This window comes from Corylus avellana, chromosome 6 (genome assembly GCF_965113065.1).
Source record: "Corylus avellana chromosome 6, dhCorAvel1.hap1.2, whole genome shotgun sequence".
Lineage (NCBI taxonomy): Eukaryota > Viridiplantae > Streptophyta > Magnoliopsida > Fagales > Betulaceae > Corylus > Corylus avellana.
In genome coordinates, this window is record NC_142495.1 from 10273295 (window position 1) to 10345383 (window position 72089).

Genomic DNA, 72089 nt, shown 5'->3' on the forward strand with positions numbered 1-72089 from the left:
TTTGTCAATTTTCCAAATAAAAGGGACGTAGGTTACAAATTTTTAATAATTTGAAAGAGACGTCAATTCAAGAAAGACATTGCAAAATAAATTATACTTTTCTGTAAATAATTTAAACATATGAATCTTGTTATACCTAACATATGTTCACATTAATCCCCAAAATATTAAATGTCTTATATTTTCTTTCCTTTAGATTATCAACAGGTATGGTGATCGTGGTGTAATGAATTAGTGGGGACGCGCTTAGTTAAGGTCAACCAATTAGCCAACTTGCATTCATACAAAACAAAATAAAAGTATAGAGGGTCACGTGGCGATTAATTAAAAATAAATGTGACATGGCATTATGATTGGGGCCAACGTGTCACACGTTGTTTTCTGTAATAATTTAAATTAAGCAAATTGGGTCGGAAATAATTATTAGTTTTTTTGGGGGATTGAGGTTTTTGATGTCAATGATTGCGTGCGTCCGTTGTAAAAAAACCAAGTGGTTTTCAATGCTTCAAAGGGATTTCTTGTTGATATTGTTGGAAATTTTCTTTTGTTTTTTTCTTCATTTCTTTCGCCTTTCTTTGTCTTCCGCCTACATTCTAGAGGAGGAGGGATTGATAGCTACCGACCGCTTATAATATAATAAATCCAAACAAGAATGACACGTGGCTTTTTTTTTTTTTTTTTCTCCAAAAACTTCTTTTACGGATCAAAATCTTTAGAAATTTTTTAAGAATTTCAGTTTTTGAAATTTTAGATCTATGTCTTTCATTTTTCATCTAAGAGTTATTATAATTTATTATTTTATTGGTAGTGGAATATGTGACAGAACAATGGCCATTGAATAAAAAATAAACTGTATAAATTTAAAATTTTAAAAACTGAAATTCTCCTAAGAATTTCAGTAGATTCAGATGTCCTTTTACAAAAAGTATAAGAGGTAAAGCGTGGGTTTTATTTTTGTTTTTGTTTTTGTTTTTGTTTGGTAAAATGGGCCAAGTCTAGAAAATGCATGTGATTTGTTTTGAAGTCTAGAAAACGACGTTTGTTGTTTATTTAGGCAAACAGGTGTCGCAATAATTTGGAAGACAATTTGCGCTAGGTTTGGGTTATGCTTTAATGTAACATATTCAATTAAACATGTTAACTCTAATTTGTTAATTTTGTTTTAGGGTAAAGTCCACTTAATCCCCTCCAACTATCACTCCAATGATAATCTATCTCTCAAATTATCAATTACGATAATTTACTTCTCAAACTACAAAAACAATAATAATGTACCCCCAATACTAATAAAATAACGAAATTATTCCTATAAAATTTTCAATAAGACAAAAATACTTTTAAAATTTTGAAAAAAATAAATAAATTTTAGTATTTTTATTTTTATTTTTATTTTAGTGGTAATTTTGTTATTTTGTTAAAATTAGGGGTATATTGTTATTGTTTTGGTAGTTTGAAAAGTAAATTGTCGTAATTAATAGTTTAAGAATAAATTGTCATTGGAGTAGTAGTTTGAGGAGATTAAGTGAACTTTACCTTTTGTTTTAAGTTCACAAATTGTATAAAAGATTATTAAAATTTTAATATTTATGTGTGAATTTAAAATTGTATCGAAATATAAATATAAAATTATATAAAATAATTTTAATTTAATTTTATAACAAATTAATAATAAAAAAATGTCGTCAGTCCTACTAGATCCCAAAAGCATTTAATGAGGAGCATCAGTAGCCATCGAGAATGGAAGACACAGTTAGGTACCGATTTAACTCTCGAAAAGACAAAATATAAATAAATAAATAAATAAAACTCCCATAACCCATGATTGAGACTGTCTGACCACTCAAACAAAAAAAATAAAAATGAAAAAAGAGAGCAAGTGTGTCCCTAAATTTATCATCTTGATGCATTTCGAAAATCTTATGTTGTTATTTTCATGATTTTCTTTTATATTTTCCAATTTGTTTTTATTTCCAAAATAAATATAATTTATTTTTAATTAAGATGGTACATACTTAAAGCGAGGAATAAAAAAAGAAATACAAAGTTAGAATGATCATTTGGAAGCTGGATAATGCTAAAAGTTTTTTTATTTTATTTATTTTTTTATTTTATATATATATATATATAAAATTATTTTACATTGCCGATGTGTCAGTTCAGAACAATTTTTGAATTTTTTTTTTTTTTTGTTAACAATGACTAATATAAAATTTAGTTGAAACTATCACATTAGCGATGTGTCAGTTCTGAACAATTTTTGAATTTTTTTTTTTTTTTTGTTAACAATGACTAATATAAAAGTTAGTTGAAACTATCATATTAGCGATAAAATAATTATAAGATAAAAATTGAATTTTTCATACAAGTTAGTTGAGACTGTCTCATACACGTGATTCTTCTCTCTAGTATGAGAAATGCTGGATATTATTATTATACCCAACAATAAGTTGTTTTCTTTTCCAGCAGCATTAAGTATTTTATTTAATGAAAAAGTACAATTCTTTAATTTAACTATTGTTTTTTCACTACACACTCTAACAAATTCTCTATTTCATTCTTCACTTGCTTTAAAATATTATTTCTCATTCTTTTTTTTATTATATTATTGCCAACACTTAATTAAAGGAAAAAACAAACACATATATAGAAATCATTCATAAAAATAAAAATAAACATATATGAGGAGCATTCATCTCACATGCAAGTACTAATTCTTAAAATTAATAACATAAATAAATTTTTTCATCCAACTGCAATTAATTTGTTTCCATCTGTGTTTCCATGCATTCAATTTTTTCATCCAACCGCAATCATTCAAAATATTTTTAATCACTTTGGACTGCTGGCCAAATATATTCTGATCAAGAGAGAGAAAATAAAGAATGTGTAGAATAAGATACACATACATCTTATGTAAGACAGCTGGTGTATATATATATATATATCGTAAATTTGAAGTTGTCATAAATGAAGAAAATATATTAATGATGTGTGCTCCAGAGAGGATCCATGGAGTGGTTATTTAATAAATGAGATCAATCAAATGAAAAGTAAATGCTCATAAATAAATAAATAAAAGAAACTAAATTTGATGTTACGTTTTGGTAACTGTCATTATCACATATACTTAACATAGGACATTCTAGCTCTTTTTTTTTTTTTTTTTTTAATTAATATCTGCAAGAGACATTTATAAAATTACTAAAATTAAGTTAAGAGTTTGCCCTTCCAAATCAAGATTGTATTGGTTAAATTATAGTTAAATTCATTGTGAATATATAGTATAACAAATTGGCTTAGAAATTGACTTATTATATAAACCAGTAGCATAATCATTATTTACTAACTAAACCGGTGTTTTTTTAGTTAGATTGATATTAAATTTAGTAGTCGTGTCAAAAATTATGAACCTTAAATGCTTTCATGGCAATCAAACATCAATCTTATGACTTATTGGGCACAACACATTAGGACCACTGATGTCATTCAAACAAGATTTTTGCAAAAGATGGCTTTTTCAATCAGCACTCAACAACTACCGTGATTGAACAAATTATAATGCTCTCAAAGCAACATTTGCAGTGAGGTTTCCATTCTGCCACTCAAGCACATATAGATGTGTGGTATAGAAACTTCAACACTAAATATAAGGTCTCATTTGGTATGTAGAATAGACTCTTAAAATGAAATGATTATTTCTGTAGAACAATCATTCTTTTGTTTGGTTGCATACCATTTTTAAGAATAGCTACTCTAATAGAATACATATATATATTCATGTATTACACAAATACACTTATGAGTGGCCAGCTACCAATTCTTATTTATATGATAATAGGATTTTTGCTAATGTTCTTTCTCCGTGAATCAAACTTGTTCTTGAACTTTTACGTTTGAATACCTATTTCACCTTGCATTGTGACCTAGTGAGGTGAAGCATTTTTTTTTTATTTTTTATTTTAGATGAATAGAGGTATGCATTCGAGGAATTGCTTGGTTTGAATTTCTTTCAAACTTGCTTGTCTGACGTGACAATTGTTGATTGAATATGACGCGGAGAGGATCCGGTTCCATTGAATTATATGGTGAATCATGTTATGTGCACATGTAAGAAGAAAACTTTATGGGGTAGGAACTCACCTTTTTGCGAGACTCTAGTTAAGTCATGGGAGGAACAATTTTCTTTGGGGGCTTGGGTGGTTCTGCCATGGCAGACCAAAGAATTTTTTTTTTTTTTAAAAAAAAATATATTATGATTATTTGATTTCATTATATATATCGTGTAGTTTAATAATTTTGGTATAATTCATTTTTTTTCTTCTTAATAATAACTATTCTTTTTTCTAATAAAATAATTATTCTGCATACCAAAAGAGCCTCGAATCTTGCTTCGTAGGAAAAACTTTGAAAAGGAGAATAATTCTAATCTGGATGATTAGGAATCTTTACTTTTTACTTGTGGGCTTGCTTTCTGACCCATCATCTAGTCATCTACAGAGCTTTTCAGATTGCAATTTGCAACAACACGAAATAAGTATTACCAGTTGTGTATACTGACGCCTTCATATCACCCTGAAATAATGCTAATAATAATAATAATAATAATTAGCAGGTCCAAATCATGACCTAAAAAGTACACATTCCTCGAGCAGCCACTCAAATTATTATCAAGCACAGCAGCAGCACAAGTGGGTCGACCGTTTTCAGAAAACATTTCATTAAAATTAGTGCAGGGATTTATATCAACGTCTTTGTACGCAGCTGACAACTAAATCCTAGGAACCTCTACAAGGCGATAACTATGATGACGACAAAGCAACCAACACGCTATCCCAAACAAGGCACAACCAAAAAAAAAGAGAACAATAGATACAATCATCAAAACGAAAGTTGCACAAGTAGGTAAATTCACAATGACAGACACAAAATCAACTCAATCAATCAATTGAGAACAAAAGAATGAATTTGACCTCAAAATTCTACTAAATTACACAACTACGATTTTGGTTATACTGTATACATCCCTGGGATGACCTTCCAACATCATTTCCAGAGAAGCCAAAATTGAGTTCGTCCATTTTGTTCCTAGGTTTCAGCAGTTAGGGCATCAAACTGGTGCCTCCCCCATCATAAGCCTTCCCCATTGCAGCAAAGCAATGGACTGATCTTTCTAGGTACCCTGGCTTCAAAATCAATGGGGTAAACAACCAGAATTTTGTGCTTATTAACAACTATTGGTTGAAAGAATCCCTTTTCCTATAAAACTACCTCTCCAGTTTTATGGTCATTAAGGCCTTCTTCCTCCTCAAAATCTTTTATTAGTCTTTCAATTTGCCTTCTATAGACCGGCATGAAATGATCACTAACCATGGTTTGTGACAACCGCAGTTTACTGTACAGTGATCTAGGAGTGAGAAAAATCCCGACCTTAGTCTCTTCTGTATGGCCATTCTCTGAGCCACTGGTGGTAGGGCTACTATCACTTTCACTCTCTGCAACATCACAGGGAAGGGTAACAATATGCATAATCTTCCCTGGAGGGTAGAATCTGTGTACTTCATTTATTTCTCGTGTAGAGCTCTCTGGCTGGTCCTCACTTACCTCTGCAATGGCTGCTGCCTCCTCTTCTCTTATTTCCTTCGCCACATCAGCCTCCTCGCCATCCGTCCTATCATAAAGCCCTTGCTCAAGTTGCTGCCATAATTCAACTTCGGTCATGCGGTCTTCATGACTATTATGGCTAATGAGATCTTCTACACCATTGAGATCAGCAACCCCGTCAACATTTGGACCTATTTCATCAGAATAACATTCCATTTCTGGAGTCCATTCCATTCCTACAGATGAAGATACAGCAACTTCAATGGTTTCAATTGCAGTTGTGGTTGCAGTGTTCTGGGAGGATGACAGAAGATCGTCAGAAGCTTCTATATTGGTAGCAGAAGATTCGGGAAAACTTCCCTCCTCTTTTGAGGTTGCACGAGCAGCTGTGGCCCGATGACGGGGACCCATGCATGACCAAGAAGACAAGCGAAGACCAGGGCGTGTCCATGCTGCGTGAGCCATGCTCTGAGCTGTCTTCATCACAACCTGTACACGCCAGAAATGCAATATACTGGTTAAATGGAATCTTGTATCAAACTTAAACAAATCAAGTAAACTTTGGGTACTCTTGACACAGTAGATAAATCAACCACCAATTATAAAAGAAACAATGACCAGGTCAATAAACTCTGGGTACTCTTGACAAAGTAGATAAATCAACCGCCAATTATAAAAGAAACAACGACCAGGTCAAGAACTGTTTTAGCCAAGTTAATTGTCGCATGACCATTAGTATCTCAGCACTTACCAAGGTGATGCCTAACTTACAAAAAGGCCCAATACATCAGATCAGGCAGGAGAGCAAGGGAGAAAAGATCAACTAATGGCTACTTATTTGAACATTTATGTCCTTGTCCTCACTAAGAACAACAAAAAGAACAAGAAAACCAAGATAACTAATCACCAAAGGAAGAACAAATGCAGTTATCCAAATATACAAAGAATTGAAGAATAAATACTTAATCTCCCCCAATGTCTTCTCCCGACCCACAAAACTTATATCATTCATTTCCCTTCATAAACACCACAAAAGGCACAAATACATCATCTTCTACACAGCAACACTCCAAGTGTTGAGTGTTGCTAGCAATCCACTAATAAGCATACAAGTCGATTACTCTTTTAGGCATATCCCAATACATCCCAAATCAGCTGAAGAAAACATTCTATATGGCACAAGCAACCTCACAATGAAAAAGAAAATGGACTACAGACTCTCCATTCTTTTTACACATACATCACCTATTGACCACAATGACATGCCGCTTCCAAAGAATGTCCATGGTAAAAACCTTTCCTAGGGCCACCAACCAAGAAAAAAGGCCACTCTCAAATGAGCATTAGTCCACCAAACAGTCTTCCAAGAAAAATGAGAGCCAACATTACTACCCATGACTCTGTAGAAGGATTTAACATCAAACAACCCTCTTTTAAAGCGATCCACCACAACTTGTCTTCAACTTCCCGTCTCAATCTAACTAATTACAACGCCCTGAAGAACAAGGCAAAAACATCCACCTCCCAAACATGATCCGCTCTAGCAAAGTTCACATTCCACTCAATGGAACCAACAGAGATCACCAAGTGAGACGCAACAAAAGCATCCTTTCGCAAGCAACACTATATAAATTGGAAAGGCTTCCTTAAGGGCCATATCCCTACACCACAGATGTTGCCAAAAGAAACTAATCTTAGAGCCATCTCTTATTTCAAATCTGGTATAACTTGAAAACTTCTCCCAACCCTCCTAATATTCTTCCATATCCCCACCCCATACGCCCCAAGAGGCTCATCAGAACACCACCCACCCTATGAACTACCAAATTTAGAGTACATCACCACTATCCACCAAGCCTCTCTCTCCTTCCCATAGCGCCCAAGCCATTTTCCTAGTAGAGCACAACTGAAGGTCCGCAAGAACACCACCCACCCTATGAACTACCAAATTTAGAGTACATCAACACTATCCGCCAAGCCTCTCTCTCCTTCCCATAGCGCCCAAGCCATTTTCCTAGTAGAGCACAACTGAAGCTCCGCAAATTCCAAACCCCAACCCTCCCTCCGAGATAGGCGAACAAACCTTATATAACAGCTTACTAGGTGATATTTATATTCTCTGCCTAGCCCACCCAATAAAAATCACGTTGAAGCTTCTCAATACAATTTGCAACACTTGCAAGAAGAGGAAGGAAGGACATGAAGTATGCAAGCAAATTGGAAAGTATGCTCTTAACCCTTCCACCCTTGGACAAATACATCATTTTCCAACTAGCCAACTAACGTTCTATCTTCTCAAATACATCTTCGCAAGCATACACAGGTTGACAGAAGAGGGAGAAGTACACAGGGAAATTGATTGCTATAAAAGAATGGAGTTTACCTGTGTACCGTTGGATACTGGACGCAAAATTGCTCCGGCTCCAGCAACTTTTGCTCTAGCACTAGCAATAGATGGAAGACGAGAACCCAGTGCTGAAGCAGAACGATAGACAGTACTGAGAATTCTTGTATGCTCAATTTGATTCCTCAGATCATTTAGCCAAGCAGAGGCCGTCACCTGTAAAAGGAAATATTTTTGAAATATATATACATAAACATGAAGCATGTAGTTGACAATATGAAATATGACCAAACAACCGAAAGCATACATAATATATCAACAAGTGACACTTACAAATATATAATAGAGACACATGCATATATATATATAGAGAGAGAGAGAGAGAGAGTCAAAGAGAAAGATATCAACAAGTAACAACAGTTTCAAGCATATTAATCTTGTCAAGTAGCACGTAGCCAGACCACCCAAGCCCTGCTGTAGTTTGTGTGAATGTGGATGAGACTTGGATAGAATTTACACGGTGTCATAATCATTTCAAGTGAATAGATAAAATGAAGAGCAAGATAAGTTAGGTTCAGAAAGAGCTACATGGTAGACTTTTAGTTTTTGGATTTTGCTTCATTGTGATATTCTTTTTTGATAAGTTGCTTCATTGTGATATTCTAACCATCATGAGGCAAGAAATCAAGAACGAAGTAGAAATGTATGGAGATTCCAACATACTCAATAAACAGCCTTTATTGGCACAAGCACTGCTACAAGTAGAGTTTAAATTTGTCCTCTACAATTAAAAAGTCCAAGTAATATCACCCTAGTCCCAAACTATTCCATATGACCATCATCAGAATAATATATAAATGCCAATAAGATATGGGAAATCTACCAACAAATCTTCAAATCTCAACTTCTTAAAGGCAAGAAAATATCTGAACAAATTACAGAGCTCAAGAATAGAACCTCAGCACGCAAGTCATCCACCGAAGCAGCTGAGAATGTAGGCACCAAGTCAGCTCCATTTATAACAGAAGTAATAAAAGCATTGCCTGATTCTGCCAATTCCAATGTCATACAAGCAGCTGCATGTAATATATACTTGGTCAGTGCTCTAGGTATGCTAATAAATCAACATACACATTTAGAAAATCTCATTTAACAAACACCATAAAAATATAACACAGGACACGGCAAACATTGTTATAAGTGGGATACAAAGAGAGATCAGAACCTGAAGTTGTTGAAGTAAAATAATATCAGAAAATGGTGTATAGCACCCACAAACCTGGAGCAAAAGTAACACAGATCGTTGTCGAAAATTCTTTCTGCTCTCGCAGTATATATGTCAGAAGTGCTGCAGTGCCTCCACCTAAAGAGTGCCCTACGATCTGTCAGAATCCAAATGAATACATTTCGTAAATATATTTAAAAACTTAATCATTACAGGAAAAAATCCACAAAAAGAGAAACTTTATGAATTTACTTTTTAACGCTTCTAATTTCATGCAGGTACTTGGAACTATTCAAACTTTAGGAGCATAAATACTAAACTGATATAGGTAGCAGGAGCAGAATAAGAGGAAGAAAAAACACCACTAATTCAACAACCAATTTATGGAGCCTCGTATACAAATTGTACAGAAATGTACGATAGATGGAAAAGTTACTATGATTAAACAGGAATATTTGGAGCTAAAAATTTTCAAATGAAACCATATCTACATTAACACATAACAACATTGACTCCTTTGATAGAAATGGAAAGGAGAACGCAAAACTGTTTCATGAACCAATAGCTAAATTAAGCATTTTAGTGTATCTTGTGGCAATGCCCACTAAACAATTTAGAGTAGAAGCATTAGAATAACTACACATCACGGCTTTACCTTAATTTTATAACCAGGATATTGGCCAAGTGCTTTAATAAGACAAGGAGTAGCGAGCTTCGCAATCCATCTAGCAGCTGCAACCATCCCGCAATGCGCATAACCTAAAACCAAATTGCTGACTCCTCCCTCATGCACAACACTGTGATGGAATGGTACAACAGCTCCAGTCGCAGCAGTCAGAGTATCCTTAATACTATGTGTCCCACGAATCAATAAGAGAAAACATTCTGCACGGTGGTCAACTAGAATTGTAAAAGCTGGCTTTAAAATCTGCAGAACAAAAGAATTAAGATAATTCAGACCACCAACGTAAGCAGCATATATCATGCTTAAAAGTTGTAAAAAAGTAAATACTGCCATATCACGGTCGATCTAGCACATAAAAACAATTCGTCCATCCCAAAAACACCCACTGTATTCCATGCTAAAGTGTCGGTGACTATTTAGGTCAATTTGCTTCCCGCCAAAAAAAATAAATAAATAACAGAAGAAGAAGAAAAGGTCGCAAGTATACCAGAATTCAATTTCAAACATGACTTACTCCTGCTTTGGGTTCCTGAAGAAGAACATTCTCTTTGGAATAGCCAGTCTCCTCTAAAAACAAAGGAAATGGCTTTTTTGAAAAATGCCAACATAGGGTCAACAAGTTTAAGAGGTATCTGAGTTCAGCAGTTATATCTGGTCCTTTGAGCAATAAACTGTCTTTACCACCAAATACACTGCCAACATGCAAGTTTCCCTGCAAAGTCGTGAAACAGTCAGAAGCTTGGCCAGATACACAAGTGTCACTGGCAACATTCTATTCAAAGCCATTTTGCCATAAAGAAGGCCATTGTTCCTTATAAACATGACAAGAACTTATTTGGTTACCTTGTAACCCATAAAAAAATTAATAATAATACTACTAAAAGAAAAGTCTTTTACATCACATATTCAGTGCATAATGTCAGCAAATATCAGTGCCTGTCTATATAAACCAACAAAGAAACAGCAATTTGACCTGGACTCATGTTTATATATGTGTGAAAATCCTTTGCATTAAAATTTCAGTACATATTCAAAAACGAATTCCAGCTATCTATTAAGTATATTATGCGAACTAAACTATTCCTTAATGATGCACAGAAAACACATAATTATTTTGTGTGTACCACATTTCAAGTAAAGTAAAGCAACTAAAGCCATCAAGCATCTTACCTGCCTCTTTAGAAGAAAGCTGATCCCAAATGCCAAATCCCCAATGGGCCACTTCCCCAGAGTCTCAGAGTAAGTAAACCTAAGAGTCTCCGACAATGTCGAAATTGTGTCTAACCATGTCGCTGGGGCTTGAATTAGTCTATGCGAAACACGTTCATTAACCAAAGGAGCATGATCAGGCGCATCGCTATCATTTCCATCATCATCCCCATGAGACCTTCTCGATTGTAATTTTTGATTCAAAGTGTAGTACAAAAGAGCAGCTGCACCGGCTGCTGTGGCCATAGTTGCAGTTGCCATGACTATACGATCCCTAAAACAATTAAAAAATGTATTAAACGAGATAATGAAGTCAGTCAAATCAAATTTTCCAAAACTGTACTCAATGTCCAATTCCTAATTTAAACCAATAGGTATTTTATATGAAGCCCTTCAACTTCAATTCATTCTTCAATGACTTACAAACCCAAAATTCTAAACCGTATGTAATGTCTGGAAATGCAATAGTTCCATACATAGAGGGAAAAAAAAAAAAAAATCACTTTTATCAAAATCTAATTCTCTGCTTGGTTGCCGAAAAAACTCGGGAAGAAAAGACGAATAAAATGGAATTCTGTACCTTAATTTTAAGATAGTTTTGATTTTCGAGATAATAAAAACCTATAAATTTGTGAGAGCACGCACATTTCAGGGGCTCCTCCTTTCCAACATATTCACAGCAACCAAACAGAACTGTAGGAAAAAAATCGATTCGATCTCCAACGAGAAAAAAAAACACACAAACCTTTGACATCCCAAACACAATTCACGGCATAAAAAAACAGAAAGAAATCTTAAAAAAATGATCGAATCGAAGGCAAAGAATTGGAAACCTGAAAGGCATGGCCAAGGGTCGAACACAGAAACCCTAAAAATCTGAGAGAGAATTAAGGAGACAAACCTTAAAAGCTTTTGATTTTCGAAGTATTTTGAATTTTTTATCTTCGTCGCTAAGGCATCAAAAGAGCATATGTCCCCCTCTCTCTCTCTCTCTCTCTCTCGATGTGAGATTACCCTTTTCCTTCTTTCTTTCTTTCTTTTTTTCTTCGGGGTTAAAATGATTTCGAAAGAAGAAAAACGCATACTCCTGCCTTTTATATTGGTAGACACGTGGCGGTCGGATAAGGATACGCTGTTGCAACCGACCGAAACTGAAACCGGTTGAGGTTTGTCAACGCAAGAGATTTAAAGAAATCTGTTTTTAAAATTGAAAAAACAAATTAAAAACAAATTAAAAAAACAAGAGAACGCGCTATCACATCTAGAAACATAGGATGTCACCTGTACACCAGTAAAACCTGCCTAGGTTGGGTCACGTGGGGCCCCTGGGCATGCATGGAAAGCACGTGATTAATTACGTGGGTGGTTAATTAGCTATCGGATATGATTGTTTTTCGCATTAATCATTTGATTCGATTTCAGTGGCAAATAGCTCTCATAAACCCTCCCTTTTAGTGCGAGGAAAGGCGATTAATGATGAGGATTAAATCACTAATCCAACAAGAAAGGTAAACCAGATGCAAGTTGTTGGCATCGATAAGGACCCAATAACTTAATGTCCCATCGTATCATACCATAATTATCATTACATATTTAGATGTGGTGAGGGTTGAGGAACAATTTGGTGGGCTGTTCGATTCAAACACAAATTATGAGAGCATAATGTCGGATCAGTAAATCAGAATACAACAAAGTCTTGAGCTCAGCCAAAATCCTTTTGAGCACATGTTTCATGATCTTAAATAACATCAAATGAGAAAAAAGCATCATCCTGCAGTAAATCAATCTAGGTATTGTTTCGGATGGATTCGGCTATTGCTCCGTCTCAGTCACGCTCACTTATGGCAGTCAGGTGCTCGTCGATCTCCTCCATCGACAAAACTCTAAAGACCGGGTTCTCCTTCCCCACCACTCCAACCTATTAAGAATTAAAAAGTTCATCAAAATAATGGTCATAATCCTCATCAAGAGTTCAAGGAAGCCCTATCCAACTATAGGGCTAGTAATGGTCTGGATATTCAGTACCTCAATCTCATTGGCTTTGAAATCCTCCTGTAGAACTGATTGCAGGGCTGAAATTGCAGTCTATAAATGAAATCAACAGGCCACATTAGATGTAGAAATAAGAATCAGCCGTCAAAAACATTAACATGTCAGTGTTTGCCAAAGGATCATAAAATTATTAAGAAAGAATTCTGCCCAAATTATTAAGGGATAACATTTTTCACAAAATTGTTATAGCATAAAGATTGCTAATAACCCATTTTCCAAAAGTAAAATGCTTTTTTACTAACTAAAGACGAAAAAAAAAAAAAAAAAAAGACTATTCTATTGCACCTTTCACAATTAAGAATGTAAGAATTCAAATCTGTGTAGGAAAGTTTCTCGTGAAAGAAAATATGGAATTTCAAATCAATTTATGATAAGGCTTCTGCTAATAATCGAATTAATTGCACCAACCTGTAATTCATGTCATTACCAACCTGAATAAAACAGGTGACCATTAAAAAAAAATGGGCACTAATTGGGATCCATGGAAAGGCACCATCTTTGATACCCAATTTGACTCTCAAAATGGAAGGGAGAGAAAAACACATGGAATGGTGTTTGAGTCATCTTGAGGGTGTTTGGCAAACAACAACCACCCCCACGACACTGATCATAGTTTAAAAAATTAAGAAACAAAATAATGATTGGTATAGGAAAATGAAAAAGTGGTATTGGAAAGTGGAAAAATTTTGTTTTGTAGTGATTTTTTTTATTTGAATAATAATAAAAAATAAATAATGTGATATAAAAAGTGAATGATGTGATATAAAAGTGAGAATGTTTTTATGTTGATTTTTTTGAAAAAAATGAAGTGAATAGTGTGGTGGAATGTGTGTAGTTTAACCCTTATGATTAAAAGTCCTGATCATTAAAAAAAAGACACCACATTTACCTGCACTGTCTCCTCGTAGGTAAATGCAGGATCATTCTTCATTTTCTTCTCCAAGAAATTAATTGCCTCCTGCTCTTTCAATCCAGCACTTGTGGCCTAAACAAAGTATATCATGAGGAACTCACAGGACAGAAATTCAATCGCATGCTAATGATGAACAAAGAAAAGATGAATCGTAAGTCCAATTGAAACAACATTCATTGATGCTCCTACAAGGCCATAAATAACATGGTGCAGGGAAGAGCAAGGAAAGACACTCATCACGGTAATTATAAAACTGTACAAGTGAACATCACAAGATCAACACTCTCTTCAATCATTTTAAGGTCAGGTTAATTATAAGCTGATCTAGATATTTTAACAGCAAGAACAACAAGATTCCATTATATAGATAGATTACATATGTAATTATGCAATTTATAAGTGCTCCGCTCCCTGAACACTACTCATCTTTTTTATGATAACCCGTTATATAAACCATCAGTCAACAAGACATTTAGTTATTATCATTTATGTAAATTTACTGAATACAAATAAAAATGAAGATTGAAGGCAAAAACAGTTGACGAAAGTGATAACAAAATAACTGAATATGAGAATAACTTCTATAAGGACCTGGCATAAACCAGGTCCTTTGTGCCCTCCAATAACATCCAGCCAAGTCAGCTTGTAACACCAAAACTCATTAGGACAAAAACACATGATTGTTTCTATTCTCTAAGAGAAACCCACCATCTACAGAGCTCAAGAGAATCAACGCCAGCCCCCCATTCCCCCTCCTTCTTAGGTTTATTTTGGGGAATGATTCGACACAATTAGGGTTGTTTGACTCATTGCAGAGATGGCTTGCGACAATGGTGGATTTGAAGATTTCGTTTAGGCCCGTAGGAGAGGAATTGCAGTTTCTTATGGAGGGGTTCTGGAAGCAATTGGTGATAATTGTGGAGTTAAAATCTGGAGGTGGTTGTAAGTTGGCAAGGTCTTCCAACCCTGATGCTGAGAGTATAATAGGCGATATGGAGAAGATGTCTCAAAATTTTTTTTTATCTCCCTCACCTTTTGTTCTCTGTTTTCAAGATGCAAGGAGTGAATGAAGATGAAATTCAAAAACTATTTTCCAGCAAAAAAAATTTCTGCCCCATTCTCCTTCTTCTTTGTGCAAAAAATTCCTTTCAGTTCTTGGTGTAAAATACATAAAAAAAACTAAAAAAGAAAAAATAAAAAGAAAAACAAAAAAACAAACAGAAGAACACTACTTATCAGTCTGGCTTTTGCAATGAAGAATGAGACTGGTACAATTATTATTGCTATGGCTGACAAAGAAGAAAAAGAAGGGGAATGGAGAGAATAGAAGAAATTATCTAGTGTTTTCGTCATAATGGATTTTGGTGTTACTAGCTGACTTGGCTGCCTTATAGAAGTTATTCTTGACAGAATATCTATCGCCTTCAATATAGTCCACAGCTAGCATACAGCCATAAACTATGGACACATATGATCCTTCATATTATTTCATTTGGATACATACAATATCCTAGTCGTCAGGTTGGAGATAGTTCCAGCATTATAGAAATTGTATTAGTACGCCAGGAATGCGATGCAGAAATAATTATGTCTGTTAGGTATATCCCTGATAAAGAACGTAGTAAAAAAGTAATCAGAGGTGATTGCTGGTGTAAAACTTAGGTGGACAGAGTTGGAAAGTTCACGTGCTGTTCCATAAATCTTTGGCATAATTTTTTCTCATGTTGAGCAATGCAAGAACAAACACCCTCAGAGAGGGAATGAAAATTTTTCTAGGATAAGTTTTGCCAATACCTTGTGACCAAAGAAATGGCCTGCTGGGTCACATTTGAAGAGTCGAGGTCCAAATTCATCATCAATACCCAAAACCATAGCAACTTCCAAAAGCAAAGAAATGAAATCACAGAAGGGATAAAAAAATCAGTAACAAAGCTCATATATGTTTAACAAATCCATTGCTGAAAAAGGAATACTAAGTTTAATTAACACATAATGGCGGGAGAGGAGAATCTTTGACAACTATGGAAAAGACAAGAAACAAACCTACTCCAAGCGGTCTCATATAAGCATGTTGAGTATAGACTTGTGATTTGTCAGCAATCCTGAAATGCAAACAATTCCAAAACATTAGTTAAACTAACTTTGAACTTGCATTTTTTTTTCTGGGCTAACTTCGACCTTACATAGAATGACATACAATCTTCTGATTACAATGTTATGAACATACGCAAATGTTTATTAAGGGAAAAATGGAAAGAACACAAGAGTTTACACATACTCAATAATTTGAAGAAGCATAAGTATTGACATATTTACGAATCGGTGTTTGTCACATACAGTGGCATGCCATCTATGAAGAATTTGATGTCCTGGACTAACAAATACTATCAGTGAAACTCCTTCTGGATGCTGCTATGAGCACTCGTGTATTGTCCCCAAGACCTCGATAATAAATCCATTATGGTCCGAGTCTAACATTTGAATGAAACTCCTTCTGGATGCTGCTATGAGTACTCTTGTGTATTGTCCCCAAGACCTCGAGTAATAAATCCATTATGGTCTGAGTCTAACAATTGAATGAACAAGCATCTTCTTAATCAAGAAGGTGAAGCTTATTGACTCCAAAAGGGTGCAATAACTATGCTTTCTAGTGTATTGCATAAATCTAAGAGAAAAATATCCCTGGCCACGGGAGCTGCAAAATTTACCTAACATCAAGGTTCCTGAATTCAGGAAGAGTCTGAAAACAGAACACTGTGTTCTTGTGTAATCCACAATTCATCATCCTCATCTTCTACTTTTCGTATCTTATTTGACCTAAATGTGGGTATCAAGGTGGGCTACGTTAAATTAAACCTAGGAAACAGGACTATATATCCTAGGAAAGAGAACAAACTACACATTTAATTCAACCTAAATATGAAAGAAACAATATCATTGGACAATCTAATATTCTTTGAGTTCCATTTTTCTTTTCTATATTAGGAGCATATCTGCTAAACAAGATAACAAACTATGAATTTATTTAAACCCAATAATAAAGTGCACATACTTTACATGAGAGAGAGCAATAAAAACAAGTAATGCACAGATATCCACATAATAAAAGACAAAAAGGAGTTATATGATACGAAACCAGCAATTCCTCTTTTCCAGTCAAATGCACAAACATGAGTTCACTATATTGCTAATCTATTTGAAGGAAAAGCAACAATTTTTAATTGTTCCGCTCAAAAAATGGGGTTTTTTTGGCGAAGATGGCTGAAACTAATTTTTTTTAACTCAAAACATATAGCAAGAATAGTTTAGTAGTTGATTAACTAAAAATAAATTGCAAGTTACATAATTAAAGGGTACCCAAATTGGACAGCGAAAGAATAAGGATATACCATTTTGCCAATACATCCACAGGCATCTCATATCCATATCTGAAGCGAAACTCAGCTGCTTCATTTCTCGCTTGTTGAACCAAGGTCCTTGCATCAGCTGGAAAATAGCATGCCAAAATTATCCAAGTTCTACGCATTTAAAAGAGCACTGAATAGAAAATCACATCTTCATATTGTAACCATAGAGGAAGAAGCATATGTGAACTTGGGACCAATAACAATATGGACGATTAAATTACACTCTCTAAAAACAACACATTTGTGTAATTGATGTTCCATCAACTTAAATTCTAGTCCAGATGTGCTGGCAGACTTCCATATACGGATCTTCATCATGTGAAAAAATAAAAATAATAAAAGTTCCATGGACTTTTGTCGTGCAACATGTTACATAATTATGTACAAGGTGCGCTTGCATCAACAGTACAAGTGGAACATATCATCCCTGCTCGGTTTTAATAACAGTAATATTTACTAAAAGCTAACATTCTAGTTTCAAATCAGAAGAGTAAATGTGGGACACATACTTGATAACAGCAGACTACATGCTCAGACATGTTACCATCTTTAACATTTTCAATAACCAAATTTGCAAATTTGATGCAGACAGGCTGTTTTAAGTTTGATCTTTCTTAAAACTAAAATAAAAAGGCTTAGATAGAAACTTGCTGCCTCACCTGTCATGCCAGTTGCCAACAACCCAAGATACTTTGTGATGGGGAAAAGATGTGAGACACTTGTCTGATCCAAAAGCTTGTCCTATTTCAAATTTTATGATTTATACAACCCAAGTCAATTCAAACTGTAGGTAAAACGAATTTTCAGCATGACAAGCAACTGATACTCACCGGGACCTTCTTCTGGGTCACAACACAAACTGAATCCTTTCCTCGTACACCAATAGAGGTGATTCCAGCAGCCTTAACAGCCTTAAAAGCATACTCTGTTCATTCATTTATACCCAAACATATTAGATATCACAGACTAAAAAGACATATTAGCAAATACATTTACTCATTTCAAGCCTGCAGTTTCTGAAGTACTACAGTTTAGATCTTAAACCCCATAAGGTGCCAAGAAAATGTACAAAAAATGACACTTCTGTAATTAAGAAAACAAAGACATTCACACCTCTAAGACTGATGCTACTACTTTAAATTAGTATAACTGGGTGTTTCTTATATCAATAAGCAAAATGAGACTAAAAAGATATTTCTTTCTTTTCATATTTATCAGATGTCACAGCGACCAAACAAAGGGTCAAGTTAGACCATCAAAGGGATTTTTAATTCAATGATTTTCTTTGAGCTACAGGAACTGTGATTTAAGTTTTTGAATAACTAAAACTAGATTCAAAATCCGGACTCTCCCGTACAGCCAATAAGGGTCATAGTAAATTTATTCCTAGTTCCACGACTCTGAAACCAAGCTCAGTTGAACTATCATCGCAGGTAAATTGCTTAAGTTATGTCTTTCAAAATTTGAGTAATTAAAATAAGGTTCAAGATCGTGATTTCTCGTTGTTTTCCTCGGATTTCTCGGCAACCAACCAAAGGGCGAAATAAACCACCATAAATACTAATTGGGTTTGTAATCAATGGCCCTGAAAACCCAAAAAAAGCTCCGCTAATGTGTTCCTTTGATATTACATACCTAACTGCGACAAATATTACCACAAATCACAATTCATTTCAACGACCAATCCTACATCTACATAACCGATCAAAAATGGCATTCAGAAATTCAAAAATGGATTTCTGGGAACATCAATGAAGGTGCTGCGTGTGATTGAAATACATCTAAAGGGGTAAAAGAGATATTTCACCACATAGCACATACCCACTTGAAAGAGGCGGCCTTCGGGAGAGAAAATCGTGATGTGGCGGTCGTAGCCACCTCCGCTTCCACGACTCATTGCTTTTGACTTGTTTGGATTTGCTCTGAACTGATTCGGGTTTTGAGGGTTTCTTTCTGCGTACTGAGATGGCGAAGATGCAAGAAAGAAAAATAAACACCCAAGGCTTTTCTTTCTTCCCAAGCACACTCAAAAGTTGAAAATAAAAGGTTTCTGCACAGCCAAAAACGATGTCGTTTGCTAGTGCTTAGTTAATTGGCAATGGGCCGCTACTTTTTCCTCTCTGTTTTTTTGAGGTAATTGGGCCGGCTATCGTTGCTTTCTAGGAATAGGATTTAACGAAGGTGATCTATTTTATATATCTAGATTTAATAATTTATATAGTGTTTTGTTATATTATATTATTTAAAAATTTTAAAACAAATGTAATAATAGGTGATAATATATAGTCCATTAAATTTTTAAATTTTAAGGAAAATGAATGAAAATGAACTTAAAGGTTTTTAAGATCTGCTAAGGGTCCGTGTGAGTTTGCAATTTCAAAAAGTACTATTTAAAAATAACAATTTTAAAATGTACAATTTAAAAACTTAAATTTAACCTTTAAAATTGCAGTTTAACCTTTAAAATTGTACATTTTTTAAAAAAATCTTCTTACCTGAAATTTGAAAACGCAAATTTTTTGCATTTTCACATTGTAATTTTTTAAAAGCACAATTCCAAATAATTCATTTTCTGCGATGTACTTTAAAATTACATTTTTTGTTTATAAAACCATAATGTCAAACTCACTCTAAAAACAACAATTTAGTTTTACAGTCAAATTCCATCAAAACATTTGACAGATTTCATTAAGTGCCACGTCAGCGCCAATAAAATAACGACATGTGTCACTCTTAATAAAAAAAATTTATACAACATTGTATTATGTAAAAAAATTAAAATAATGTAATAATAAGTGATAATATATACTCTATTAAATTTGTAAATTTAATATGAATTATGAAATAATATGAGATTCCGATCCAGGCTTTTGGGTTTATTTTGTTGTTTCTTGAAGGCCCGCCACTAAAAGATATGGGCTGCACACTAAAAAAGAGACCAATCCGGCATTCCTTTGTGCCGTTGTGCGAGTAGACTTGATTTCAACCCTTTTGCTTGATGCAATGCAAGATGAGACATTTCTAGCCAAATTGATTGATCCATAATTTTTTTCTTTTTTTTTGGAAATTTTTTCTTAAATCATATGTTTAACACTAATATATTATATATTCTACTTAAGAGTGCGTTTAGGATTACGATTTCGCAAGAATAATCTGCGTTTATAAAAGATATTGCAAAACGTAAGGCGCTTGCTATTGCGATTTAAAAGGCACTTAATTTAAAATAGAAAAAAAAAATATGCGATTTCAATAAGCAGGCTAGGGGTGCTTATTTGAAAAAGTGCGAATTTAAACCAAAATCATAAATTTGCATAACAAATATTTAATAAAAAAGTACTTTTTAACATATTTTACTAAACGCTTTTACGATTTTAAAAAGTAGCGATTTCAAAAACACTACTTTTAAAATCGCACTTATTAAAACCGCAATCCCAAACAGTTCCTAAATAAAATTTGGATAATTTTAGTTGAGGATTGCCCGCCATCTTTTTGCTTGATGTCACGGCCAAAGACACATTTTCAGCCAATTTAATTGATATCAAGGGTTTTTTTTTTTGTTAAGGTTTTTGGTACCATGGACAAAATTGTAAAAATAATTATGGATTGTTACCATCAAATCAGCATAGTAGAATAGTAATAGGATAATGATGTTGTATATAGCATTACTCTATCAAGATTATGGTTACAGATATACCATATGGCAGATAGTTATCACTTGAGATACATGTGATAATATATTATTATTATAATGCATCGACATGATTTTCTACCTTACTACCTATCAAAAATCCTATTGCATGATGATGCATGTGATTTTTCATATTTGGATAAAGATTGAGTTCGTAGACTTACGCTTTATTTTTTTTCATGTGTAAAACATCTTTATTTTACAGGTAGCCAATCTTTAAAAAATGGTTCATGTGGTCTATGCAGAAGGATTTTGATGGATGACTCGGCTTTATAAATCTTTGTAGACAACTCTTATATTTAATATGTAACATTTTGGAGTTTTTGGATTTGGTTCCAAGCCTATGACCGAAACGGTTGATGTTGATTTTTATGGTTATAATATGATGCTTTAAGTTATCTTGTTTTTGTTTTTGTTTTTTTTTTTTTTTTAATGTATTATCTCATCGCATTACTGTGGGCAAAATTTCTCAAAAAATTGGCTAAAATTCGATGATCAAAATGGTGTTCAAAGTGCCAAAACCACATGGGCATCTAAACGGGATTCATAGCTGTCATGACGGACATCAGTGTCGCAAAGTGTTTCTTCAATTCGAGAGCTTTGTCTGCAAGCCCGTCTGCAAGGTGTCCGGACGAGATAAATGAACAAGAAAACCTGAGCGTCTCATCTGCAACCTCGTCTGCAAGCCATCTGGACGCGCCTCACCAAGAGACGCTATGAAGCGATGTTGCCCTATCCCCGTCCGAACAGCCTTGTGTAAAAGTAAGATTTGGCAGTGTTATTTTGTGCCGTCCAGAAGAGTCTTGTCTCCGTCCGGACACCACGTACCTATTAATGTTTTAAGTCAATGTAAACTGTGTGCTGGGTGTAGGGTTCAATGGGCTATTATAAATACATCTTTATAGAGAGAGAGATGTACGAATTTCCACCAGAGAGTTCGTGAGAGGTTGTGCTAAGAGAGAGTTTATGTTGTAAGCTAAGTCATCCCACTTAGAGTATTTGTTGGTTTGAATTGTGTGCTTCATTGAGAAGTCTATCAAAAGGGTTCGATAAAGGAGAATCATGTGTGAAGAAGATTGTGAGCAATGAGATGAGTTGGAGGCTTGTCGATCTTACAGAGCCAAGGACTTGCAAAGGGTTTTAAGTGTTCCCCATGTCTGTAATTTCGGAATCTTTTTTTATAATGATTTCCTGGGTTTGACTATCTTGGAGATGTTTTACTTTTAGAACGATTTCTAAAAGATTTCCTCTTCATTACCAAAATCATTGTGTCTGGTTGATTTACTGTTTTGATTATTTTGGTGATTGATTGTTTATAGATTGCTATCTGTTAATTTCGCATATTGTGTGATATACACCTGCATAGCGTTTTTCAATTAGTATCAGAGCGGGTTCACTCTTTGAAGGATTAAATTCTTGAGTGTGATCTTTGTTTTATGTTTAAGATGTCTCAAATCCTTAACACTATGCCTAATTTTGATGGATCAAATTATGGCTATTGAAAGTTCCGTATGAGATTTTTCTTAAAATCCATAGATGTTTGGTTTGTCATTGAATCAAGATTTAAAGCTCTAGATAAGCTGACAGTCGAATGGTCTAATGTTGAAAAACAAACTTGTATGGTGAATGACAAAGCTATGAATTCTCTATGCTTGGCAATTTCACAAACTGAGTTCTCTAGAATTTCAAATTGTGATAGTGCCAAAGATGCATGAGAGATCCTAGAAACTACTTATGAAGGAACTAATCTTGTCGAAGCTTCAAAACTTCAAATGTTAGTTTCTCAGTTTGAGGATATTAAAATGTTAGAGGATGAGACATTCAATGAGTTTTTTTGGTAAACTTAGTGAAATTAGAAATTCCATGATAAATCTAGGAAAGAAAGTTTCTGACACTAAACTGATTAGAAAGGTTATGAGATCGCTTCCTAAAAGATTCAGAATGTAGGTAACTGTTATTGAGTTATGCACTGATCTTAAAACCATGCGAACAGAAGAGTTAGTTGGTGTCCTTTAGACTTATGAGTTTTCTTTGCCGCAACCTAGGAAAAATAAGGATCTTGCCCTTAGAACTCTTAGGAAGAACTCTGATGAGTTATCTGATGAGGAATCACCAGATGATGAAGAACTTGTCTTGATAGCTAAAAGGTTTTATAGGAATGAACATAGAATTTTCAAGAGATTTGGAAAACAAAAAGAAAGTACTTAGGAGAGAAATCAAAGAGACCCACGTGGTCCAAAATGTTATGAGTGTTCTGGCTATGGTCATATGCGCAAGGATTGTGCTAATCTCAAGAGTAATAAGCCAAGAGACCAAAAAGCCTTCAATATTACCTCGAGTGACACTGATGAGGAAGTCCTAGATGAAAATGCTAATTATTTCGCGTTTGTTGTGTCTTATGATTCTGATGATTCTAAACAATCAGATGTACAGTCTGCATATAAATTTTTTCCATCAAATTGTCGAAGGAGTTTTGAAGATCACTTACCCTCACGTGGTCCAAAATGTTATGAGTGTTCTGGCTATGGTCATGTGTGTAAGGATTGTGCTAATTTCAAGAGTAATAAGCCAAGAGACCAAAAAGCCTTCAATATTACCTTGAGTGACACCGATGAGGAAGTCCTAGATGAAAATGCTAATTATTTAGCGTTTACTGTGTCTTATGATTCTAACAATTCTAAACAATCAGATATACAGTCTACATCTGATAATGAATCAAAAAGGGTAAGTGATCTTCAAAACACCTTTGACAATTTGATGGAAAAATTTTCTATGCTTAGAAATACAAATTTGAAAATTGTTAAGGATGTTAAGAATCTTGAGCTTGAAAGGGATAATTTGTTGAAATCCTTGAGTGATTCACACGCTATTTGCAATACTCTGAAATTTGAAAACCATGTGTTAATTGCTAAGAATAAATCCCTTCAAAATGATCTAGATGAATCTAGAAATCACTTGAGTAAATTCTCTAGTGAAAAGCTTAATAAAATGCTACATGTTCAAAAGCTTTCTAGTGACAGATCTGGTTTAGGATTTGATAAAACTGCTCATATGTCTTCTAATTTTGTTTCTACTTCAAAAACTGTATTTGTTAAACTTGTGAAAGTAGAAGAAGTTTCTGTTAATGGACATCAAGCAGCTGCTCAGACTCTACAAGGTCAGAAAGGTAAGAAAATTTTGGTTAAGCCTCATACATCTTACTTTAAGCCTAGAGTCGTACATCCTCCTAGGAAATTACCTTCTCAAAGGTTTGTCCCTACATGTCATCAATGTGGAAAAATTGGTCACATTCAACCCAACTGTTTTAATTTGAAACCTCATGTGTATAAAAATGAAAATTCCTTTTCTAGGAAAGATTTTGAGGGTTTGGTCATGATGATGAAAGGAGTGCTATCTAGGTTAGATGAGTTCAAAAAAAGTCATAAACCTAGACCTAAGATCACTCAAGTGTGAGTTAGGAATGATTATACTATTCACCATTTGAGGGGGAGTGGTAGTGATCTAACCTTATGTTAAGTGAGTCAATTGATGGTGTACAGGACGATCACACTATTATTAGTGTGGTCATCACCACACCAGATCATGTAGATTTTACAGGAAGGTAAAATTACTTCCAAGTAGAGGTAGCAGGTCAAGAGTAGTAACTCTTGACCAAGAGTTGTATTGGGACTCTATAAATAGAGTCTCATGAGAATGCAGAATCATTATTCTATTTTTCACGTGAAATCTTAGTTTAGTTTTCTCATGTTTTTTCTGCATTCTAAACACTCTTATTCTCCACCGAATTTCCACCCTAACGGGAGAAATCCTTTCTGAAAAATTTACAAAGATCCCATAATTAAGAATCTTACAGTGGTATCAGAGCACAATAATATGGAAGAACAAGAGAAGATTGAAGAACCAGAAGAAACAATTGAAGATCCTCAACAACTTTTGTCTGAAATTTACCAGACAAGTCATCGGTTTAGCCTCTTTTGTGGCTTTCTACAATTTGCATCAATCATTGCAAAAGCCAGAGGAAAAACCCTTTATCATCACAGTCGGTGGATTACATTATACCAGTAATATTGGTGCTTTAAGGAGAACTTATTTTTTAGAACAAAAATATTGGAGAAAATTTCTTAGTCTTCCTTTACATGATTCTGAGAAAATTTTTCCCCAAAAATTTACTCCTGAAGTTTCTGATAATGCCTCTCCATCTGCGAATTTTGCTTCGGGAAACTGTGAGAAAAAAAAAGAAAAAGAAAATTCGTGTGTGTCTTCATCTGACGATTACTTCACATATCCTGCTCCGTGGGAAGAAGAAGAAACAAAAGAAGAAGATCCACACGAAGACCCAGAAGAAAATCCAGAAGCCAAAAACTCAGATCACAAAGCAGAGGAAGAAAATTCGAAAAAGAGAGGATATATGGAGGAAGAAGACGACGGGTTGAGGAAAACTGTCAATTCCCCAACCCCAGACGACGCCGTTTCACAAAGTGAGGAAGCCCCTGCATCAAATGACATCGTCCAGCAGCCTTAGGTAACTGTTTTCAGTTTCTTTTCAAACGACGCCGTTCTGGAAAACCAGAACGACGCCGTTTCGCGCCTCCTCAAATAGGCTCCTTTTAGCACCTGTTATCAAGACGACACCATTCCAGTAAAGAGGAACGACGCCATTTCAGAACCGGATCGGGTCGACTAACCCGCTCCGCGTCTTCTGGAGCACGCCCGAAAGACTGCACTAGACCCGCTTCGCCAATCGTTTCACTCCGGCCCAAAGTGGAAATACACGGTCCGAAAGTCCGTGTTGCGAGCCCAAGCCCAGATCAAGAAAAACCGAAAACCCCTAAACACTGATGCCCGACCCGCTGAATCTCAATCCATTGCATCATAATCCGACCCGCTAAAGCCTAACCCGCCTGTCCGCCCGTATCCAAAATCCGACCTGGGATTTAACCCGCGTTTCAACCCGTGGTTCAGGCAATCCTGTTTCACCAAACCCAGTTTCAGCAGACCCAGTTCATCAGACCCGGTTCAGGGGAATTTCAGTAATTTCAACCATTCTGGCTCGTTTCGGCCCCGATTTCGTTCATTTAAAAACCATTGGAAACCTGAGTCGAAGGGCTATTGTGACGTCCCACATCGCCTAGATATGGAGATGAGGATGTGCTTAGATGTATACTACACCCTTAATGACAACAATGCGTTTTAAAGCCGTGATGGTCATGATCCCATCAGAACTTCGCAGTTAAGCGTGCTTCTGCTGGAGTAGTACCAGGATGGGTGACCTCTTGAGAAGTCTGGTTTGGGGGAGCTAAAAGCGGACAATATTGTGTGTCATTGAGGTGGGGTGTTACAAAATGGTATCAGAGCCATTGTCCAGCCTGAGATAGGGAGAGCGTGCACAAGCCCATGAAGATCGCTAGCGGGCACTCGCTGGGATAGACGCCAAAAATGGGCTAATCCCATGAGGGCCGCCAGCGGGGACGCTGGGTCCTAAGAGGGGGTGATTGTGACGTCCCACACCGCCTGGGCATGGAGATGAGAATGTGCTTAGATGTATACTACACCATTAATGACAACAACGCGTTTTAAAGCCGTGATGGTCATGATCCCATTAGAACTTAAGCGTGCTTCTGCTGGAATAGTACCAGGATGGGTGACCTTCTGAGAAGTCTGGTTTGGGGGAGCCAAAAGTGGACAATATTGTGTGTCATTGAGGTGGGGTGTTACAGCTACAATGCTACAGGTTCTATTTACAATAATTTTAATAATTTTCAGCAATATAATCCTAGAAATAATTGGGAAAGAGGTGAGACTTCTAATCAAAGTCATCGAAGTTTGCACCGAAGGTTTATCCAACCCTGCTGGTTGGCTCCAAGTCAACACAAGGAGGTTGCATTCACTGTTCTTGATTTGGCTAGACAGGAGATCTCATCTGACAGGCGCCTAAGGGGTCCACTTCCTTTACGGATTGTTAGGTCCATTGAGAAGAACCCCATGGACCCGTGGCCTACTGGCATGCACCGCTACACTCCTCCAAGGACGGGTGAACGGGTCACTCCACCAAATTCATCTCTTGGATATTATAGGGGACATCTGAACAAATACAAGGCGTGTCTGACTTATCCCGAAGATTATTGAGCTGAAGTTGTTATTATTATTTATTGTTCTTATTTTTATTTTTTTTTACAGACAATATTAGTTTGTAATAATAATTAGAATCATAGACAAATTATTATAGTTATTCAGACAATTGTAAAAATTGTACTGAAAAATAATAATAATAATTATTATTATTATTATTGTGTTGTTAAATCTACTTTCTAACAATGGCTATTAAAAGTAGCATTGATTCCTCTAGACTCGAGAGTCTTAATGAAATGAATTTTAGAATGTGGAAACGACACATAACTTATGTACTCACACATGGCAAAACACAGTATACCCTTACATATGTAATGCCTGATCCAGCCGAACTAAATGACAGCAAAGCCAAACAGAAGCATGAAAAATGGATGGAAGCCGACTTAATGGCAAGAGTCACCCTTCTTCACAATATGAAAGACAATATCATTCCTCTATTCGAAAGTTATGAGTCTGCTAAAGAAATGATGGAAGCACTGGAGGCAAAGTATGGCCCTAGATCTGATACACATGTACAGTTGCTATTAGACAAATACAACTATACACGTATGAGTGACAATGACTATGTAGGCGAATTTGTTAATCAAATGGAATTACTTGCAAAAGAGCTTGCAAATGCTGGTCATCCTGTATCAGACAAAATGCAAGTAACCATCATACTTAACGGCCTTCCTGTATCATGGGCACATGTCGTAACTTCTTTAACACTTAGTGGAAAAGAAGTCTCCATGATTTCTTTACCAGTAATACTAGTACTCGAAGAAGAAAGAATGAAAAGAAGAAGGCGAGAATGAACATCTAGTAATTTGATGATGGCTCAAAACTCAAATCGGACTGTTCAAACTCCTCTTACATTCAAAAGCAAGCCACAAAAATTCAAAAGAAAATGGAAGAGTAAGCCAAACAGTAAAGTCAAAGCTAAAGGAGCATGATTCAAATGTGGAAAAGTTGGACACTTTAAAAAGAATTGTCCAAAACTCCATGGTGTTAAACCACTGAAGGAGATTGCAATGACAATCACTGAAGCATTGATGGCAAAATCAACTTCTAGCTCATGGTGGATAGATTCAGCAGCAACTAGACACATCACAAACAAGAGGGAATTTTTTGTGGACTTCAAAGAGAAAGCTGTTGAAGAGCACAAAGTTTACATGGGCAACAACACCTCAAGTGACGTGTTAGGAGAAGGAAAGTGTAAGATATCTGTCAAAGGTTTAATTATTGTCTTACATGATGTTTTGTATGTTCCTGATATCCGGAGAAATCTAATATCAGTTCCTATATTAGATAACATAGGATACGGGATAAAATTTAAATCTGGGAAGGTCTATATTAGGAAAGGAAACATATCTGTAAAGGGTACAAAAGTTGACAATATGTATTCCATTAAAATTGATAATAAAGTTTCCATTTCACATTATTCACGTGTCTGAAAGTAATTCTTATCTATGGCATTTAAGATTAGGCCATATTAACAGAAATAAATTGATAAGAATGAGCAAAAGTGGATTACTACCTCATATTAATTCTGGAGATTTTAATATATGTGAATCATGTATTAAAGGAAAAATGACTAACAAGTCTTTTTCTAAACACTGGAAATCATCAGAAGAAGTAATTCACTCAGATATTTGCGGACCATTCAGAACTAAGACACATAGAGGAATGAAATACTTTATTACCTTCATCGATGATTATTCAAGGTATGGATATATCTACCTTATCAAAAATAAATTTGAAGCTATTGATAAATTCAAAGAATTCAAATTAGAGGTAGAAAACCAATTAGGAAGATCTATGAAAACCTTGAATAATGATAGGGGGAGAATATGAAGCTATGGATACCTTCTGCAAAGAGAATGGTATAAAACATTTGTACACAATGCCATATAAGCCTCAACAAAATGGTATTGCAGAAAGAAGAAATAGAACTTTAATGGAAATGACAAGGTCAATGATGGCATTCTCTGACTTGTCTATCCATTTTTCGGGAGAAGCCTTATCCACAGCAGCTTATATACTCAACAAGGTTAAGACAAAATCTAAACCTTTAACCCCTTATGAAATCTGGACAAGTCTGAAACCCAACTTAGAAAATATAAAAGTATGTGGATGCAAAGCCCATGTACTTATTCCAAAACCTTTAAGGGATAAATTAAAAGATAAAACATGGGAATGCAAGTTCATAGGATATGTTGAGAATGGTAGTGGATATCGATTCTACCATTCTGAAAAAGGATTAATAAAAAGTAGAGATGCTGTTTTTCTTGAAAATTCAGATCAAATAAATCCTATAGAAGATATCAGACTATTAGAAGATGAACAATCTACACAAGAAAATTCAAATCATATCACTCCTATGAAAGATATCAGTCTATCAGAATATGAAGAATCTGCACATGAAGATATTACAAATCTCTAAGATAGTGGGAGTAAAAGAAGACTGGATCTCAATATCCCTAATCATAAAAACAGTGGGAGAGTTAAAAGACAAATACGACCATCAGTCATACTTAAAGATCATTATGTACTAAGTATAGATGATATAAATCTTCAAGATGATCCTTCCAATTACAAAGAAGCTGTGAAAGGTGGTGATGCAGACAAATGGATAGATGCAATGAATGATGAACTAGACTCCATCAACAAAAATGACGTCTGGGAACTCACGGATCTGCCACAGCAAAGAAAAGCTATTGGATGTAAATGGGTACTGAAGAAGAAATTCAAAGCAGATGGAAGTCTTGATAAATACAAGGCTAGGTTGGTAGCCAAAGGATTCACTCAACAACCAGGTGTAGACTTTGTTGATACTTAGTCGCCCGTAGCAAAATTTACCTCAGTAAGAATAATCATGTCCATAGTAGCTAAGATGGATTTAGAATTGCATCAATTAGATGTAAAAACAGCATTTCTAAACGGAAAATTAAAAAAAGACATCTATATGGTTCAACCTGAAGGATTCAATGTAAATGGACATGAAGAAAAAGTTTATAAATTGAAGAGGTCATTGTACGGGCTAAAGCAATCTTTAAGACAATGGTACTTAAAATTTCATGAGGCCATCATGGAAATCGGTTTCGAGGTAAGTCCACTAGATCATTGCGTTTACATACATTATGACAATGATAAGTTGACTATATTATCACTATATGTAGATGACATATTATTAACTGGAAATTGCTCAAAAATGATTCAAAATACAAAGAATTTCTTAGCATCTAAGTTTGAAATGAAAGACATGGGTGAAACAACTTATGTCCTGGGAATAAAAATTTCAAGGGATAGGACCTCAAAATTATTATACTTTTTTTTTTTTGACATGTCCACACAAGAGGGGGGAGGGGGATTCGAACTAGTGACCATCGCTTCATTAGGCGTGGTCCTAACCGATTGAACTATCTCTTGGAGGCGAAATTATTATACTTAGATCAAGAGAAATATATAGAAAAGGTACTTAGAAGGTTTAATATGGATAAATGTAAACCTCTAAATACACCTGTTTCAAATGGTCAACATTTGAGCAAAACAATGTGTCCTCGAGACCAAACAGAAATTCTTGAAATGAAAATTGTCCCCTATGCTCAAGCTGTGGGCAGTCTTATGTATGCTATGACTAGTACAAGACCTGATATTTGTCATGCTGTAGGATTGGTAAGTAGATATCAATCAAATCTTGGAAAAGAGCATTGGCAAGCAGTTAAAAGAATATTTAGGTATCTGCAAGGAACTAAAAACATGGGTTTATGTTTTGGATAAGAAGATCTAAACATTGCAGGATACACTAACGCAGATTTTGCAGGAGATGTAGATGACAGAAAATCTACAAGCGGTTATATATTCTTATTTGGGGGAATAGCTATTTCTTGGTTGAGTAAGAAACAAAATTGTGTTGCAAAATCCACAATGGAAGCTGAATATATATCATGCAGCACAGCGGTAAGCATGCTGCTTGGATTAAGCGTTTCATTAAAAGTTTAAATCTTGGAATGCAAGATGGGCCTGTCAATGTATTTTGTGATAATAAGTCTACCATCTCTTTAATAAAAAGTGGAACTCAAAGTTCCAAAGGCAAACATATTGATATAAGTTATCACTATATTCAAGATATAGTGGAGAGAGGTGAAGTGAAAGTTGAATTTATTCCCTCTACAAAGATGGTAGCTGATCCCATGACCAAAGGGTTGACTCTACATAAATTTAGAGAGCATGTAGCAAAAATGGGATTAAGGAAAACTTAAGAAAAGGCTACATGGTAAAAATAGCATAATCAGAAGGATTCATGCACGCCTGAATAATTGATGGTATGCATGTTTTTCATTTTTTCTGTATACTGACAAACTATTTATCTCAAATAGGGTAACCTTGGAGATAAGAAATTGAATAAAAAAAATTTCAATTTAATTTACATATAGTTATTATGTAAAAAAATCATTAATTATAGTATTGAGTATGAACTGTATTCTTAACTATGGATAATTAATGTTAAATGCCTAGATTATATGGTAGATAAGGAGTAGACATGTTTTTTGTGATACTAAAGATAGACATGTACAACTAAGGTTTCATTACTAATTATAATAGTATGATCAAGTGGGAGATGATGGTGTACATGATGATCACACTATTATTAGTGTGGTCATCACCACATCAGATCATGTAGATTTTACAAGAAGGTAAAATTACTTCCAGGTGGAGGTAGCAGGTCAAGAGTAGTAACTCTTGACCAAGAGTTGTATTGTAGAGTCCCATGAGAATGCAGAATCACTATTCTATTTTTCACGTGAAATCTTAGTTTAGTTTTCTCCTGGTTTTTCTGTATTCTAAACACTCTTATTCTCCACCGGATTTCCACCCTAACGAGAGAAATCCTTTCTGAAGAATTTACAAAGATCCCATAATTAAGAATCTTATATCAATAACATGCCTAGGGTTGGTTGTTTTGCATATCTTTTACATATCCCAGAGCATGTTGCTTTTCCTTTTGCATTGCATTTTTTTTTTTTTCATTTTTTTTGTGTGCATTATTAATGTTGAAAAATTCAAAAAGACAAAAATATTTTGATTTGGTTACCTTCTTCCTTCTTTTGTCTTATACACCTTGGTAGTCCATTATTTTCTCATGCTTCTTCCGTGGATTTAATTCCTTGTGTCTTAGAATGTTTTTAATATGCATGAGTTGTCAAATTGTTTCAATGGACTATTTTTTTGTGGTTACCTAAAGCTTAAGCTTATGTGGTACGTTTTGCCTATGCCTAAACTTTTGTGCACATTTAAGCTTAAATTGAGTTTATTCTTAAAATGAGAGTTGTATGAGGTAACTATATTATGATTTTTGACTAGTTGTATCTATCAAATTGACCATACACTAGTTGAACCTAAGGCCTAAATATTCTAGCATTTCTCAAAGCACAAATTGTTTAAAGACACCTCATAAAGAAAAATTGTGAAACAAGAAATCAAAAGATCATATTCCAAAAGGAATTTATTTCATTGTGTCAAACTTGTGCTATTGTTCAAAAGATGAATGTATTGGATGAAAGTGGCTAGGCCCTATTATGATAAAGTTTGACTTTTGATTTAATATGCTTATCAAAACCTTTATTTTGGTGAAACATTCTCCTCAACCTATAAATTGTTAATTTTACTCAATGGATGGCTTACACACACGATAGTGACGATACACAAGCATGGGTTGAATGGAACATTTTCATTGCTTGGGTTAAACAAAACGTGTTCTTGTCATTTCAAGTTTCATTTATATTTTAAATGTTTTAAGATATTTTGGGATATTCATTGCTTGAAAATATGAGTTTTTTATGTATGCATCATGTGTGTTGACTTGACTTCTGAAGGGGAGAAACCTTTTCAGTAAAAGTTTCTTGTTGATATTAAGTCATATATTGAGGGGGAGTTTTTGTTCTTCATGATCATGCATTATACTTCATGCATTTTCCTGTTCCACATATATTTGATGTATTTTGTGAGTGTTTTAGGAAACATGAGACATTTTGTCAATTTGTGACAAAAATGGGAGTTAATTTTGGGGAGATGATGGGTTGTCTCGGCTATTGATTTTGTCACCAAATTGCCAGAGGGGGGGTGGGGGGTTGTTAGTTTTATTTGTTGGCTAAAATTCAGTGATCAAAATGGTGTTCAAAGTGCCAAAACCACATGGTCATCAGTGCCACGAAGTGTTTTTTCAACCCGAGAGCTTCATCTGCAAGCCCGTCTGCATGGCGTCAGGACGAGATAGATGAACAAGAAAACATGAGAGTCTCATCTGCAACTTCGTCTGCAAGCTGTCCGAACGCGATGCACCAAGAGACGCTATGAAGTGATGTTACCCTAGCCCCATCCGGACGAACATACTCCCCATTCGGATGGCCGTGTATAAAAGCAAGACTTGGCCATGTTATTTTGTGCCGTCCGAACGGGCCTTGTCTCCGTCCAGACGCCACATACCTGTTATAGTTTTAAGTCAATGTAAAATGTGTGCTAGGTGTAGGGTTTAAGGGGCTACTATAAATGCATCTTTATAGAGAGAAATATACGAATTTCCACCAGAGAATTCGTGAGAGGTTGTGCTAAGAGAATTGTCCCTCTTAAAGTATTTGTTAGTTTGAATTATGTGCTTCATTGAGAAGTCTATCGGAAGGGTCTGATAAAGAAGAATCACGTGTGAAGAAGATTGTGAGCAAGAAGACAAGTTTGAGGGTTGTCGATCTTACAGAGCCAAGGACTTGCAAATGGTTGTAAGTGTTCCTCGTTTCTCTAATTTCAGAATATTTTCTTACAATGATTTTTTGGATCTGGCTGCCCCGGAGAGGTTTTACTTTTAGAACGATTTCTAAAAGGTTTTCTCTTCGTCACCAAAATTATTGTCTCATTGATTTACTATTTTGATTATTTTGATGATTGATTGTTTATAGATTGCTATCTGTTAATTCCGAATATTGTGTGATAGACACCTGCATAGCATTCTTCAAAAACAATATCTTGGATACAAACAGGTGTTACACCATCCCATACATTTTCCTCCTCTAATAGAAGTGCATGTTTTGCCAAGTTGTGCACTACTGTATTAGCTCATCCTTTTACGTGATTGATCTCCCAAGAAGGAAAACTGTGAAGCGCATAGCCTTTGCATCATTGATCAGTATCCTATATCTATTCCAGCACCACTCTTCTTTTCGGAGGGCTTGTACGACTTCCAGGGAATCTCCTTCGAGTATAATATTTGTGAGCCTAAGCTTTCGACTGAAATCCATTGTTTGCCATACACCTACTACTTCAGCCATCGACGGGTCAGTGATGTATGGTCTCGTTGTGCATATAGCACCTATTGCCTTGCCAAAATGATCCCGCGCTACTGTACCCACGCCCATTCTCCCTCCATTTTTATCAATAGAAGCATCCCAATTCATCTTAATCACTCTTACTCGGGGTTTTCTCCAACCTATCACCTCCTGAACAACAACATTCGGCTCTTTCCTACTTTGAGCTTGTTCAGCTAACATAAAATTCTCGATCTAGAAAGTTGTAATTTGGTTTACCTCAGCTGGTGACAGAAATTTTCCATAGTGCAATATGCAAAATAATGTTATCTTTCAAATCCTTCAAATTTAGCAATTTCTTTTTAAGGCATCTTTAAACATGGCCCACTAAAGCCATCCTAAAAGGATCTTAAAAGCGCATATATGGTTGATTTCCAAGGCAATATGAAGGGCAATCATTCCTTCAATTATTACATCTTCAATATTTGCGGGGCAAATTTCTAAATTTTTTTTATCAAAAGCTCCAACTTTCCTATGCGCATTGCTAAATGCAACAGAGTTGCATCCCTCTTTCTTGCGCACGAATAAGATCTTTATCAACCTCAATTAATTGGTGCACTAATGAGATATGTTAATGTTAAAAAGCACAATGAAAGGAAGTCTAACCATCTCGATCATGCTTCATCACAAATGAAGGCTTTAATCTCATAATCTCCAAGGTAAAACGAATTTTGCACACAGACGCAACTGTGTGCAAACACGTCTCGATAAATGGTGTGTTCTCGATCTTATCCAAAGTATTTGGAAACCAAGCCAAACGTTGGTAATTAAAATCAATGTGCTCATGCTTAACACCAAATGTTAGATATACTTATTAATAATGCGATATGCAAAATAATGTTGTCTTTATCATCCTTCAAATTTAGCAATTTCTTTTTAAGGCATCTTTAAAGATGACCCGCTGAAGCCATCTTAAAAGGATCTTAAAAGAGCATATATGGTTGCTTTTCAGGGCAATATGAAGGGTAATCATTCCTTCAACTATTACATCTTCAATATATGTGGGTCAACTTTCTAATTTTTTTTTTTTTAAAAGCTCCAAATTTCCTGTGCACATGACTAAATGCAACAGAGTTACGCCCCCTTCCTTGCACAAGAATAAGATCTTTATCAACATCAATTAATTGGTGCACTAATGGGATATGGCTATGAAAAAAAGCTCAGTGAATGGGAGTTTAAACATCTCGATCATGCTTCCAACCAATGAAGGCTTTAACCTCATAATCTCCAAGGCAAAATGGATTTTACCCGCAGATGGAGCTGTGTGCAAAGACGTCTCGATAAATGGAGCATTCTTGATCTTATCAAAAGTATTTCAAAACCAAGCCAAACATTGGTAAATAAAATCAATGCAATCATGCTTAGCAGCAAATATTGGATATATTTATGAATATTGCAATATGCAAAATAATGTTGTCTTTCAAATTTGTCCAATTTAACAATTTTTTTAAGGCATCTTTAAATATGGTCCGCTGAATCCATCTTAAAAGGATCTTAAAAGCACAAATATGGGAGCGACTCAGACGCACAGGGGTGTCATCTGACCTCCATTTTTAGAGTTTTTGTAGCCTCTGCTTCAAAGATGCGTTGTCCCCTCTCACGTGATGTTAATCAGTTATATGAAAATCGACATATATCTCAGCATCTGTCTCACACCCATGGCCTTAAGTTCTTTCTCTCTAAACTTAGAAACTTATATATCGAATTCATTTTTAAAGCTAAAATATTTCTATTTGATACAAATCGAAATCCAAAGAATCAATTTAGTAATTGTTATCAAGTTGTACGCATATTGCATAAATCGAATTTCTTAAACATAATTGTGTAATGTAGGTTTCTTGACAAGGCTGCCATTGTAATCCCTACCCACGCTTCAGAGCAACAAGTACGCAACAGATGGAAACTGTGCACTATATCGGAAGTAAAGGAAACCAAAATCTTCATACGCATGCTTCCTATATGGATTATCTTCATCATGTGTGGGCCTGTTTTATCGGTAGGAGACACTTCTTTTTTAGACCATGCAAATAATTGGGATCGTACGTTTGGAAGAATTAAGATTCTTGTTTGACTTGGACATTATGAGGTTAAATGATGTGAACCCCAAGTCACGTGTGCCTCAAGTTTAGTTCAATAAGGAGAGTATCTCCATATTAGGTTTTATTATTCTATAAGGAGATTATCTCCAAACGTGACACTCACGTTTAGACTAATAAGAAGAGTATCTTATTTTATTTTGTTTTCAATAAGGTCATAATAGTATTTACGATTCTTCCCTTGTAAGGTCTGAATACTAAAGTCTAGACCTAATACTAGGTCTCTTATGTAACGTTTTTTCTATTTAAATGAGGTAGAAGGAATAAAGAGGCATGCTGAATATTATCAAACTACACACCTGTTGTGCTTTTGGAAGTCAAGGCTCCCTCGAAGTATCCAAGTTTTAGTTTCTTGTCTTTGTGCTAGTTGATTCTCATCAATTGGTATCAGAGCTAAGTTCCACTCCCTACCCGAAACTGTAAGAGGCCTGGCTTCCCTCGGAAGAAACCAAAGAGAATCAACGTAGACCCCTCTAGGAATAAAAGTTGGACCTACCGAGATTTTACTCTAGAATCCTGGCCAATGACTAGATCAGTGACGAAGAACGTACAACAAACGGCAATGGAGGGCAGAGTTGGAAATTTGGAGCAGTCGGTGCACGTAATATCAGAAGTCCAGCAAGATATGATGGCTCATTTGGCAGAAATTCTGGAGAAGATATCTACGCAAGGAGGAACACGGCGTGAGGAAGGGGAGAGTTCTTAGGGAAAGAGACACGAGGAAGAGGGAGAGAATTCCCGGGCAGAAACCAGAGAACGGAACCAGTCGTTCACCAACAGACACGTCAAGTTGGAGTTCCCACGCTTCAATGGGGGAGAAGACCCCACGCGATGGATCTGTAGAGCAGAGCAGTTCTTTAGATTTCAAGGGACGTCTGAAGAGGAGAAAACACCCCTGGCTTCTTTCCACCTGGAAGGGGAAGCCCAGTTGTGGTATCAAATCTTGCTGAGAGAGGGGTGGGAAGTACGTTGGGCTGAACTCACAGAAGGATTGTGTGCTCGGTTTGGCCCCAACCAATTCTATGATCCCTTTGGAGAATTAACGAAGTTGCAGCAGCAGGGGAGTATCAAGGACTATCAAGGACTATCAAGCAAGCTTTGAGTCCTTTCTTTCAAAAATAAGGACCTTAACCCCGAGCCAACAAGTTAGTTGTTTTGTAAGCGGATTGAAGGAGCCTATCAAGGCAGATGTCTTAGTAGGAAGGCCGCACATTCTCACTTCTGCCATTGGCTTGGCTCGTTTGTATGAAGCCCGACATCTAGCCCTTCAAAAAAATACCATACCAGACACCCGACGAACCCCCTTGAACTAGCCAACCATGCAGGTCAAAAAATTGACGCCTGCGGAGCTTAAAGAGAGACAAGAGAAGGGTCTTTGCTTCAAGTGCAATGACAAGTATGGACCATGGCACCGTTGTAAAAGATTGTTCATGATTGAAGCATATAGAGGGGAAGGTGATGATGGAGATAGAGTAGTGGAGCAGGAAGAAGAAGAGAATGAAGACCTTCCAAAAATGTCCTTACATGCCATCACGGGATGTGATGCACCGGACACAATGAAGGTTTATGGCCAAATTGGGAGATCCATCTCTTTGGTACTTATTGACTCAGGGAGCACTCACAATTTTGTGAGCTTCGCCCTCTCCGAGGTCTTGGGGTTAATTTCGAAAAAGAGGGAGACTATGGAGGTGATCGTGGCATTGGGAGAAAAAATTACACGTCTAGGGAAGTGCCACCCAATTACAGTGGAGTTGCAGGGGTGGAAATTTCATATTGAGTTTTTTGTTCTTCCCTTAAAAGGTTATGGGATCATGTTGGGTGCCCAGTGGTTGCGAGTATTAGGGCCTATATGGTGGGATTTTGAGGAATTGAAGATGAAGTTCACTTGGGAAGGAAAGCAAGTAACACTGCATGGAGTGCGGGCTGCAGAGAACCCAACTAGAGAATTGCATTCTATCCTCTCCACCAAGAGTGACGTACAACTTGAAGATATAGAAAACTCGGGGGAGGTAAAAACAAAGGAGATGGATGCAATCCCAGAAGCAAGCAAGGCAATTTTTGAGGAACCACGTGGGCTGCCTCTTCCACGCAGCCACGACCATCGCATCCTTTTGCAGCCGGGGGTGTGTCCGGTAAGTGTTAAACCCTACCGCTACCCATTTCATCAAAAAGCTGAAATTGAGAAGCAAGTCGAAGACATGTTGGAGCGGGGAATAATTCGACCATCCAATAGCCCCTACTCATCTCTGGTACTCTTAGTAAAGAAGGGGGATGGCACTTGGAGAATGTGTGTCGATTACCGCGAGTTGAACAAAATAACGGTAAAGGATAAGTTTCCCATACCTGTTATTGATGAACTCCTGAACATATTGAATGGAGCCAAGTTCTTCACCAAATTGGATTTGCGCTCCGAGTATCATCAAGTGAGGATAGAGGTGGTCGACATTGAGAAGACTACTTTTCGCATACACCACGGGCACTATGAGTTCCTCGTCATGCCGTTCGGATTGACAAATGCGCCATCCACTTTCCAAGCACTCATGAATGAGGTATTCCGAATTTATCTCTGTAAATTTGTATTGGTTTTTTTTTTATGACATATTGGTGTATAGTAGTACTTGGGGGCAACATCTACAACATGTCACCACTGTGTTGGGAGTCTTGGAAAATCAACAGTAATATGTCAAAAGGACCAAATGCCTATTTGGTCAACATGAGGTGCAATATTTGGGTCACATAATTTCATCCAAGGGAGTAGGAGTTGACCCCAACAAAGTAGAGGCCATGGAGAAGTGGCCGAAACCTGGGACCCTCAAGGCAATGCGGGGATTTTTGGGACTCACGGGATACTACCGGCGATTTATACAAGACTATGGGAAAATCGTGAGCCTTTTAACCCACATGTTGAAGAAGAATAATTTTACATGGACAACCGGAGCAGAAAAAGCCTTTGAGGACCTTAAACGAGCTATGACCCAGGCACCCATCCTTGCCTTTCCAGATTTTTCTAAAGAATTCGTGGTGGAGTGTGATGCCTTAGGGGTGGGCATTGGCGTTGTACTTCTTCAAGAACAGCCGATTGCTTTTTTCAGTCAAGCATTGCAGGTAACCCAATTATTATTATCCACCTACGAGAAGGAGATGTTGGCTCTCGTCATGGCGGTTCAAAAGTGGCGACCATATTTGCTGGGTAGACATTTATTGGTAAGGTCAAATCAGCATAGTTTGAAATACCTATGGACCCAAAAAATCTCCATTACTACTCAACAAAAGTGGTTATATAAGCTGATGGGGTTTGATTTTTCCATCGAGTACAAAAAGGGGAGAGAGAATGTGGTGTCCGATGCTTTATCATGGAGAGGGGATATGCAGGTTCCAGGGGAGCTAGCTGCCATTTCAAGTCCAATTGCCAACTGGTTGGACGAAATCAAAGGGGAAATAAAAGGTGATACAGAGATGAAGGAGCTGGCACAAAAAATCCAAGATGGAGAAGCCATAGGCCCATGGAAGTATAAAGAAGGTATTCTGTTTTTTAAAGAACAAATTTATCTTCTGGAGCGATCGGCACTCATCTCCGCAATTATAGATCAAATACATGGGGGATTTCATGAAGGATACCAAAAGACCTTCCAGAGGATACAGGCAAATTTTTATTGGAAGGGAATGCGGCGACAAATAAAGGAGTTCATCAAGGAATGTGAAGTTTGTGAATGCCATAAGGTGGAGAGCCTTACACCCCAAGGATTGTTACAACCACTTCTGGTGCTAGAGAAAATTTGGGAGGATATTTCTATGGATTTCGTAGACGGGTTGCCTAACTCAAGGGGCAAAACTACGATCTTTGTGGTTGTAGATCGTCTATCCAAGTATGCCCACTTTGTGGCTATTAGTCACCCCTACACAGCCATGAATGTAGCTCAAGTTTTTTTCGAAAATATTTTTAAGCTTCACGGTATGCTTAAGTCGATTGTGTGCGATAGGGACCCGATGTTCACTAGTCATTTTTGGAAGGAAGTGTTCCGATTGCAGGGTACCAGTTTCAATTTTAGCTCCGCTTATCATCCGAAAACGGATGGCCAAACTGAAGTTGTGAATCGCACCATGGAAATGTATCTGCATTGTTTTATGAGCTCTCAACCCAAGGAGTGGGGCAAGTGGTTGGCTTGGGCTGAATACAGTTATAATACAAGCTGGCATTCTACCCTCAAAACAACCCCTTTTGTAGCAGTTTATGGGAGAGATCCACCCACCTTGCTTACTTATCTACTTGGAATGGCAAAGGTAAAAGTTGTGGATAGGGAGCTACTAACATGTGATCAGGTGTTACGGGAGCTGAGGGAGAACATGAAGTTGGCACAGGAAAGAATGAAGAAAGTGTATGATGGTAAGCATTAGGAAGAAGAGTTTGAGGAGGGGGAATGGGTGTTTCTTAAATTACACCCATATAAACAGGTATCTGTCCACCTGCGCAGGAGTGCAAAGCTGGCAGCAAGGTTTTTTGGGCCCTTCAACATCATCAAAAAAATAAGTCCAGTTGCTTATAAGCTGGAGTTGCCATTAGGAGCTCGCATCCATCCTGTTTTCCAAGTGAGTTTGCTCAAACGACATCTAGGGGGAGAACAAATTGCATTGCCACAACTGCCGGATGTCTTGGAAGATGATCATATCATTCCGAAACCAAGAACTGTGTTGGAAAGGCAGATTCGGAACAAGAAGCTTGAGATTTTAATTCATTGGCAGGGATTATCACCAGCGGAAGCAACATGGGAAGAGCAGGAATTCGTTCGAGAGCAATTTCCAAAATTTTCCCTTGAGGACAAGGGAATTGTTAGGGAAGGGGAATGATGTGAACCCCAAGTCACGTGTGCCTCAAGTTTAGTTCAATAAGGAGAGTATCTCCATATTAGGTTTTATTATTCTATAAGGAGATTATCTCCAAACGTGACACTCACGTTTAGACTAATAAGGAGAGTATCTTCTTCTATTTTGTTTTCAATAAGGTCATAATAGTATTTACGATTCTTCCCTTGTAAGGTCTGAATACTAAAGTCCAGACCTAATACTAGGTCTCTTATGTAACGTTTTTCCTATTTAAAGGCGGTAGAAGGAATAAAGAGAAATGTTGAATATTATCAAACTACACACCTGTTGTGCTTTTGGAGGTCAAGGCTCCCTCGAAGTAGCCAAGTTTTAGTTTCTTGTCTTTGTGCTAGTTGATTCTCATCAGTTAAAGCCTTCATTTGCTAGGAAGTATGATCAAGATGGCTGGACTCGCATTCACTATGCTTTTTTACATAATCATATCTCATTAGTGCACCAATTAATTGAAGTTGATAAAGATCTTATTTGTGTGCAGGAAAGGGGTCGCATTCTACCTTAATCCGATACACATGACACGTATCAGGTTAGAAATTTGCTTCATGAGGAGATCATCCCACTAAGCCACGAAATCTAGCCGGTTTTGATAATATTTCTTATTGATACTATTATTACATAGAGGCTTGGTCTAAATTTATGCTTTTCCAGAATCCCAAATTTGACCATTCTTGGTTCATTAATTTTGATAAAGAATTCGGAGGTATTCTAGCTCCCTCTCTGGTTCTCCAAATGGTGGATGAATTTTAGACTCATCCTTGATATCCTCCCTCTCAAACTGTTAAAGCTTTTAGTACTTTCAAGAATCACTACAGAACCGATGATCATGGTGCAAAGTTTCCTCACATTTTACATTTTGTCAAAAAATACAAGATTCCTTGGATCCTGAAATGGCAATATGTCATTAATGGTGATAAGCTTGAATGTCATTGGTATGTTAAATGGTGGGACAAATTCCCACAGACTGATATTATTATTGATACCGTTTCAAAATTGGCCCAAATGCCAAAAATTCAAGTTTCACCTTCCAACATTGCTTCTAAACTAGTAACTCCAGTGTTTTCTTATCTTCTCCTACTCCCAAGGAGACCACTGCTATTGTTTCCCCTACTGCTGCTACTTCCTATGGTTCTTTGAAGAAAAAATCTTCTAAGAAAAAAGAAGGAAATAATGAAAGCCTTTTTGAAATCTCTTGATGACATCTCAAACGAAGATGATGTAGAAGAATCTGAAGCATCTTCTAAAGCTACTATTGATCCCAAAAGAGAATGGCTTGGGAATTCCGGCTATAGCCCTCACGATTATTTCCCTAAACTTGAAGATCTGTAATATTATTGATGCTGCTGTTTCTACCTTCACTATTGAAGCTACTGTTGTCTTTATTTTCCTTGATTAATGTTGCTGTTGAAGTCATCGATTGATTTACTTTTCATAATTGATGCTGCTGTTCAAGTCTCTGATTGATTTACCTTTCACCAATTACTGATTGAAGCCTTTATCTTTGCTATGTTCTCAATTGATTGTTTTGTCTAGCGACACTACAGTATTGCCATTATTGCCCTGCTCTGCTGCTGCTACTACTGAAGACATTATTATTGCTTTCACTATTAACTATTTTGTCTGCCGACACTACAGTGCTGCGAAGAATTTACTTTTGCCATTAAGTTTTAGTGATGTAATTTTATTCTACCCATTGGAATTCACCTATAAAAGGACAAATTCCATTATTGTTCAGGCGGAAACTTTCACCCAGTTCTGAAATACTCTAAGCCTCTCAACCTCTCTACTTGTATCCTGCTTTGCTCCTTCACTCCTACTACTTTTCCTTGTATTCTTCCCTGTTATTACTTCTGTAAGTAATCTCTGTTCCATAAATAATAAGTTTGCAATTATTAAAATTTCGGATTATTACTCCTTTATTCGCTTCAATTTTGTGCTTACTCTTAATTACTTTTATATTGCACTACATACCTGCATGGTGTATTACTGCCTGATTGCCTTATCCCTTTCATATTTACTCATTATCATTAAGACATTTTTCATTTCATTAATTATCTTTAATTAATTTTAATTATCATTAATCTTAATTACTCTTAATTACTGTATATCATTAATGGCAAGTGCTCATACCGCCTAATCATCCTATCCCCATATCCCAGCATAATATTTTCTGTCATTTTAATTATTGCGCTTCCACCCCCTCGCCTTGGTATCAGAGCTATAAGAGTTGCAATTTATTGCTACTTGTTTATCTATTGCTGATACTAGGAACAATAACATAAGCAAATGGCTTATCATATTTAATAGAAGGAACTCTGGGTTTCTGGGAAGAAACAACAAAAGGATCATAAGCATTGGTAAGAGCACTAGAGTAAGTAGTAGGCGATTCAGGGCAGAAAGCCGAAAACCTGTTAGTAATAACAATTGCTGAGGCAATGGGGGGAGATTCTGGTTTCAAGGCCAAAGCCTTAGAGTCAATCTTCTCCTTGTCTTTTTTGCTTGCTAAGGTGGCACTGCAAAAATTCACAAGTGAGAAAGTCTGGAATAGAATTATTGACACCTTTAATATATTCAATATCAAAATCGAAAACACTCAATATAGCTTGTCATCTAGCAAAAATTTGTTTTGATGCAATATTTTCAACATCTTTTTTCAAAATATATTTAGCAAATTTACAATCAATACGTAATAGAAATTTTTGGTTTAATAAATCAGATTGAAATTTAGTAATGCATAAAACAACAGAAAGAATTTCTTTTTTAATAGTACGATAATTAGATTGCGCATTATTCTAGGATCCAGAATAGAACGGAACAATTTGTTCAGGAGATCCGGGGGAAACAACCTGTTTCAAAATACCTCCAAAGCCAATTTCAGAGGCATCAGTTTCAACAATTTTGAAAGTATTATCAAAAGGAATACCTAAGCAGGGTAGAGTTTTAACGTGAGTCTTAATTTCTCTAACAAGTGAAGTATGAATATCAGTCCAGTGTTTTGTAATCTATCAAACAAAGGCTTGAAATGTTTTCTCAAATCTTTGTAAAAGTCAACAATGTAATTCAAAGACCCTAAAAATCTCTGGAGTTAGGTTTTATCAGTGATGACATCAGGAAATTTATTAGTAAATTGAATAGCTCTATCAATGGGACGTATTTGTCCTTTAGAAATATCAAAACCAAGGAATCTAATCTTGGTCTGGAAAAGCTTAATCTTTTTAGCAGAGACTACAAGTCCATTATGTTTAACAGTATTTAGAAACGAGTTCAAATGTTTTCAGTGTTCATCAATAGATTTGGAGTATACTAAAACATCATCAATGTAAACAATAGTGAAATGGTTAAAAGGATTGAGGATATCATTCATAATATTTTGGAATTCACTTGGAGCATTCTTTAAACCAAAGGGCATAACATTCCATTCATAATGACCAAAAGGGGTGGTAAAAGCAGTCTTATACCTATCCTTATCAGCTATTTGGACCTGCCAAAATCCTGACTTCATATCGAACTTAGAGAAAACTAACGCTTCACTGAAATGATTAACAAGGTCTTTCTTATTAGGGATGGGGTATCTAATCCATTCTAACACATCATTGAGTGGTTTGTAAATTATGACTAATCTAGGGGTTCCTCTTTCAAGTTCAGTATTTTTCATAACATAAAAAAGCAGTACAAGACCAAGGAGATTTGCTCTTGCATATAATTCCTTTAGGAAGTAAATCAGTAATTTCTTTTTGGCAAAATTATAAAGTTTCAGTATTCATTTGAATATGTATGACTTTAGTAGGAATTTTATTTTTAGAAAAATTCTTAACATAAGGCAAAGAAACAATATGTTTTTTCTTATGCCAAAAAGCATTAGGAAGTTCATAACAAACAGTATCAATAATCAAAGTATTAAAAGCAACAATCATTGATTGTAACAATTTATCAAAAAGTTGTTCAGCAATTTTTTTGTATCTGACTTCTTGTTTTAAGAAGTTCAAATGTTTAGTCTTCGCAGAGATAATGTCCAACCTATTAACATCAATTTCAAATTTTGAAGCAAAAGGGAGATTAACTTCAACGCCCATTCTAACAATTGAAACTCCAGATTCATCAACAGAGAAAGGGTAAAGCATGGCAATAAAGGGAAGTCCAAGAATAACTTTATCAGACATAATTTTAAGAAGAACAGCAGGTATGTGAAAACAGACATCGTTTTGGCAAACATGAACATTATTTAAGTCATACTTAACATGTAATCGATTACCATTGGCAGAGTTTAATCTTTCAATAAACTTTTCAAAATATTTACTAGGGATAAGAACTTTTTGGATGCAAGTCAAATCAGAACCAGAATCAATCAAAGCAATAACATCAAGAGTATAGTCTTTAGAAACAATAATATTAACTTTAGAATACCATTTGGGAGGAACAACTTTGTCAATGAGATTGACAATCTTAACAGCATCATAAATCACTTTATTGCTGGATTCCACTTCATTAGATTGCTCAGATTTTTTATCTTCTTCATTGTGAGTATTGTTATCATGAAAATAGTTTTGAAGATTCAAAAGTAAAAGTTGTTGTTTTAAATCTTTATTATAAGTTTTAATAGTATGCAAATCATTTTTTAAGTCAACAATTTCTTTCTTGATATTACTAATCTCATGTTGCAACTCTGAGATAGTAATTACTTTGGATCTTTGTTTAGAAAATCTTTCCAAAGTTTCATCAAGAGAAATTTTTGAATTAGTGGTTTATCAATGCCTTTTATCATTGTTTTCTTGAGTTTTTAAAGATATTCTTCTTTCAACTCAGGAATTTCAATTTTTGAAATTAAAGTGATTAATATGTCTTCTTGTTCTTCAGCTTTAGTAAGAACATTACAGGTTTTACTATTTTTGCAGCAAGAATCATTACAATCAATTTTGAAAACATTGTTATCAGAGATTTCACTAGCAAAGAGGTAATCAAAATCATCAGAAGTCAAGAAATCATTATCAGAGGAATCAGAAGAAGAATCTTTGGATTGTAAAATTCTAAAAAGATTTTCTTTTTCACTATCATCAATTTTCAAGGCATTAATCTCTTTTTTCAATTTTCTAGGAGGTGCAGGACACTTATCAGCAAAATGCCCGGTTTTTCCACAATTAAAACATTTTCCTTTGGAAAAATATTTAAAGAAATTAGAAGGGTTCCTTTTAGGTTTTTTAGCAAAAGGTTTTTTAACAGGTTTATTAAATTTTCTTTTCTTGTAACTATTGTAATATGGAGCAGGGTTTTTTATGAGAGTTCTATCAGATTTCTTCCTAATTCTCTTGGATTGAGCAATAGGAGGTAAACCGAATTGTTCACAGAAATTACCCATTTCATATTTAGCTTTTTTAGCATTTTTCAATTGTTGTCTTATCATTTTTTGATCAACGCACATTTTTATACCAAGTTTTTTAACAGTAGAAAATAAATCACCATAAGTTAGATTTTCATAATCAATTAAATCAGTGTGAGAATTGATAAGTTCATCTTTTAATTTGTGAGCAAATAATGAAGGTAACCCATCAATATACTTTTCTTTCCAATAAGGTTTTTGACTATCAGATCTGACCATAACACGAGAGAGAAAAACATCTTGATACCATCTATAATCAGACATAGCTGGGCATCGAAGATTATTCAAAAAATCAGAAATTCGAGAAGTGATATTAGAAGGAGTACCAATATAATGTTTAATAATAGTATAAATCAAAGTATTAACACCATCAGGAATACCAGCACCCAAACGTTCATCAAAAATAGCTAAGCCATCATCATCTTTTTTGACAGCTTTTCTAACCTTTTCTCGGGAATCTTCAGTAAGGTGTTTATCCCACGAATTCCGAAGAGTACCAGAGAAATCAGTAGTAAGCAAATCAACAATTTTAGGATGGCTCAAGTCATGATTAGTAACATAAGCGTTAGCAACAATAGACATGTGATTCATTTTATTCAAAAGTTCTTGTTCAGATAGGCCATCAATATTCCATTCATACATTTTATCAGCAGAAATAGAAAATTGGGATTGGAAAAACCTTTCTCCAAATTGCAAATCAAGGGGGGTAGGTTTTGGATACCAATTCTTTGTAAGATTAACAGTTTTGGTTTTATCAAAAATTCTTTGGAGTTTTGGTTCCAAATCAATTTCTCCAAAAAAAATTTCAAGAATTTTGGTTCCATTCTAGGGCGATCGAGCGCACCTCACGGTTTGATCGATTGCACATCTGGACAGCATCACAGTTACTGTACTAATTATAGATCTGATTTTTTGTTTTCTTTTCTTTTCATGCATGGTCAGTTGAGTCTGCATCTTCGTAAGTTTTATTTTTAATTTTGTTTTAATTTTTCCTTTCAATTTTAACTTTTTATTTTATTTTTGATTTCACACATGTGGGGAGGTATTCCGACGCCCCATGGACCATGTTCATTTTGCCATGACCCTTATCACCATGTTAGAGAATGTCCTTCAATAAGACGAATTTCTAACAATTCTTTTGGGCATATGAACACATCGGGGAACGACAACTATTTTGATTCTTATAAACCGTCATGGAGCCAACAGTCTAATCTCTCGTGACAAGCTCAACCTCCTGGAATTCATGCTCCACAATTTCATGGATTGCAACGCTAATCATATCCGCAGTTCTATGATCATTCAGATTCCTCTCCACATCAACAATACCAAGAACCACCTCCTCTGAAGAGTTCTACATTAGAAGAAACAATGTCAGCTTTTCTTAGCCACAGTAAGGCCTATAATCAAAACTTGCAATCCACCATAGCCAGGACAGAGGCCCACCACACACAAAGAACATATTTTCTCAAAGAGGAAGAGCCCCAAAGTCAGTCAGTTACCACTCTTCATAGACATTATAGGGAGGACGAGAGTATTTGCCAGCAAGAAGAGGAGTCATCTCCACAGGTCTATGGTCAATCATATTCATGTCTTAACCCCAGCCTGCTGTAATCCATTTTTAAGATACTAGCTCATGAAGAGGAACCATCAACCATATATGATCATTCATACCAAGAGGAACCACCTCCTCCTGAGGTTTCTAAAGAGTTGCTAGATGTGATGGAGGAAAGCATGAAATCATTTGAAAGGATGGAAAACTCTCGCATGCAATCCTTTGAAAGGATGGAGGCTCATCTCAAGCAAATATCAGATATCCTAAAAAAAGAAGAGTGTCAAGGTCAGTTCATGGCAAATCGTAATGGACTATACATGGAGGAAGAGTGCACCTACTATCATGAGCAAGCTGTCACATTGAGAAGTGAAGAGGTGGTTGAAAATCAAGTGGAAGAGGGGAAGGAGGAGCAAACCGAAGTTCCATAGGAGCCACACGAGAAAAGAGAAGAAAGCACTAAGATTTTTTCACCATTAGCTCTTATTCCTGAAACACCAAGAGGCCATGAGAGAAGTCTATTAGAGCTACCACATGAGCAAATTGAGGACATCAAGATAGAGAAGCTCCCTGTGTTTTCTTCCTACTTTATTCCAGTTCATGATTCCTCACTAAATGAGAAATTGTTTGAGAAAACTCAAAGTGGTCTTCCCTGATCTATAGACATTCAAAAGCGTCTTGCAATAGGAAGAATTCATTCCCTTTGGTGCAAGAGAAGAAAATACTGGTGCTTCAATTTTAAAGTGCCATAATCTGGCTGAAGACGTTAAACTTAGTACTCATGGGAGACACCCCATAGTTTATCCTATTCTTTTTCCATTTGTTTTTCAATTTATTTTTATGTTTGTCTTTAGTTTTGTTTTTGTTTCCTTTTTACTTGTTTTAGTGTTTTATTTTGCAGGGACAAGTATGCTTCAATTCAAGTTTGGGGGTGTGCTATGAGCCATGTCATTCCAGACAATTTCATCCATATCCCGGGTAAATTCTTTCCATGTTATAGACACATTGGAGACAATGTGTAATTTAAGTTTAGGGGCATGGGAAACACTTTACACACACTTTGTCCCAATTTTATTTTATTTTTATTCTTGTTGTTTGTGAATATATATATACATTACAAAAAATTAATTTCTTGCTGACTTACATTTTCTAATGTGTCAGGTGGTCTGACACGTCAAAAAATCTTCTTGACAGGTCGGTTTTGACATGTCTCAGGCGTTAAAATTATAGGTGTTAGAAATGGAAAATTTCTGACGTGTTAAATTTAAGACGTCAAAATTTTCTGACGTGTCAGATGTAACACGTCAGAAATTTCTGACGTGTCAAAATTGGCACGTCAGAAAAATTTTATGACGTGTCACTTTCTGACACGTCAAAAAAAATTTTGACGTGTCAAATTTTGATACATCAGTAAATGTTTTTAATTGAAAAAAAAATCCAAAAAAAATTTAAAAAAAGAATAATTATTTTTTTTAATAATTTTAAATTTCTTGACGTGTCCATATAAATATATTTTTTTTTTTAATTCTGGTACGTTTCTTCTCCCCCAGCTCTCTCCCTGATCTCTTCCTTCCTCCATTTTCACTCTCTCTCTCTCTCTTCTTTCCTCCATTTTCAAAAACCCAAACCCAAAAAATCTTCAAAAAAATCAAAAACCCAAATCAAAAAATAAACCTTATCTTTCTTCGATCTTCTTCTCTTCAAATCAAAAATCAAAAATCTCTCAAATCAAATCAAAATAAACCAAATCAAAGCTTCTTCAAGTCAAAAATCTCTCTTCTTCTCTTCTTCTTCTTTTTTTTTTTTTTTTCTTCTGCTTATCTTCTTCGATCTTCTCCTTTTTTTTTTTTCTTCTGCTTCTCTTCTTCGATATTCTCTTCTCCTTTTGTTTTTCTTCTTCTTGATCTGCTTTTCTTCTACCTCTGCTGCCGTGCAGAGAGATTGAGAGAGAAGAGGGAGATTTAGAGAGATCGAGAGAGAGGAGGGAGATTGAGAGAGGGAAAGAAGATTTGTAATTAAATAAGAAAAGTAGATCTGGGGAAACAATAAATAATAAAAGAGGGAAAGAAGAGGGAAAATTAAGTTGAATGTCCCGCTATTTTTTTCCCTGACGTGCTGGTTTTAGCACGTCAGAAATTTCTAACGTGCTAGTTTTAGCATATCAGAAATTTCTGACGTGCTAGTTTTGACACGTCAGAAACATATAATATATATTTATTATATATATATATATATATATATATATATATAGGGAGAGGCTTAGGTGCGGTCCAACTAAACTACCGCAATCTACGGTAGTTTAGTTGGACAGTTGAGATCTTTCAAGGGCATTAATAAATTAATTTTATTAAAGTAATAATATAAAATTCATTAAATATTAAAATAATCAATAATTAAAAAATAAAAATATTAAACAATTAAAACAAAAAAAATTAAAAAGGAAAAATTAAAATCAAAATCAAGGGGTGGCTCCTTGGCCAAAATAGGGTGGCCGAACCACCCCATTTTGGACAAAGGGGTGGCTCCCATCCCATGGCCGGCCTGTGTCACAGTTCCCTCTTTGTCTCTCGCCGGTCCCTCATCTCCCTCAGAAACTCCCTCTCTACTTCACCATTCCTTCTCTCTAATCCTCTCCTCTCACTGTCTCCCTCTCACACTCTGTCTCTCACCCAGTCTCTGACTCTCCCATCTCTCTCTTTCTCGCCCTCTTCCTCAATTTCTATCTCAGATCATTTGGCTTCATTGGAGCAATGAAATCCCCGGACCAGTTGATGGGCTTCGCTAGAGTCGGCCACAATTAATGGGTTGTGTGGACATTGGAAGAGAGAGGGCGAGGAGTTCCCGAGAGAACGAATCATGAAATGAAAAATAGAGCTGCAACAAACCTTGGGTTTAGTTGAGTGAATTTTCCATCTCAAGTGGCAGCAACAGTTAATGGGTATGTTGGGGGCAACCAGCAGCAGATCTTGGAGTGGAAATACGTACAAAATGGGCTATGAAATGGAAAATAGAGCCAAATTTGAGTGTGGGATTTGGTTGAGAAATGGGAATTTCATGGTTGTTAATCTATTTGAGTGTGGGATTTCCGGCTGAGAAATCCGGACGACGTCGTCCCAGGTGAAGGTGGCAGTAGCAGATATTGAAAGAGTGGTTGATCTGAGACAGAAATTGAGGAAGAGGGCGAGAAAGAGAGAGAGAGATGGGAGAGTCAGAGACTGGGTGAGAGACAGAGTGTGAGAGGGAGACAGTGAGAGGAGAGGATTAGAAAGGAGTAGTGAAGTAGAGAGGGAGTTTTTGAGGGAGATGAGGGACTGGCGAGAGACAAAGAGGAAACTGTGAGACAGACCGGCCATGGAAGCCACCCCCTTGGCCAAAATGGGGTGGTCCGGCCACCCTATTTTGGCCAAGGGGTGGCTCCAGCCACCCCTTCATTTTGATTTTAATTTTTTCTTTTTAATTTTTTTTTGTTTTAATTGTTTAATATTTTTATTTTTTAATTATCAATTATTTTAATATTTAATGAATTTTATATTATTACTTTAATAAAAATATTTTATTAATACCCATTGAAAGATCTCAACCGTCCAACCAAACTACCGCAGATTGCGGTAGTTTGGTTGGACCGCACCTAAGCCTCGCCCATATATATATATAATAAAAAACAAAACAAAACTGTTTTCTGACGTGCTAGTTTTAGCACGTCAGGAAAAAATGTTTTTTTTTTTTCCTATATCACTGCATGGAGAATAATAAATCAAAGCGTAGTTATTTAATAGAGATCTGAAAAGATTTTGTGTCTTATTTTCATTTAAAATCCTTCCTAATAAAAAACAAAAATTAGATGAAATATATATAATATAAATAAACCTGATTAAAAAAAAAAAAAATTGTTTTCTGATGTGCTAAAACTAGCACGTCAGAAAACCATTTTTTTTTTTTTAATTTCTATATCATTGCATGGAGAATAATAAATCAAAGAGCAGTTATTTAATAAAGATCTGAAAAGATTTTGTGTCTTATTTTCATTTAAAATCCTTCCTAATAAAAAACAAAAATTAGATGAAATATATATAATATAAATAAACCTAATATAAAAAATAAAATAAAAGAATAAAAGAATAAAAATTGTTTTCTGACGTGCTAAAACTAGCAAGTCAGAAAACAGTTTCTTTTTTTTAAAATTTTTTTTTTTAAAATTTCTATATTACTTCATGGACAATAATAAATCAAAAAAAAAAATTATTGACGTGTCAAAATGACACGTCAATATTTCCTGATGTGTCTAATTTTAGCACGTCAATAAATATTTAAATATTAAATTTTTTAAATAAAATTTTTAAAAATTAAATTGAATTCAAATTTACTGACGTGTCAAATATTGACACGTCAGTAAATCTTGACGTGTTAGATTCAACACGTCAATAAATATTGACATGCCACTTTTGGCACGTCAAAAAAAATTTGTTGACGTGCCACTTTTGACACGTTAATAATTACTGACGTGGCAAAATTTTGTTATTGTTTGGCACGTCAGAAAACATCAGTTTTTTGTAGTGATATATATATATATATATATAATCATGTTGTCTTAAAATTTTGATTGATCTTAAAAATTGTGATTTGATTTCATTGGTGAGCTTAAAATTTTGAACACATGATCTGATAATTGAGTTTTTCAGTTTGGTTACTTGCCTAGAGTAGTTGAGAATTCACATGTTTGATCTGATCTTACACAAGTACATTAGCACATAATTTGTGGAGTTTTGAACACATGATCTGATAATTGAGTTTTTCAGTTTGGTTACTTGCCTAGGGTAGTTGAGAATTCACATGTTTGATCTGATCTTACACAAGTACATTAGCACATAATTTGTGGGGTATGACATGAAGTCTGATATGTGTGTTTTGATGTCTTAGGTGAAACTGGATGATTTATTAGATGGATACTTTGGCATATATATGTGTGATAAAAAGAATTTTTTTTTTTTTTTTGATCACTGATAAGCTTTTCTCTAAGTAACTGGACCTCTTGCCTCAAAGCATTGAGTGTTCACGTCAAAAGGTGAAGAATTTTGATTTGGTTAATGTCATGGTTAGTCTGGTTTCGTAGCCTTTTCGACTCGAGTTAGTAAGTCCTAGGGGTGTCTCTACACCTAATGCCCTAAAACCATCTGGTTTGGGAGTTATTGACTTAACACTCGTTATATGGGTGAATTAGAAAGCTTAAGGGAACCAAACGAAGAAGAAAAAAGGAAAAAAAAAAAAAATGTCACTGTTGTTCATTCTAATAGGGATTTCAGTGAACTTTGAGATATTGAGATATTGTACAATGGAAATAATTGGAAGCTTTATAGTTATGTGTTAGTTCATTTTACACTGTTTTTGAACTTGTGATGCCTTAGCATGTCTTTTGTAAGTGATTAAATTTTAAAATTTCAATTCATTGTGAAGATGGAGTTTATTTTTTTTAAGCTTGCTAATGAATGAAAATCATGGTTTTGAGTAATACATTAATTTTTAGATAACATGAACTCTTGCATGATGTTTGTGGGTAACATTCTTGGAAAACCCTTACGAGACTTCACTTGTCCTCTAGGGAATTCCTAGGGGTTTAAAAGACTTGTTGCATATGCTAAATGCAATCGTACATCCCACGAAAGATGGAATTATCTTTTTGTTTTCTGTTTTTCATTTTGTTTTTAGTTTTATATTGCTAAGGGAATAGCAATATGTAAGTTTGGGGGTGTGTTAAGTGCCAAAATATTCATATTTTAGCCCTTAAACTTATATATGTTAATTCCTTAGTATTGTTAGTTTATGCCATTTTATTCCTTTTATGTATTTTCTGTGTCTTTGTAGGCCTTCGAAAGAAAATGAAGAAAACCTGGAAGTATTGAGCTTAAAGAGCAAATTTGGGAAAAGCTGAAGGCTCTGGTAGTGCAATCGATCGCAGGAGACCTGCGATAGAGCGCACACGGGCTGCAATCGATCGCACCCGTGTGCTAGAGAACAATAAGCTGCGGCTAGAATGCCCTTTCCTTCCATATTAGGGTATTCCAAGTCTCACTTGTAATATGATTAAACCCTACAAATTTTCTAGGTTTACTAGTGTAACAAGGACATCTAAAGCCCTATAAATAGATCTCTAAACCTTGAGAATAATCATTTTGGAATAGACACAACTTTCGGAGAGGAATTTGGAGGCTACTTCTAGGAGCGGTTTTCAGCTCTTTCTTTCCCTTTTCTTTTGAAGTTTTATTTTAATTATGTGTAACTAACTCTTAAGGAGGGCTAGATTGAAGCCCTAATTATGTTTATTTAATATTTCAATATTGGCGCCTTTGTGATAATCATATTGTGTTGCTTAACTTGATTAATTCCTGTTTTCTTGAATTCTTCATATGTGTGTGATTGGCCATTATATGCATGTGATATGGATTAGTTAATTAAATCAATTTGGATGACCGAGTCTTGAGTTTAATAAGAGTAACAAAAGAAATCCACACCGGATTCTTTGGTTAATCAACATTGAAAACCGGGAGTATACACCTATGCCCTAGGTTCCGTGTGTTTGTCGATTTCCATAGATTTATGTTTTCTTAAAGAGCAACTTAATATACACCCATGCTAAATCCTTTGAAAAAGAAAAGAATTAGAGTATACACCCATGCCTAACTCGTTGCTTAGGGAAATCAATATCTTAAAGAGTATACACCCACGCCCTTAGGTTGGCAAACATTAAGTATTCATAATATGATTGGATCATTGGCATATTGTTATATTATTTGAGCATAATTAGTGGTGGATATCAAAGCCTTACCTTTACTTTATCTTATATATCTTTTTATTTCTTTTTCATGATATCAATTTAGTGACAACTTGATATTTTTAATTAATTCTAAATAAAATCAACAATCCTCGTGGGATCGATCTCATACTTGATTCACTATACTATTGTTTGATCTTGTGCACTTGCGAGTAAAACATATTAAATATTAAATATTAATTTATGTAGTATTTAGCACAACAAACCAGCAAAAGAATTCCTTCTTTCATTAAACATCAGAGGTCTTTCAATTCTATTAGAAAGATTTAAATCAGAAAAACTTATTTTAACAGATCCATCTAAATACTGCTGGATGTAATTAAGATTACTGGTATCATTTACTACTTTGACAGGCTTAGATACATTCTCCAAAAGCCATTCGTTAGGAAGATCAATTTCTTCCCATCAAATCATGTTAGGAGTATATTAGCATCCTGAGTAGAACTTTGGATTAACACAATAGAACTACCAGAATTCTTGATAACAGCTTGAGGATTTAGATTGGTTTTCAACAATTTGTAATACATACGGTAGATGATAGCAAGAGGTTTGCTACCTTCTTCCATATCATAACCAGATGTTAGTACATTTAAAGTTAAAGTTTTAATAATATGAATGTCATTCAAATCAAGAGTTAAATTAGGAAAGGTATCAAAATGAATAGGACTATTAAACAAAGAAGATTGTAGCATACCAAGAATACTAGTATGAAAATTAACAAATCTAGCATCACGAAGACATAATAAAACAAAGGCATTAATACCTAATCTAGTCAAAGGCTTAACAGCAACTTGAACAGATCCAACATGTAAAAACTTAAATCCTTTAGTAAGAGAATCATTAACAAATTTTTTATTAAACAATTGGTATTTTTCATTATTGCTGGAAATCGCAAATGTTTGTTCAACAGTTTTAATAGAATATTCAGCATTAAAAGAGGATTTTAACCAAGAAGTGGTGTAAACTTCCTTTGTAGAAAGTTTAGGGATATTTCATTTACCAAAATTAAAAGAATTATCATCTTCAATAGAGAAATGTTTAATATTAACAACATCAAGTGGTAAGGAAGACCTAGAGCTAGCAGAAGAACAGGATCTCCACATCTTTGTAAGCTAAACTCTCAAAAGCTAAAATTATCACTTTCTAAACTCGTCTCTTCTTTTAAGAACCTGACTACACATACCCTGGGCCAAAACTAGCCTTTCACCTATGCCTAAAAATGCCAAACCCATGCAAGAGAAGGGTCTTAAGAGGTCAATCGAGGCTAGACCGATGGGGTGGTAGGTTTGAAACTAAAAGAAGAGAACACAAAATAGAAAGATCAAACAATAACAGATGGAAGAGAAGATAAACAAGCAGCAATAGATCACAACTCTTCTTGCTCTGATACCAAGGCGAGGGGGTATTACTAACAAGTTTTCGGCTTTTTGCTCTGAATCGCCTACTACTTACTCTAGTGCTCTTACCAATGCTTATGATCCTTTTGTTGTTTCTTCCCAGAAACTCAGAATTCCTTTTATTAAATATGATAAACCATATGCTTATCTTATTGTTCCTTTTTCCCAACATCAATTTCACATTGAAATGAATCATGCTCATATTAAATTTCCCGCTCAACTTGCTCTCTCTTCCTTCCCCCCTCTTTTTCACTGGATCCTTGAGCATCCTCAGAAAAATCTATCATTTTACACTAATATTTTGTTACAAACAAAATTTGTCCATTTCAAGCCTATATATTGCAAGATTGAACCCACAAAATTACTTTTTCACAGTGACTGTTGAACAAACATTTGCTATTTCCAGTAATAATGAAAAATACCAATTGCTAAATAAAAAATTTGTTAATGATTCTCTTACAAAAGGATTTAAGTTTTTACATATTGGATCTGTTCAAGTTGCTGTTAAGCCTTTGACTAGATTAGGCATTAATGTCTCTGTTTTAATGTCTTCGTGATGCTAGATTTGTTAATTTTCAAACTAGTATTCTTGGTATGATACAATCTTCTTTGTTTAATGGTCCTATTCATTTTGATATATATATATATATATATATACACACACACAATTGGCTTAACAAGTATAGGAGTTTTTTGGCTCAACCTCATTTCTCTTCATGCTTTTACCTTCAGTAGGCTAATGGGTTGGGTTGAGCTGGACACACTAGTGGGCTGGTTTAACAGAATAGCTTTGTCAGTTGGACTGAGTTTTGTTTATAAGGAATCTACTCTTTCAGCTGCATCTGCGGGCAAGATCCGTTTTGACTTGGAGATTATATTTATGAATACTACAGTATGCAAAATATTGTTGTCTTTCTCATCCTTCCAATTTAGCAATTTCTTTGTAAGACATCTTTAAACATGGCCCGCTAAAACAATCTTAAAATGATCTAAAAAATGAATATATAGTTGTTTTCCAGAGCAATATGAAGGGCAATCAATTCTTTAATTATTATATCTTCAAAATATGCAGGACAAATTTCTAAATTTAATAAACTATACTGCAATATGGTTTATCAACCTCAATTAATTGGTGCACTATTATGAAGGTTGTCCACGTTGCATTGCGAATACGCAAATTCTTCTATTTTACATATCATTACCTTTCATAGTTATTGAAAAATCTGGTCGTCTGGCTTCATTGCGATCTTTCTTAGAACATCAAAAGACAATACAAACAAAAAGTAATCAAGCACCACTCTTCTTTCCACAGGGCTTGTACGACTTCCTCCGAGTCTCCTTCAACTATAATATTTGTGAGCCAAGCTTTCGATTGAAATTCGTTGTTTGCCATGCACCTACGGCTTCAGCCGTTGACGAGTCAGTGATGTATGTTCTCGTTGTGCATATAGCACCTATCACCTCGCCAAGATGATCTTGCGCTGCTGCACCCACGCCCATTCTCCCTCCATTTTTGTCAATAGAAGCATCTCAATTCATTTTAATCATTTTTACTAGGGGTATCCTCCAATCTATCACCTCCTGAACAGCAACATTCGGCTCTTTCTTCCTTTGAGCTTGTTCATCCAACATAAAATTTTCTAGCTAGAAAGTTGCAATTTAGTTTACCTCAGCCGGTGACAAAAACTTTCCATACTGCAATATGCAAAATAGTGTTGTCTTTCAAATCCTTCCAATTTAGCAATTTCTTTTTAAGGCATCTTTAAACATGGCCCGTTGAAGCCATCCTAAAAGGATCTTAAAAGCGCATATATGGTTGCTTTCCAAGGCAATATAAAGGGCAATTATTCCTTCAATTATTACATTTTCAGTATTTGCGGGGCAAATTTCTAAATTTTTTTTATCAATAGCTCCAACTTTCTTGTGCGCATTACTAAATGCAACAGAGTTGCACCTTCTTTCTTGCGCACGAATAAGATCTTTATCAACCTCAATTAGTTGGTGCACTAATGAGATATGTTTATGTAAAAAAGCATAGTTAATGGAAGTCGAGCCATCTCGATCTTGCTTCATCACAAATGAAGGCATTAACCTCATAATCTCCAAGGCAAAACAGATTTTGCCCACAGATGCAACTGTGTGTAAATGCGTATCGATAAATGGTGCGTTCGCGATCTTATCCAAAGTATTTGGAAACTAAGAAAAATGTTGGTAAATAAAATCAATGTACTCATACATAACAGCAAATGTTAGATATACTTATAAATAATGAGATATGCAAAATAATGTTGTTTTTATCATCCTTCAAATTTAGCAATTTCTTTTTAAGGCATCTTTAAAGATGACCCACTGAAGCCATCCTAAAAGAATCTTAAAAGCGCATATATGGTGGCTTTTCAGGGCAATATGAAGGGTAATCATTCATTCAATTATTACATCTTCAATATATGCGGGTCAACTTTTTAAAGTTTTTTTATCAAAAGTTCCAAATTTCCTGTGCGCATTGCTAAATGCAACAGAGTTACGCCCCCTTCCTTGAGCATGAATAAGATCTTTATCAACCACAATTATTTGGTGCACTAATGGGATATGGCTATGTATAAAAGCACAGTGAATGAGAGTCCAGCCATCTCTATCATGCTTCCTAGCAAATGAAGGCTTTAACCTTATAATCTCCAAGGCAAAATGGATTTTGCCCGCAAATGAACTTATGTGCAAAGGCATCTCGATAAATGGAGCGTTCTTGATCTTATCAAAAGTATTTGAAAACCAAGCCAAACGTTGGTAAATAAAATCAATGCGACCATGCTTAGCAGCAAATGTTGGATATATTTATGAATACTGCAATATGCAAAATAATGTTGTCTTTCAAATTTTTCCAATTTAGCAATTTTTTTTTAAGGCATCTTTAAATATGGCCCACAGAATCCACCTTAAAATGATCTTAAAAACACATATATGGTTGCATCCCAGGACAATTTGAAGTGCAATCATTCCTTCAATTATTACATCTTCAATATCTGTAGGGCAAATTTCTAAAGTTCCAACTTTCTTATGCACATTGCTAAATGCAACAAAGTCGCGCCCCCTTTTCTTGCGCACGAATAAGATCTTTATTAACCTCAATTAATTGGTGTATTAATGGGATATGGTTATGTAAAAAAGTATAGTGAATGGGAGTATAGCCATCTCAATCATGCTTCCTAGCAAATTAAGGCTTTAACCTCATAATCTCTAAGGCAAAACAGATTTTGCCCGTAGATGTAGTTGTGTGCAAAGGTGTCTCGATAAATGAAGCATTCTTGATTTTATCCAAAGTATTTGGAAACCAAGCCAAACGTTGGTAAATAAAATTAATGTGCCCATTCTTAATAGCAAATGTTGGATATATTTATAAATGTTGCAATATGCAAAATAACGTTGTCTTTCTCATCCTTCCAATTTAGCAATTTCTTTTTAAGGCATCATTATATATGACCCGCTGAAACCATCCTAAAAGGATCTTAAAAGCGCAAGAAATTGTTCTTGCAATTGCGTTTACATATATTCCATGGTTTGCCCAAAGTGGAATACGAGCAGTATTGATGGATGTGGGCACAGTGACAATTTATTTTTGTGATTCAGAGCGACTCAGACGCACAGGGGAGTCCTCTGACCTCCATTTTTAGAGTTTTTGTAGCCTCTGCTTCAAAGATGTGTTGTCCCCTCTCACGTAATGTTAATCAGTTATATGAAAATCGACATATATCTCAGCGTCTACCTCACACCCATGGCCTTAAGTTCTTTCTCTCTAAACCTAGAAACTTATATGTCGAACTCATTTTTAAAGCTAAAATATTTCTATTTGATACAAATCCAAATCCAAATCCAAAGAATCAATTCAGTAATTGTTATCAAGTTGTACGCATATTGCATAAATCGAATTTCTTAAACATAATTGTGTAATACAGGTTTCTTGAAAAGGCTGCCATTGTAATCCCTACCCAAGCTTCAGAGCAACAAGTACGCAACAGACGGAAACTATGCACTATATCGGAAGTAGAGGAAACCAAAATCTTCATACGCATGCTTCCTATGTGGAATATCTGCATCATGTGTGGGCTTGTTTTATCGGTAGGAGACACTTATTTTTTAAACCAGGCAAATAATTTGGATCGCACGTTTGGAAGAATTAAGATTCCTGTTTGACTTGGAGATTATGAGATTAAAGCCTTCATTTGATGGGAAGCATGATCGAGATGGTTGGACTAGCATTCATTGTGCTTTTTTACATAACCATATCCCATTAGTGCACCAATTAATTGAAGTTGATAAAGATCTTATTTGTGCGCAAGGAAGGGGTCGCATTTTGTCCTAATCCAATACACATGACATGTATCGGGTTATTGAGAAATTTTCTTCATGAAATAGAAACTAAGTGCAACTTCCTTAATGAGTTATTCACAATTACTCTGTGAGCATAGTAAATGTTATAAATACTAATAAATATGTTAGGAAAGTGCTAGGAAGCATATTTTGCCCATTGTGGTCATAGTAAATGGAGCGTGAAGGGCTTGATTGACAATAAAAAGAAGAACATCCCCTCGAGTGAAATTGCCCGCAGTAAATGGAATGAAAGCAACCATAGCCCTTCATTGGAGTACAACAAGAAAGGCAATCCTTCCTTCAATTATTACATCTTCAATATATACAGGGCAAATTTCTAAATTTTTTTATCAAAAGCTCCAAATTTTTTGTGCGCATTGTTAAATGATTGTCAATGGGCAATTGCAGTATACTGCAATATGGTTTTTACAAGAACATCCTTCCTTGTAATATGGTTAGCAATATGGTTTTGTTTCAAATACTGCAATATGGTTATTGCAATGATTTTTTTATCAAAAACAAGTAGGAATGATTGTCTTTTTCATCCCATAATATCTATTCAGCTATGCGCACTATGGAATGAAAGCAACCATGGCTCACTGTTGACAATGAAAAGAAGAACATCCCCTGTAGTAAAACAAAGAGTTAAATTCACTTTACCTCCTTGAAGTTTCAGCAGTTTTTTAATTCGAACCCTAATGTTTAAATATTGGCAATGTACCCCCATAATGTTTCAAAAAATTTCAATTCAGACCTTCCGTTACTAATTTCTATCAAATTGGACGGAAATCTATGAAATTACGTAATTACCCTTAATGCTTTTTTTTTAAAAAAAAAAAAAATCCGTCCAATTATATGAAAATTAGTAACGGGGGTCTGAATTGCATTTTTTTGAAACATTAAGGAGGTACATTGCCAATTTTTAAACATTGAGGTTTGAATTGAAAAACTCCTGAAACTTCAGCAGGGTAAAGTGAATTTAACCCTAAAACAAAATTTCGTCAAAACCTGTATGGAGTATGGAGCCAAAAAAAAAAATTATGTGACATTTTGAAAACTTACTAAGATATAAGCCCTAGTGGACCATGCAAGCATTTTATAATCACCCGTGAAAGCATCAACAAGGAAAGCCATAAATAAAGGCGTTATGGTCTCTAAACCCTTACACCCATTTACAATTGTAGTAGTATTGGTAAAGTAAAAAATTCTGACATTTGTTAAGTATGTCATTCTAGACCACAATGCATAATCCGCTAGTCTACCCGCCCAATCCAGACCTATAACTGACTAAGAAAAAAGAAAAAGAAATTAAAAAAAAAAAAAAAAAGATGTGAAATGGCATATAACCATGAAACGTGATGTGAACGGTGGTAGTCGAGACATTTTCCAAACCCAACAATATTTCAGCAAATGAAATAGAGTAGAAGAGAGTAATGAAGAAGAAGAAGAAAATATGGAAGAATGAAAAAGATGGGTAAATCGTATGGAATGACTAACATTATATACAAATAGCAAGAGGACGAACGCCGAGGATGGAGCAGCTGGCAGACAAGCAGGCCAGCTAGACTTGCTCCTGTTTCATTGTAGGATGAATACAAACAAAAAATACAAATATAGCACTGATGCGGAAGACGTTAAAGGTAGAGCAGAGAATCAGAGCACAAGCCAAACAACAGGCTAGCGAGGCAGAGCTGGCGAGCTCCTGTTTCATTCCCATGATTGGAGGATGATACAAACAAAATAGTAAAACTCATGTAATTACACACTTTACCCCTCACTCTTCATGCACTAATGAGCGGATGCAAGACGCATTCGAATAGTTTTATTAGTTTTGTACTTTTGTTACCATATTTTAAATTTATACTTGAGTTATTCATATTTTATTGTCATTTGATTAGAAATTGTGAAAAACAAAAGTAGTGAAAACGTCGAATTGGAGGATTATTAATCTTTTATATTAGTATATTACATATACAATTACCCCCCTCTTACAATTAGTAATTATGATAGATGGAAAAATTAATTATAATTTTTTTAATTTAATTTATTTACAAAATTTATAAATGAATGTATTTTCCAAATTTATAAAACATCTGATATGAAAAGAAAATGTTTAAATATTTTTCAATTAAATAATGATAATAGTTATCAATTTTCCATATGATCATTGTGAGAACTAATTTACCTAACATTAAAGAAAATGTACCATATGACAAAAAAGGGCATTAGAGAAGATACAAGTTGGGGTTGTAAGTTTGTTCTCATTAATGATTGGAATGGGTGCTTTATTTCAAAAATGAAAAGAAAAATAATATATACAATGTACTTGCACTGAAAAGTGATAATTGTATAACTTAAATTGATTAGTCATTTTGAAGTGATAGTATAAATGTATTATTTTTTCCTAATCGTTACAAATGGTGTTAGAGCCAGGTTGTAACACTGGGCCATGTGGTATTGAAACACTAAATAATGTGATTCTAACCAAAAAGTCAAGAGTTTAAGAGGGAGATTTTGTAACATTCTGGCCCTATATTGAAAAGATGGAATGGCCCACATAGAATAGATTATTTACAGAGATAATCATGAGCAGTTGCAGAGCCACTTAATTTGTGGCCTGCCATGGCTCCTACAAGCAAAAACTGAAGAAAAAAAAAAAAAAAAAAGTATTGTTAGATGATTCATTCATTTCAAGAAGCCATGACTCTACATATATTGTTGACTTTTCAAAATAGCCCCACAATGAAGTGAAACAAAGTGAAAAGTACGTTTGTATCTCATGTTCATTTCCTTTCTTTTCCTTTTTAATTGATAATGTAAATAAATAGTAAATAAAAGTCTTACTTGTGTACGTGTTTTTTTTTTTTTTTTTTTTTTTTTTTTTTTTTAAAGGAGTCTAACTTGCATACAAAAACAAAGATGTGACTTTTCTCTTCCAATTAAATGCTGGTATAAATAAAATTATTTTTCTCTTTCAGTTAATAACTTTAGTTCTCAAAAAAAGAGCGTAAGATGCAATTTATGAAACGTGTTTTTGTTTTTTTTTTATTTCTTTGTTTTGTAATAATGCCTACATATTATCTTATTAATATATCAATCTTGATACATATTTATGAAGTTTAACATATATTTTTTGTTGCACACAAAGTTCATTTATATATAGAGTGAGAACATAATAATATATATAGAGAAGTAAAACAAACAAAAAATTGGCCCTTTCAAATATTAAATTGTGACTCCACTACTTGTTATGAGTGTTAAGTTCTATATTACTTAATTATTACGTGAAACTAAACTTTTTTTTAAAAAAAAAAAAAAATTCAAATTAACTAATATTTTAAAGTAATAATACAAATGTAACTCACACTTTTTGAGTATCGTTACAAAATCTATAGTGTAGCAAAAGACTTATTTGGCTTGAAACTTAAGAAACAAAAGACTTTTTTCTCTTTGTGTTCGTCAATTCTTCTTCGTCTTTGATGCGACATCCTTTTCAAAAAGGTTCTGATCGATATATTAATCAAGTAAAAAACCAGCACTTGTCGCCAAAACCAGCATCGGAGAAGAATTCAAAAATACTAAGTGCATAAATACAAGGGGTTGATTGATATATTAATCAATAGAAAAATCAATATAATTAATTATACGATTTTTCAACCAATTAAAAGACCTTTTATGTATCATATTAATTGGAAATTGGGCCTATAGGGAAGTTCAGCCCTTCCATTCTCGGTTACATGCCCATGGGACAGATAAAGCCCTAGATCAAGCCCAATAACAGGCACCGAACAGGATGTGCGAATAACGGACGAAGCTCCCATAATATCAACAATCTGGGAACTTCTCCCAAAATCCAAGGAATCTTGGGATCTTAGTTTGCACCGATCCCCAGACCTCATAATGGGTGAAACCAACTCTACATAATTCATAATTCATAGAACAAACTCCTCATTTGATGCCTCAATCCCGAGATTATTGGGAACCAACTATCACAACTCTGACGGCCGTTATGCATTTATAAAATGAGCATTCGATCCAGGTAACATGAACTTTTTTCACTCTTGTTCATTACGTCATTATTTCTAATTTCTAAAGAGAAAATAACTGATTTAAGCTTCACAGCTATCCTCGCCTGACACAACCCGACAAACTCTTGTGCTTGCTCGATTTCCCTTTTTTGAAGGTATTTACTTCGTCACAAAACTATTCCAACAATATTGTCATGCATCCTTACATCTAATAAATACAAATGCTCTCATGTAAATAAACAAGGGAGAAAGTACTAATAATGAATATATTGATTTCTGGATATTGTCTTTTGTTTTAGTTCAATCACCGATAGGCAACACATTTGATTTCCAGTTTATTTATCACTTCAATATTCTTTAGGATTGTTGCGGAGAAGTCTCTATGTTATCAGTTGTTGTAACGCCCCCAAAATAAAGTTGATTAATTCAACCTATCCTCGTAGGGTTACGTGCAATTCCTGCAATGCTGTTAATTGGTAACTAATTAAGAGAATCACCCATAAACAATTCAGAGTAAATATAAGCGGAAGGTGAAAATATATGATATGAGATTTTTATAATCATAAGGTGTACAAGTATTATCAATCATCAATCATTGAGTCGGAACTTCCAACCATATATAAAATTACTAATCGAACTTAGTACAGTAAAACATACGTCTTGTAAGGGATTTACAGGGGATATTATGGCAAAATGAAGGAAGGTTGAAGATGATAATGGAGAAAAACATAGTGCAATAACATTAAAGATAAGCTGCTTCGAGAGAGCTACTCTCCATAGACTCAGGTAATACAAATATTCCCAAAATCTGATCTTCTACCCCTCTGGCCTAGCCCTTATATCCAGCATTCTGTTAGAATCCTTTCTAACAGAATTCCACTTATTCACACAAGCTGACAAACGACAGCTTGAGGGAATATTACAAAACACAGCAGCGTGAACACAAAACGTAAATACAAAGTAAAACGACAAGGTAAATAAAATAAGGCATTTAAATGATAAGGGATGCCAGCTATGTAGAGCAGTCTTCTAGAGTCTTCCCCTTCCTCTTCACACGTGTCCTGCCACTAAGTGACTCACCACCATAGCCCAACTCCACCAACAACACCCGTAACAAGTCTCCCCCCTTCAAAGCACCTTGCCCACAAGGTGCGGGTATTGATTTTGTAAATTCCAGAGGTTCTCCCAAGTGTCATCCTCATACATAGCACCCTTCCAGTCAATCAAAACTTTGGTAACAGCCCTACCCTTCTTTTTTATCAAACGCCGATCCAGGAGTAGTTCAAGCTCTGGCTTGAGTTCTCCATGTATATCAACAGGAGGCAGTGTTGGTAGTGGTGTGGAGTGTTTGCCTAATTTTTTCTTAAGGCATGAAACATGGAAGACGGGATGGATGCGTGCATCAGGGGGTAAATTTAGTTTATATGCGACAGAACCAATCCTTTTCAGAATTTGGAATGGGCTTGCTGCAGGTGTTCCTTCAGAATAGTAATGACAGTGTTGCGATCTTTGAGCTGAGTGTCCACTGCCATGTTTGCTGAGGTGCCAGGAACATAAGATAATAGGGAGGGTGGAGGATACCTATAGACAGCATCAAATGGGGTCAATCCTGTAGAGGAATGGTGATTGGTATTGTACCACCATTCCGCCATAGGAAGCCATGTGTTCCATTCCTTAGGTTTGGCTCTTGCATAGCACCTTAGATATGTCTCTAAGCATTTATTTAGTGCTTTGGTTTGCCCATCAGATTGTGGGTGATAAGCAGAACAGAAAGCAAGGGATATACCCTGAAGATGGAAGAGCTCTCTCCAAAAAGTACTAGTAAATGTAGGGTCTCGGTCAGAAACGATTGTCTTGGGCATGCCGTGTAGCTTTAAGATGTGAGTAAAAAAAATATGGGCCACCTTAGAAGCTGTACAAGGGTGGGAGAGAGATAGAAAATGGCCATATTTTGTAAACCTACCCACAACTACTAGGATTACATTACACCCATAAGAGGGCGGCAACCCCTCTAAGAAATCCATCCAGATATCCGACCAAGCACTAGATGGAATGGGGAGTGGCTGTAGTAGCCTAGCAGGATGAATTGTCTCATGTTTGTTGACTTGACTACCTTCTTGATGTCCTTCTGCATACCCTTCCAATAAAAATCCATCTTGGCTCTTTGAACTGTTTTGTGGTAACCAGAATGGCCAGCCATGGGATTAGAGTGAATGTAGTCGAGGAGTTGTAGTTGGAATGAAGAACCTTTAACAATCCACAACCTCCCCTTCCTCAAAATCAACCCTTGTTGTAAGGAGTAACCTTTAGGCCCAGAGTTGCCCTGTTGTAAGGCAATGAGTAAGGCCTTTGTCTCATGATCTTGTGAATAAGATTCCTTCAATTTAGCAACCCAAGATGGAGTTCGAAAGGAGATGAGGGAAATGGATAATTCCCCCTCTTTGCTTGTCTCTTCAAACCTCCTTGATAAGGCATCAGCCACCAAGTTCTCTTTTCCCTTCTTATACTCTATCACAAAGTCAAACCCTAAGAGTTTAGAAATCCACTTATGTTGGGAAGTTGTACCTACTTGCTGCTCCAAGAGAAATTTGAGTGCTTGTTGATCAGTCCTCACCTTGAAGGACTGTCCGAGTAAGTAAGGACGCCACTTTTGGACAGTCGAGATCAATGAAATGAGTTCTTTTTCATATATGGAGAGATACAAAGCCAGCCCTTTCAAAGACTTACTAAAGAAAGCTATAGGATGCCTACCCTGCATCAAAACTGCCTCTAGGCCTGTACCACATGTGTCGCACTCAATAGTGAAGGTTTGAGTGAAATTTGGGAGTTGTAATACCGGAGGATTTGTGACAGCCTCCTTGAGTTTGTTAAATGCTACAGTGGCCGAGGGGGTCCAGGAAAAAGAATTCTTCTTGAGGAGAGCTGTGAGAGGGGCAGCTATCACCCCATAACCCCGAATGAACTTCCAGTAGTAGCCCGTCAATCCCAAAAATCCTCGTAGGGACTTGATGGAATGAGGAAGTGGCCATTGCATCATAGAGTCAAGCTTACATGGGTCAGCCCGTACACCTTGGCTGGATATCAAATGACCCAAGTAGTCAATCTCCGAGACGCCGAACCTGCATTTAGAAGCCTTAGCAAACAAACTATTAGTTAGTAATACACCCAAAACTATTTCCAAGTGTGTTAGGTGCTCTTCCAATGACTTACTATAGACCAATATGTCATTGAAGAAAACCAAGACAAATTTCCGTAGGAAAGGCATGAATAGGTCATTCATTAAACCTTGGAATGTTGAGGGTGGATTGGTGAGACCGAAGGACATGACAAGAAATTCATAGTGCCCTTCATGAGTCCGAAATGCTGTTTTAGGCACATCTTCCAGTCGGACTCGTATTTGGTGATACTCGGATCGCAAATCCAGCTTAGAAAAAATTTGAGCTCCAAAGAGCTCATCCAGCAGCTCATCGATGATGGGAAAAGGATATTTATCCTTGATGGTGCCCTGATTTAAAGCCTTGTAGTTGACACACATACGCCAACTTCCATCCGCCTTACAAACTAACAAGACCGGGGAGGAAAAAGGGCTTTGGCTAGGTCGAATTACCCCTGTTTGCAAGAGTTCTTTCACAATCTTTTCAATTTCTAACTTCTGGAAGAAAGGGTACCTATAGGGTCTTACACTAATAGGTTGTGTCCCCTTAAGTTGGATTTGATGGTCCTGACTTCTAGGTGATGGTAACTCCTTAGGTTCCTCAAAAACCTTCTTAAACCCTTCCAATAATTCCCTGATCTGAACAGGGCAATCTGGAATGTCAGAGCCCACTACTTGAGTCAAAAATTGTAAGAAGAACCCCTTATTCTCAAAATTAGAGGACCTTAGAAAATGGTGGCCATCTTCCATAGTTAAACCCGTAGGGTGTAAACCCTTGAACAGTGTGAGGTTAGGACCTTAACCAAATTGCATTGTCATATGAGAGAAATCCCACAATACAGGACCTAGGGTTCTTAACCATTCCACTCCCAATACAACATCACAACCTTCCAATGGAATAAGGTAAAAATCTGTAGTAATGGAATGACCTTACACCCTTAAAAAAACAGATTTACACATACCCTCACTCAAGATTGTTGCCCCATTCGCTACCTTCACTTGTAGATTGTGTGATAGAATTAAACCCAAAGAGACCTTATCGAACACAGATGTATCGATGAAATTATGAGTGCTACCCGAATCGATTAAAATCACAACCCTTTGATTTTTAATGACCCCCCACTACTTGCATAGTATTAGGGTTCAATGAACCAAATATAGCATTTAACGAAATTTCAAGTTCTAACATCTCATGAATAATAGGTTCCGACAAAGGTTCTACCTTATCAGAGGTATCACAGAAAATTTCCTCGGTCTTGTCATCAGCAAATAATTCAGTTCCATGCAAAAGATAGAGTTTAGGGGCGTTACATTTGTGAGTGTGACTCCACTTTTCTTCGCAGTTGTAACATAAGCCCTTCTCTCTTCGTTCGCGCATTTGAGCTGGTGAAATTTTCTAAACAGGTACCATAGTTGAAGCTTTGGATGTAGAGGAGTATTGAGACATCTGAGACCCCCCATGTTGACTGGAAGAAGCTCCAGCGGTCCCCATTGTTGCCGACTATAGGAAAAGGAAGAACCTTGAGGTTTAAAGGTTCTGCGGGAGCTAGACAGATACTCCTCTTGCAACTTAGCCAACCCAAAGGCTGCTACTAGAGTGTGAGGTGCCAACATCCTCAAGGGAAGACGAACCTCATCTTTAAGACCACTGAGAAAGCAATTCAGTTTATATGCATCGGAGAGTCCATGGAGGCGATTAAGAGAGACTCAAACTAGACTGTATATTCTGCCACCGTAGAGATCTGTCGAAACTTGACCATGGACTCCATGGGATCATCATATGTTGGACCAAATCGAGTGAGTAAAGCTTGAAGAAAAATATCCCAAGTAGGGAACTAACCTATTTCATTTAAGTCATGGAACCAAACTAGTGCCTCACCTTCCATGTGAAAGGAGGCGATTTGAAGGCGCTGGTACAGAGGAGTCTGGTAGTAGTCAAAAAACTGGTTAACCTTATAAGACCAGCCTGTGGGATCTTCACTATTAAAGCGAGGAAAATCAAGGAGAATACCCCTGGTACGAATCTGTCTGTCCCCTCTAAAATTATCATTATCTTCATCCTCTAGGAACCATCTCTCATCTCTGTCTTCCCTACGATCATTGTCATGTACACGCCTCTCTTGTCATGCGTCTCTACGGGGTGGTTCATCTCATCTGTTTGGTGGGGGCTCAAGAGGTTGTTTAGTCTAGTTTGCCAATACAATACGAATCATCTTAGTGAGCTCATTAAGTTTCCCATCCACGGTGTCATTGACAACTTGCTGTTGAGTCCAACTATCTTGGCATTCCTTCACTAAGTCTGATATTTGAGCTAAACAAGTGCCGTCAGCCATGGAGAAGAGAGAAAAAAAAAATTGGTGGTATAGAAGCAAATGAAGGGAGGAACGGAGGGCTCTGATACCAAATGTAATGGGTGTTTACTGGCAGTGTAGATTTACAGGGGATATTATGGCAAAATGAAGGAAGGTTGAAGATGATAATGGAGAAAAACACAGTGCAATAACATTAAAGATAAGCTGCTTCAAGAGAGCTACTCTCCATAGACTCAGGTAATACAAATATTCCCAAAATTTGATCTTCTACCCCTCTGGCCTAGCCCTTATATCCAACATTCTGTTAGAATCCTTTCTAACAGAATTCCACCTATTCACACAAGCTGACAAACGACAGCTGGGGGAATATTACAAAACACAGCAGCGTAAATACAAAGTAAAACAACAAGGTAAATGAAACAAAGCATTTAAATGATAAGGGATGCCAGCTGTGCAGAGCAGTCTTCTAAAGTCTTCCCCTTCCTTTTCACACGTGTCCTGCCACCGAGTGACTCACCGCCATAGCCCAGCTCCACCAACAGCACCCGTAACACGTCTGGCATCTGATGGTTTAAGGGGTGATCACACCATAACTAGTGTAGTCATTCCCATAGCCAATCACAACCTCCCATGATGGTTGTGATAAAGTGACAAGGTGTAACTCTTGATGAAGAGTCATATCCTAACTCTATAAATAAAGTTTGATAATGAGAAGAACGTACGTCAAACTTCATTCTCTCATTATCACGTTACTTTTGTCCTCCATTGGATATCCACCCTAACAGGAGATTCCTACAAACAAGATCATACGTTTATATTCTATCAGTTTGAAGATCCACCGAAGGAGATGCATCAAACGGAGTTGCAAAGAATTCCTTCCAATATTTTTGTTCCATTAAGTAGCATTTCTTCAAAGTTGGAAAATCTCCAGTAAATTTTGATCCACCAACAGTAATTTTAAGAAGTTCTTCATGTAGGTTTGAGATTATCAAATGCAAATTATAAAATGCCACAGAAGATGCCAAACCTAAACTTTGTCTGTTGATGGTTTGCAAAATTTCCTTCATATACTTCCTATTTTCTTCATCAGAATCTGCTTTTTCTTCTTTGTCTTCCATAACCTGGCTCTGATACCACTGATAGAATATGAACGTATGATCTTGTTTGTAGGAATCTCCCGTTAGGGTGGATATCCAATGAAGGACAAAAGTAACGTGATAATGAGAGAATGAAGTTTGACGTACATTCTTCTCATTATCAAACTCTATTTATAGAGTTAGGATATGACTCTTCATTAAGAGTTATACCTTATCACTTTATCATAACCACCATGGAAGGTTGTGATTGGCTATGAGAATGACTACACTAGTTATGGTATGATAACCCCATAAATCATCATATAAACAAGATCATACGTTCATATTCTATCAGTGGTATCAGAGCGACAAGGTTATGGAAGACAAAGAAGAAAAGGCAGATTCTGATGAAGAAAATAGGGAGTATCTGAAGAAAATTTTGCAAAC

At 35.7% G+C, this 72089-nt stretch overlaps 3 protein-coding genes across 5 annotated transcripts; 1 reads left to right on the forward strand and 2 right to left on the reverse strand.

Annotated features, from left to right (window-relative positions):
- Positions 1-4914: 4914 nt before the first annotated feature.
- Positions 4915-12049, reverse strand: LOC132187700 (Alpha/Beta hydrolase fold-containing protein). Of its 3 annotated transcripts, none has more exons than XM_059602097.2 (8): positions 11966-12049; positions 11026-11338; positions 10370-10567; positions 9826-10098; positions 9225-9327; positions 8903-9021; positions 7985-8161; positions 4915-6090 (listed from the first exon to the last, which is right to left on the reverse strand). In XM_059602097.2, exons 2-8 carry the CDS (start codon positions 11323-11325, stop codon positions 5257-5259), a joined length of 2004 nt encoding a protein of 667 aa, XP_059458080.1. In that variant the 5' UTR covers positions 11326-11338; positions 11966-12049; the 3' UTR covers positions 4915-5256. The 3 variants fall into 3 exon arrangements, with proteins under 3 accessions (XP_059458080.1, XP_059458079.1, XP_059458081.1); XM_059602096.2 differs by lacking the exon at positions 11966-12049 and adding an exon at positions 11898-11945; XM_059602098.1 differs by lacking the exon at positions 11966-12049 and adding an exon at positions 11645-11668.
- A 567-nt stretch (positions 12050-12616) lies between these two features.
- Positions 12617-19458, reverse strand: LOC132188558 (proteasome subunit alpha type-6). The gene is made up of 9 exons (XM_059603051.1): positions 19258-19458; positions 18267-18361; positions 18096-18177; positions 17419-17515; positions 16073-16131; positions 15824-15906; positions 14006-14101; positions 13090-13149; positions 12617-12982 (listed from the first exon to the last, which is right to left on the reverse strand). Exons 1-9 carry the CDS (start codon positions 19331-19333, stop codon positions 12890-12892), a joined length of 741 nt encoding a protein of 246 aa, XP_059459034.1. The 5' UTR covers positions 19334-19458; the 3' UTR covers positions 12617-12889.
- Positions 19459-27438: 7980 nt separating this feature from the next.
- On the forward strand, positions 27439-28047 carry LOC148584852 (uncharacterized). The gene has a single exon (XM_088517533.1). The coding sequence runs from the start codon at positions 27439-27441 to the stop codon at positions 28045-28047; it is 609 nt and encodes a 202-aa protein (XP_088373659.1).
- The last annotated feature ends 44042 nt before the right edge of the window (positions 28048-72089 follow it).

Excerpts from the sequence above, each read along its gene's own strand:
- LOC132187700 (XM_059602096.2), bottom strand. Across the intron at positions 9,328-9,825 it reads ATCCTGGTTATAAAATTAAG|ATCGTAGGGCACTCTTTAGG; the intron begins GTAAAGCCGTGA and ends GGATTCTGACAG. Across the intron at positions 6,091-7,984 it reads CAGTATCCAACGGTACACAG|GTTGTGATGAAGACAGCTCA; the intron begins GTAAACTCCATT and ends TGGCGTGTACAG.
- LOC132188558 (XM_059603051.1), bottom strand. The coding sequence starts at position 19,333 with ATGAGTCGTGGAAGCGGAGGTGGCTACGACCGCCACATCACGATTTTC. Across the intron at positions 18,362-19,257 it reads AGGCCGCCTCTTTCAAGTGG|AGTATGCTTTTAAGGCTGTT; the intron begins GTATGTGCTATG and ends ATGAATGAACAG. Across the intron at positions 18,178-18,266 it reads TGACCCAGAAGAAGGTCCCG|GACAAGCTTTTGGATCAGAC; the intron begins GTGAGTATCAGT and ends AATTTGAAATAG.
- LOC148584852 (XM_088517533.1), top strand. The coding sequence starts at position 27,439 with ATGGCTATTAAAAGTAGCATTGATTCCTCTAGACTCGAGAGTCTTAAT.